The sequence below is a fragment of the Tachyglossus aculeatus genome, chromosome 21 (genome assembly GCF_015852505.1).
Source record: "Tachyglossus aculeatus isolate mTacAcu1 chromosome 21, mTacAcu1.pri, whole genome shotgun sequence".
Classification (NCBI taxonomy): Eukaryota; Metazoa; Chordata; class Mammalia; order Monotremata; family Tachyglossidae; genus Tachyglossus; species Tachyglossus aculeatus.
The window spans coordinates 22,782,736-22,837,117 of NC_052086.1; the positions used below are offsets into that span (position 1 = coordinate 22,782,736).

The window sequence follows — 54,382 nt, forward strand, 5'->3', positions numbered from 1 at the left end:
CCTCCTTCCTCTTCCCCTCATCCCCCTCTCCACCCCCTGTCTTGCTTCCTTCCCTTCCCCACAGAGCACCTGTATATATGTATATATGTTTGTACACATTTATTACTCTGTTTATTTTACTTGTACATATCTATTCTATTTATTTTATTTTGTTAATATGTTTGGTTTTGTTCTCTGTCTCCCCCTTCTAGACTGTGAGCCCACTGTTGGGTAGGGACCGTCTCTATATGTTGCCAACTTGTACTTCCCAAGCACTTAGTACAGTGCTCTGCGCACAGTAAGTGATCAATAAATACGATTGATTGATTGATTGATTACTCTATTTATTTATTTATTTTACTTGTACATATCTATTCTATTTATTTTGTTAATATGCTTGGTTTTGTTCTCTGTCTCCCCCTTCTAGACTGTGAGCCCACTGTTGGGTAGGGACTGTCTCTATATGTTGCCAACTTGTACTTCCCAAGCGCTGAGTCCAGTGCTCTGCGCACAGTAAGCGCTCAATAAACGCGATTGAATGAATGAATGAATGAATGAAAGTCACTTCACTTCTTTGTGCCTCAGTTCCCTCATCTGTAAAATGGGGATTAAGACAGTGAGCCCCACGTGGGACAATCTGATCACCTTGTAACCTCCCCAGAGTTAGAACAGTGCTTTGCGCATAATAAGCGCTCTATTCATTCAATCATTCATTCATTCAATCACATTTATTGAGCACTTACTGCGTGCAGAGCACTGGACTAAGCGCTTGGGAAGTCCAAGTTGGCAACATATAGAGACAGTCCCTACCCAACAGTGGGCTCACAGTCTATTCATTCATTCATTCATTCAATCGTATTTCTTGAGCGCTTACTGTGTGCAGAGCACTGTACTAAGCGCTTGGGAACTACAAGTTTACTAAGCGCTTGGGAAGTCCAAGTTGGCAACATATAGAGACAGTCCCTACCCAACAGTGGGCTCACAGTCTATTCATTCATTCATTCATCCAGTCGTATTTATTGAGCGCTTACTGTGTGCAGAGCACTGTACTAGGTGCTTGGGAACTACAAGTTGACCAAGCGCTTGGGAAGTCCAAGTTGGCAACATATAGAGACAGTCCCTACCCAACAGTGGGCTCACAGTCTATTCATTCATTCATTCATTCAATCGTATTTCTTGAGCGCTTACTGTGTGCAGAGCACTGTACTAAGCACTTGGGAACTACAAGTTTACTAAGCGCTTGGGAAGTCCAAGTTGGCAACATATAGAGACAGTCCCTACCCAACAGTGGGCTCACAGTCTATTCATTCATTCATTCATCCAGTCGTATTTATTGAGCGCTTACTGTGTGCAGAGCACTGTACTAGGTGCTTGGGAACTACAAGTTGACTAAGTGCTTGGGAAGTCCAAGTTGGCAACATATAGAGACAGTCCCTACCCAACAGTGGGCTCACAGTCTATTCATTCATTCATTCATTCAATCGTATTTCTTGAGCGCTTACTGTGTGCAGAGCACTGTACTAAGCGCTTGGGAACTACAAGTTTACTAAGCGCTTGGGAAGTCCAAGTTGGCAACATATAGAGACAGTCCCTACCCAACAGTGGGCTCACAGTCTATTCATTCATTCATTCATCCAGTCGTATTTATTGAGCGCTTACTGTGTGCAGAGCACTGTACTAGGTGCTTGGGAACTACAAGTTGACTAAGCGCTTGGGAAGTCCAAGTTGGCAACATATAGAGACAGTCCCTACCCAACAGTGGGCTCACAGTCCATTCATTCATTCATTCAATCGTATTTCTTGAGCGCTTACTGTGTGCAGAGCACTGTACTAAGCGCTTGGGAACTACAAGTTGACTAAGCGCTTGGGAAGTCCAAGTTGGCAACAAATAGAGACAGTCCCTACCCAACAGTGGGCTCACAGTCTATTCATTCATTCATCCAATCGTATTTATTGAGCGCTTACTGTGTGCAGAGCACTGTACTAAGCGCTTGGGAACTACAAGTTGACTAAGTGCTTGGGAAGTCCAAGTTGGCAACATATAGAGACAGTCCCTACCCAACAGTGGGCTCACAGTCCATTCATTCATTCATTCAATCGTATTTCTTGAGCGCTTACTGTGTGCAGAGCACTGTACTAAGCGCTTGGGAACTACAAGTTGACTAAGCGCTTGGGAAGTCCAAGTTGGCAACAAATAGAGACAGTCCCTACCCAACAGTGGGCTCACAGTCTATTCATTCATTCATCCAATCGTATTTATTGAGCGCTTACTGTGTGCAGAGCACTGGACTAAGCGCTTGGGAAGTCCAAGTTGGCAACATATAGAGACAGTCCCTACCCAACAGTGGGCTCACAGTCTATTTATTCATTCATTCATTCAATCGTATTTCTTGAGCGCTTACTGTGTGCAGAGCACTGGACTAAGCGCTTGGGAACTACAAGTTGGCAACATATAGAGACGGTCCCTACCCAACAGTGGGCTCACGCTTTATAAATGCCATCATTATTATTATTGTTTTCCACATAGAGTGAGTGTCTGTTCGAGTTGGAGCGTCCTGAGGGGAGGCGGAGGCCTCAAGCTGGCTTCAAATAACAGTTGAGCGCGCCACACTCCCTCGGGACTTCTTTAGGCCTCGCTCCCTTCGGCGGAGGGATCCCACAGGGGGTAGCGCCGCGCGCGACTCTTTCTTGCGCCTCCTCCAGCGTCATGCGGCCCAGAAGCGGGTCCCGGCTGGGCCGTCGCGCTTCTTCCGCGGATCCATCCGCGGGCCGAGGTTGGCTGAGGCGGCGGCGGCCATTTTGTTCCTCTCGTGGCCTGAGAGAGGGAGCGGGAGGAGGAGGAGGAGGAAGGGGGCGGTGGGAACGATTGTTGTCGCCGTTTTCTCCGTTTTTGACTGGGGAGTGTGAATTAAACACGAGCCGGGGGCGGGGGGGGCGGGGGGCGGCGAGACGATGGCGGATATAGACAAGCTCAACATCGACAGCATCATCCAACGGCTGCTGGAAGGTGAGGCGGTTGGGGGGGGGGGGGGTTGTCGGTCGGCCGTTAGAGAGGGCCCGGTTTGACCCTGAGGGGATCTGCCCCCGAGACCTTGGAGGGCGTTTGGCGATTAATCAATCAATCAATCGATCGTATTTATCGAGCGCTTACTGTGTGCAGAGCCCTGGACTAAGCGCTTGGGAAGTCCAAGTTGGCAACATCTAAGAGCCGGTCCCAACCCAACAGTGGGCTCACGGTCTAGAAGGGGGAGACAGAGAATAAAACTAAACCTACTAACAAGATAAAATAAATAGAATAGATAGGTACAAGTGAGATAAATATGTACAAACATATATACAGGGGCTGTGGGGAAGGGAAGGAGGTAAGATGGGGGGATGGAGAGGGGGAGAGGAAGGAAGGGGCTCACAGTCTAGAAGGGGGAGACAGAGAACAAAACTAAACATACTAACGAAATAAAATAAATAGAATAGATAGGTACGAGTAAGGTGAATATGTACAAACATATACAGGTGCTGTGGGGAAGGGAAAGAGGTAAGATGGGGGGATGGAGGGGGGAGAGGAAGGAAGGGGCTCACAGTCTAGAAGGGGGAGACAGGGAACAAAACTTAACATACTAACAAAATAAAATAAATAGTATAGGTACAAGTAGGATAAATATGTACAAACATATATACAGGTGCTGTGGGGAAGGGAAGGAGGTAAGAAGGGATGGAGGGGGGAGAGGAAGGAAGGGGCTCACAGTCTAGAAGGGGGAGACGGAACAAAACTAAACATACTAACAAAATAAAATAAATAGAATAGATAGGTACGAGTAAGATAAATATGTACAAACATATATACAGGTGCTGTGGGGAAGGGAAGGAGGTAAGATGGGGGGATGGAGAGGGGGAGAGGAAGGAAGGGGCTCACAGTCTAGAAGGGGGAGACAGGGAACAAAACTAAACATACTAACAAAATAAAATAAATAGTATAGGTACAAGTAGGATAAATATGTACAAACATATATACAGGTGCTGTGGGGAAGGGAAGGAGGTAAGATGGGGGGATGGAGAGGGGGAGAGGAAGGAAGGGGCTCACAGTCTAGAAGGGGGAGACAGGGAACAAAACCAAACATACTAACAAAATAATTAGGAGTGAGCCGCCCCAGCCGGAGAAGGCCCTGGCGGGGGGGAAGTATCAATAAGTCAATCAATCGTATTGATTGAGCGCTTACCGTGTGCAGAGCACTGGACTAAGCGCTTGGGAAGTCCAAGTCGGCAACATCTAGAGACAGTCCCTACCCAACAGCGGGCTCACAGTCTGGAAGGGGGAGACAGAGAACAAAACCAAACATATTAACAAAATTAAATAGAATAGATATGTACAAGTAAAATAAGTAGTGTAATAAATATGTACAAACATATATACAGGTGCTGTGGGGAAGGAGGTAAGATGGGATGGAGGGGGGGCGAGGGGGAGAGGAAGGAAGGGGCTCATTCTGGGAAGGCTTCCTGGAGGAGGTGAGCTCTCAGTAGGGCCACATCAGTAGGGGAAGTATCAATCAATCGTATTTATTGAGCGCTTACTGTGTGCAGAGCACTGGACTAAGCGCTTGGGAAGTCCAAGTTGGCAACATCTAGAGACAGTCCCTACCCAACTGTGGGCTCACAGTCTAGAAGGGGGAGACAGAGAACAAAACCAAACATACTAACAAAATAAAATAAATAGAATAGGTATGTACAAGCAAGATAAATAGAGTAATAAATATGTACCAACATGTATACATATATACAGGTGCTGTGGGGAAGGGAAGGAGGTAAGATGGGGGGATGGAGAGGGGGGAGAGGAAGGAAGGGGCTCAGTCTGTGAGCCCAGCAGTGGGCTCACAGTCTAGAAGGGGGAGACAGAGAACAAAACCAAACATACTAACAGAATAATTAAGAGTGAGCCGCCCGAGCCGGAGAAGGCTCTGGGTGGGGGGGGGGGGTATCAATCAATCAATCGTATTTATTGAGCGCTTACTGTGTGCAGAGCACTGGACTAAGCGCTTGGGAAGTCCAAGTTGGCAACATATAGAGACGGTCCCAACAGTGGGCTCACAGTCTAGAAGGGGGAGACAGAGAACAAAACGAAACATATTAACAAAATAAAATAAATAGAATAAGTATGTACAAGTAAAATAAACAGAGTAATAAATATGTACAAACATATATACAGGTGCTGTGGGGAGCCCTGCGAGGTCCAGCTGGGGAAGGAGGGGGGGCATGGCCGTGTGGGAGGGCAGCTAGAGGGGGACATGGCGAGGGGCTGGGGTTACAGTCCTGGAGATGGCAGAGGATTTCTTGCCCTGCTCGATTGCAGAGGGGGAATGGAGTGGGCCCCCCATCGCCGCCTCGTCCCCTGCCCTCCTTCCTCTTGTGTTCCCCCTCATTCACTCATTCAGTCGTATTTATTGAGCGCGTACTGTGTGCAGAGCACTGTACTAAGCGCTTGGGAAGTACAAGGTGGCAACGTCTAGAGAGGGTTCCTACCCAACAGCGGGCTCACAGTCTAGAAGGGGGAGACAGGCAACAAAACATATTAACAAAATGAAATAAATAGAATAAATATGTACAAATAGAGTAATAAATACGTACAAACACACACACACACACACACACACACACACACAAAAAAAAAAAATATCTCCCTCCCCATCCATCTCGCCCGGCCCCTCCTCGTTCATCGCCATCCCCTCAGATCACATCAGCGTTTAGAACAACGCTTTGCACAGAGTAAGCACTTAGCAAACGCCATCATCATCATCGTCACCCCGAGTCTTTAGGCTTTCCCGGCGTGGCCGAACCCCGACGACCGGTTTTCGTTCTCCCCGCTGCGGGCTTCTCGCCTTGATTTTTGTGTATTGATTGAGCGCTTACTGTGTGCCGAGCAATCAGTCGTATTTATTGAGCGCTTACTGTGTGCAGAGCACTGTACTAAGAGCTTGGAAAGTACAATTGGGCAGCGGATAGAGGCGGTCCCTGCCCAACAACGGGCCCTTGGCTGGACGTCGGGTGCCGTTGGGGGCTCAGTCGGATCATAGGCATGGTCTCGCTTCGTAACCTCTCCAAAGCTGTTGAATGATGTGCATTTTCATCGTATTTTTTTTTTTGTTTTTTAATGGTTTTTATTAAGCGCCTACTTTGTGTCGGGCACCGTATAAAGCGCTGGGGAAGACACAGGCTAATTAGGTTGAACACAGCCCCTGTCCCGCATGGATCTCAGTCTTAATTCCCATTTTACAGATGAGGTAACTTAGGCCCAGAGGAGGGAAACGACTTGCCCAAGGTCACCCAACAGACAAGTTGGCGGAGTAGGGACTAGAACCCAGGCTCGGGCTCTTTTCATTAGGCTTTTGTCTGGGCAGAGTCCAGCCGGCTTGAGGCCTTGTTGCCTCCACGTTGGGATGCTATTACCAAAGTTAATCGCTCAAGAAGAAGGGGATACTAAAAGTTAACTTTCTGTAGGACTACCTTTTGAGTCATGTATTATTTGAAGAAGGTCATTGGAAGATGAGCCCCAGTCAAATTTGTTTGCCTGGTAGAATGGCCCAGAGAGGATGCGTGGTGATCGATTTATGTATCAGGAAAGGAATCGTCAAAATCGTGGAAAAGCTAAAAGACTTAAAACGAGGGAATTTTTGAGGTTCCTGGTGGAAGTTTAGACCGAGACATTTATTGCTCTAAAGAACAGAGCCGGCATGATCCATCAAGGCAGAGATCTCATCCGTATTATATTTATTATATATTATAAAATATATTATATGTATTTATACGTATTATATTAGTTAAATGTACTTTAACCCTAAATAATGTAGGTTTTTATTGAGGTAATCTGAAACTGCCTCTTTTGCTATGAGGGACCTGGAGGAGAGGAAGAGTTTGAACAATGGGATGGCTAATGGCATTAGAATTTGCAAATCTGTTGGCAAGTGGTTGAAATTAGAACTTTCCTTGTCTACCACTTGTTTTCCTTTCACCAGCATAGTTTAAAATGTTTCCAGTATGTTTGTGTGTGAAATGCCACTACTGGAGTTGACGCCATTATTCAGTACGTTACAAAATATGGTATGGTTTTTTTTTCCATTTTTATGAAGGCATTATACAATTTTGTGTGCTATCACAACTACCTGTTCCCTTGGGTAGAAACTTTAGCCCAAATTGTTCTGTGAGTAACCATTGTACTCCTATTGAGCAGGTTTTAAAAAGCAGAAATGATTTACACTGAGGAAGTGTTGTTTTAAAGATTTGAGCTTTGCAGTCACCAAATTAAGACACAATAGTGACTCGATGTAAAAATAACCTGAGTTAAATACAGAACACGGATATTGTTTAGATTGAATAAATTGGGCAAATTAAATTGACTCTCCTCACACTGGTACCTCTTTCATATGGTGTGCTTTGTTGATGTAAATATTTTTGCCAAAATACCATTCTGTACTTCAACAGAAAACCATCATTTTAGATTCCTCAATTGACAAATATAGAAATCTCTAGCCTTTGTGTTTTTAACTAAATATTCAATGAAACCATACTATTCCAGTGTTTCTGTAAGGTAATGGCAATGAACCACCACATAATGCAGGTTTAAATACCTATAATGCCCACTAAATTCACAAGGAAACATGTTGTTCAAGAAATACGGCAGCATTGAAGACTGAAGTTCAGCACCTGCTTTTCTACCTCCTCAAAATTGTCTCTCTTAAAGTTGCATTTAGACTTATGTACCAAAATAAATGTTTAAGAAAATAAGGGAGAGAATGGAAGTATTTTCAGGCCTTTCTAAAATTTCAGTATCATGAAGAGAATCCTAACTAATGAAAAAATTGCCACTTCCCCATTAGTGTAAGCGTGATGTATTTAGTGCTTATTCAAAAATCTTAAAATCAATATTTTGTATTTAATCTTAAGTTTTTACAGAACTTACCAGCTTTCCCTCTTAAATGCAAGAGGGCATTTTTCATTCCACATTTTTTGGAAAATTCTAATAGATAAAATTATTCCCCTAATGTTCAACCTTTGTAACACTAATAAATATGTACTTATTAAAGGAAATTTTAGTACTCCACATATGGGAACTAAGGGAAGACTAGGAAACTTTCACTAAAAGCAAGCCAGAGGTATCTAAAAGAACCACTTGATGGGGTTTTAGAAATAGTATACTTCATATTGTGAGCCATCGCCTGGAAACACTTAGCAGGTGTTATCTGATATGGCTATTATAATGTTCTTTTAGAAAACAACTGATATAGTATTTTCTCTGGCTTGTAAATGGAAGACATAATCAAGGTACTAAGTTCTATCTGCCACTGTAGTAGGTGTTGCTAGAGTTACAGGATAATCAGATCTGACTGTCTCTGTACCATACGGGGCTCACAATCTAACTGGGAGGGAAAATAGATATTTTATCCCCATTTTCCAGAAGAGGAAACTGAAGCATTGGGAAGTTGTGACTTTCCCAAAACAGGCAAGTGGTGGAGCTGGGACTAGAATCCTGGTCTCCTGACCCTAACTTTTGTGTTCTTTCCAGTAGACCATGCTTCCTCCTCAGTGAGCTAACCAAGGTCACACAGGAAACTTAGGCTAGAGCTGGGAGTAGAATCCCCTGGCTTGTAAAGCCTTGGGCAAGGTATCTAGGCCTTATAAATGTTTTTCTACCTTTTACTATTTCACCTGTCTTTTGAAATATATGAAGTTCTTATAAACTATTACAAAAAGGTGTGTGACATTTTTTTCATTCTAGTGAGACGGACACATTTCAAGGATAGAAACCTCATGTTTCTAGCTCTTTTGTAGACTCAACACTATTTTGGGCTCCCAGTGATTCACACATGATATTGAGGTACTCTATATATATTCATTCATTCATTCAATCGTATTTATTGAGTGCTTACTGTGTGCAGAGCACTGTACTAAGTGCTTGGGAAGTACAAGTTGGCAGCATATAGAGACGGTCCCTACCCAACAGCGGGCTCATAGTCTGGAAGGGGGAGACAGACAGCAACACAAAACATATTAATAAAATAAATAGAATAAATATGTACAAATAAAATAGAGTAATAATAATAACAATAATGATGGCATTTATTAAGCTCTTACTATGTGTAAAGCACTGTAAGTGCTGGGGAGGTTACAAGGTGATCAGGTTGTCCCACTTGGGGCTCACAGTCTTAATCCCCATTTTACAGATGAGGTAACTGAGGCCCAGAGAAGTTAAGAAGCAGCATGGCTTAGTGGAAAGAGCACAGGCTTGGGAGTTAGAGCTCGTGAGTTCTAATCCCAGCTCTGCCACTTGTCAGCTGTGTGACTTTGGGCAAGTCACTTAACTTCTCTGTGCCTCAGTTACCTCCTCTGTAAAGTGGGGATTAAGACTGCGAGCCCCACATGGGACAACCTGATAACCTGTATATATGTATACCCCTTCTAGACTGTGAGCCCACTGTTGGGTAGGGACCGTCTCTATATGTTGCCAACTTGTACTTCCCAAGCGCTTAGTACAGTGCTTTGCACACAGTAAACACTCAATAAATACAATTGATTGATTAAGTGACTTCCCCAAAGTCACACAGCTGACAATTGGCGGAGCTGGGATTTGAACCCATGACCTCTGACTCCAAAGCCACTGAAGCTCTTTCCACTGAGCCACGCTGCTTCCCTGTAATAAATAATATGTACAAACATATATACATATATACAGGTGCTGTGGGGAGGGGAAGGAGGTAAGGCGGGGGGGAGGGGGAAAGGAAGGAGGGGGCTCAGTCTGGGAAGGCCTCGTGGAGGAGGTGAGCTCTCAGTAGGGCTTTGAAGGGAGGAAGAGAGCCAGCTTGGCGGATGGGCAGAGGGAGGGCATTCCAGGCCGGGGGATGATGTGGGCCGGGGGTCGACGGCGGGACAGGCGAGAACGAGGCCCGGTGAGGAGATTAGCAGCAGAGGAGCGGAGGGTGCGGGCTGGGCTGGAGGAGAGAAGGGAGGTGAGGTAGGAGGGGGCGAGGGGATGGACAGCCTTGAATTTTTGCCTGATGCGTAGGTTGATTGGTAGCCACTGGAGATTTTTGAGGAGGGGAGTAACGCCCAGAGCGTTTCTGCACAAAGATGATCCGGGCAGCGGCGTGAAGTATGGATTGAAGTGGGGAGAGACAGGAGGATGGGAGATCAGAGAGGAGGCTGATACAGTAATCCAGTCGGGATAGGATGAGAGATTGAATGAGCAGGGTAGCGGTTTGGATGGAGAAGAAAGGGTGGATCTTGGCGATGTTGCGGAGGTGAGACCGGCAGGTTTTGGTGACGGATTGGATGTGAGGGGTGAACGAGAGAGCAGAGTCGAGGGTGACACCAAGGTTACGGGCTTGTAAGACGGGAAGGATGGTAGTGCCGTCAACAGAGATGGGAAAGTCAGGGAGAGGGCAGGGTTTGGGAGGGAAGATAAGGAGTTCAGTCTTGGACGTGTTGAGTTTTAGGTGGTGGGCAGACATCTAGTGGAGATGTCCTGAAGGCAGGAGGAGATGCGAGCCTGGAGGGAGGGATAGAGAGCAGGGGCAGAGATGTAGATTTGGGTGTCATCAGCGTAGAGGTGATAGTTGAAGCTGTGGGAGTGAATGAGTTCACCAAGGGAGTGAGTTTAGATAGTGTATGTGTGTGTGTGTGTGTGTGTGTGTGTTTAGAGTACCTCAAACCAAAGACTACGTGGGAAAAAAAATTATTAAAATACCCCTAGTAATAAGCAGGAGATAGGTTTAAGATCATTCTTCCTAATGAGGCATTACGATAGATATCACAGCATTACAGGTAATATAATTTTAACAAGTAAGCAAGCATCAATTTCTGAAGCTATTAAGATAAAAATACAGCACTGTTGTGATATAAGGCTATTAGTAATACAGTTTTATTAATCCCCTCCCAAAATAACTTAATACTTCATGTAACTGACATCCTCTTTCTACCCTTATGAAGGCTAGAAAAGCCCTGGGTGAGTCTTTCAAACCCCCAGCAGGTTTTCATTTCTTCCTGTCTGCAGCATCTCCAGCTAGTTCTGCGCATTGCATATCTGCAACAGAAGCCAATAGTGAAACATATTAGGGTCGTTCGTTCATTTGGGGAAATGTAATGTACAAAAGAAGCTTGAACAGAACTCCCCTAAAATATTGAGAAATGGAGGTCGCACAGGAAATGCATTCTGCTGAGTTTATGTACACCGTCAACAATAAATGTCTGAAGGAGTGTTTACGTATTGTGAAACCATAAGCATATTTCTATGCCATGTTCTCACAAAGAAGGTATATTCAGCCTGACTAGGTAAGACTTGCTTGTTTTGCATTAGGAAAATCATAATCATTATGATGCTGTTGTCTGGGAATGTAATCAAAACGTAAGAGATTTAACATTTAAATTGGGCTCTTCCAGTCCTAGTCTGAGCTATTTGTAGTTGGGAATAGTTAAAAATGGTTTCAAGTCAAGGAAAGAGGAAATGTTAGATTTTAAGAGCCCATACTGAAGATATCCCCACCAATTATCAATTTTGCAGATTTTTCTTACAGATGAATTTATTTCCTGAATGGGTTTACATAGCAGTAATTGTTGAGTTGTTGGGGTAAGCGTGTCATCTGTCTGTGGGTGGGGAAAATTGTGAGCATTTCCATACTGAAAACTTGAAAGCTAGAAAGGAAGTCTGTTGTAATTACATTTGTATTTTTCAAGGGATTTGTGATTCATGCTTAAGGCATGCAGTGCTTGTGTTTTTGCAAAAGCTTGTGGCCAAGATGATTTTGTTGGGGAGGGTACAGTGTATAAAAAACGTGTTTTGTGGTAGTGTCATTCTAGCCTCTGGTGGCACTGCGTAACTGAGGTATAGTGAAAGTATGCTCCCCACTAGAGTATACAAACCCATCTCAATAATACTTATATTATTTAAGTGCTTACTATGTGTCAAGCATTATACTGAGCCCTGGGGTAGATACAAGATAATCAGGTTGGAGACCTTACCTGTCCCCATCCCATGGGGCTTACAGTCTAGGAGAGAGTAGGATTTAATCCCCATTTGACAGATGAGGAAACTGAAAAGGAGAGACATGAAGTGACTAGCCCAGGGTCACACAACAGACAAGAGGTGGAGCTGGGGTTAGAACCCAGGCCCTCCAACTCCCAGGCCTCTGCTCTTTCCACTAGACAGTGCTGCCTAGTGAAAAGAGCATGGGGAGCTAGCCTGAGGTCATTAGAAAATGGCCTCTTCTATCCCGCTGCCTCTGTCTACCCCCTCAGAATCCCCAAACCCCACAGGAGCGGAGACCTCTGGCAAGAAAGCTGTTAGGAGGCTAGGGGAGTAATAATACAAGTTTTGTTTTTTGCCAAGCACTTAACTATGTGCCCAGCACTGAAGTAAATTTAAAAAAAAAACCAAACTGGACAGAGTCCCTGGCCCATATGGGGCTCACAGTCCAAATAGCAGGGGGAGATGGGGAAAACAGGTATTTATCCCCATTGTACAGATGAGGAAACTGAGACACAGAAGTTTAGGTCAAACGGCAGGCAGGTTGTGGACTCAGGATTAGATCCCAGTCTTCTGAATCCCAAGCCCATGCCCTTTGCACTAGGCTCTGCTGCTTCCCCAGTGATGGTGATTATTGAGTTTTTTCCCCTCCTTCCTAACCATCATCTTTCTTCAGAATCCTTGTCCTTCTACGAAGCAGGTGCTTCCTTTATCATTGAGCAAGCTGCCAAGACTACAAAAGAGGGGAGCTGCTCAAGGGAGTTCCAGAGAGAACAGCACTCCTGAGGAGTGCTGAGGAATGCCAGGGCCGAGAGCATTAGTGGTTAGCAAAAAGTGAGCTGAAAAGAGGAAAAGGACAGGAAGCAAAATAGGCAGTGGTTACATTACAAAGAGGAAGAACCAAAGATAACACAAATGAACAAAGTATTTTAGAAATGGAAAGAGGATAACGATCAAGAATATAGGTACAGAGTAGCAGTAGTAATAGCATTTACTAAGTGCTTACTGTGGGCAGAGCAGTTCTGGCTCTCAAGGGGTTCACAATCTAAGAGTTAAAAGAGTAAAAGAGAACTGGCTTCAGACTTACAAGGAACAATGAAACGGTAAAATACTTAAGCAACAGACAAGACAGGGACAAATACAGTGAAAAAATTCAGTAGGGTGCTGTGGCTACAGGAGCAGAACTTCACGCTCAGAATCCACACCAGAAGCCACAGCAAGTGCTACTGCAAGCACAGGTCTTTACAAGGTTTTGCAGCAGACTCATACTGTTGTGCTTCGCTCTTTCCCAGTAGGATGGTAGAAGGTTGGATGGGATGCAAGCTTCTCAGTGGAATGGGTTAGAGCTATTGTGGATTCCCAGGGATGCAGCATGGCTTTCCATTGTTGGTGGGGGGGACACTGAGCACACTCAGCTACAGTTTAAAGTCCCTGCTGCCAGGCGCAAATAGAGCTCATTGAGCCCTGAGTAGGACAGAAAGGTTGGAAAGTTCAGGATCATATTTTAAATATCTGAAAACACAATAGTGAAATGAAGCAATTGGTGTCTGTTTGAAGTATAGCTTACATTTTGTGATACTCTGAAAATAGAAGGACTTTGATCACAGCCTTTTCCCAAAATTTACATAATTAGATATTTTTGTTCACTAGGTTTTAGTGAATCTTCCAACAGATTACAATGAAGTTTTGACTGGACAGCCAACTTCCTGAATAATTTTATAAACCTACCTTGTGGACAGTCATCATGTAGACCGTGATACTAGATTGAAGATGTTTTAAGTTGCCATCAGGATAATTTTTAAAAAATAATAGTGGTATTTATTAAATGCTTACTATATACTGAGCACTGCGTGAACTCTGGGAAGATATAAGGTAATCAATTCAGACCTAGTCTCTGTCCCACATGAGCTCTCAATCTAAATTGCAATCTCCACCTCCAAATCATGAGTAAAGATAATTATGGCGTATATTCAGCACTATGCTAAGCACTGGGGTAAATGCAAGGCTATCAGGTTGTACACTATTCCAGTTTTATGCAGGACTCACCATCTTTTTTGTTCTAGTCTTCCAAGCCCTTAGTACACTGTCAGCACAAATAAGCACTGAATATATACCACTGACTGATCCCAAATGTGTGTGTAGCTGTCTGTGTTGGAAGACACTACTGGTGTCAGGTGAGAAAAATGAGACCCAGAAAGGTTGTGACGTGCCCAAATAGTGGCAAAGTTGGGACTAAAACTAAATCTTCTGATGCCTAGTCCTGTGCTCTTTCCATTAAGCCACTGCCATCCATCATGAAGCCATGAATGAGTTACCTGAATAATCCTGTACCCTGTTTAGTGTTCTTAATTGGTTCCATGAAAATAACATTAACCAAAAAAGTATAGAATGAAATATAGTTTCCAGTAGGAAATGTAAAGTGCATGATCGAAGCAGTCTAAAAATATTTTGCAACGAAAATACAATAAATATAGTTAAATGATTAAAAACAATATGTGTGTACCAACAATAAGAGAGCTTTGTATTGCTTAGGCTTACAACGCAATTGGTTCCTGAAACTGTTCTATCAATGTAAGTCAGAACTAATTGTCCTATGGGAATGTTTTAAATGGAATTCGTTACTGAACCTAACTCTAGCTAACACAATTCCCCACAATTCTGTACTCAATTATAGGTGAGTGTAGAGTTACATGAATATATTTTATATTATAAACAGCAATCATCTTAAACCAAAAGAAAGTTAAAAATGCAGTTCTGCACCCTTTTTTTCCTTCTTTTATGCAAAAATGGCTTCTGGGTGGATCTGAATGAGATTTGCAGGGATTTTTTTAGGTGATTTGGAGGAACATTTGTAGGGCTTTTGGAGAGTTATTACAGGAGTCTTCGCTGTGTTTGGGAGCTTTCGCCACTGCCACCAGCTCCCCTGCATGACTTTAGCAAGTCTGAGGGATTGGGGCATGGAGTGAGTGCTAAGGGAAGGAAAAAAAAACCTTGGAAGAGAGAGGGGCTGGGGTTTTCAGCAAGTTTACAAGCTTGGTGTTGTGGAGTTGGACCCAAAGTAAAGAATTAAAGGGGCTGAGGTGCTGGACTCAATCGAAAATCAAGGATTTCTGTTAGATTTTTTTTGTTACGAATATAGTAGTTAATTTCCAAAGTATTGCCTTTCACATTCTATTCAGCAAGAGGGCATTGAGTGTTGAGCTGGAGGTGTCATAAGCTATATTAAATAGATCTTCCACTGTCTATGCAAAACTGAAATGGGTTATAATCACCATTCAGATTAGCCAAGTTCTTTCAAAGGGAGAGGACCAGAGGTGTTTAAACTATGGGAAACTTTGCAACATTAAGCCACAATTTAGGATTGCTGTACTAAATTCCTGAAGCCCTTGCTCCCATTAATGTGAATGAGTTTTGAGTAGAAGGTCTGTTTCTGGGACGGAGGCAAAACTGGTGTAGACCCATGAATTATCCCTCCAGGTGCAGAAGAGTAGTCACTGGATCAGAGGTAAAACAAGAGAGAAAATAACCTTCTTCCTGCTGATGCTGGCTTCCCAGGTGAATGCCTCTGAGAGACTACAGGGCTGTTTGTTTCTTGCTGTATTTCTGCAAAAACATGAATTTTTGGCAGCCCGCATGGGAACAGCAACAGCAGTTTCTCTTCTCCATTGCTCCATATCTTGCTAGCTTCCCTCAAATTCTTGCCCTCTCCCCAGAGCTGCTGCTATTGCAGTGGTAATGGTGGTCATAGCCCCTACTGCATTTTCAACCTGTGGTTGACAGTTTTTGCTTTACTTTGTGCCTTTGCTTCAAGCAGTACTTTGGTCGCAGCTCTATCTCTGGATCATTTCAACTGCCAGTCGTTGAATTATGTAAGTAGGCAGCCTCATCTGCCAAATAGAGGCCTCATCCAGACTCTAGGAGCTATACATGCATTCCTTTATATTAATGTCTGTCTCCCCCTCTAGACTGTATGTTGGTTGTGGGCACGGAACGTGGTTGCCAACTCTGTTGTACTCTCCTAAGTGCTTAGTACAGTACTCTGCACATATTAAGCACTCAATAAATACCATTGATTCATTCATTCATTCATTCAATCATATTTATTGAGCGCTTACTGTGTGCAGAGCACTGTACTAAGCAATTGGGAAGTACAAGTTGGCAACATATAGAGACGGTCCCTACCCAACAGTGGGTTCACAGTCTAGATGATGATGAGCTCCCGCTTCACTCTCTTCTAATGTTGGAGGTGGATCTTAAGCCCCGTTACTTGTCTTCCATCCTAGTTTTCTCTCAATTCTGCCACCTCAGACTTTGTCTACAAGAGATGAGGCAGGGTCCAGGAGTAGCACAATGAAGCTATTTGACTTCACTTCCTTGCCCTCTACATTAAGAATGGAGCCATGACCAGTATTCCGATTGCGGCTCTTTCCATTCCCTATCCTAAAGCTGGGAGTGGGTTCTCCAGTTCCCCACCAAGCATCAATCACTTTCTGGATATGTCCCACAAGCTCTGTGGGTATCTTTGTCTACTTTTCTGGCCCGATGTATGTGGCTGTGTGTGCTACTCCAAATGCTTCAAGTCATCTTCCTGAAGTTTCTCTAGCCCACAGTTAGGGAATGGAGCCAGGGAACAAAATTGAAAACTTCTTGTGGGCAGGAAATATCACTGTTTATTGTTGTACTGTAGTTTCCCAAGTGGTTTAGTACAGTGCTGTGCACACAAGACTCAGTAAATATGATTGAATGAAAAAAAGCTGTTTAAAGTTGAAAGATCAGGCTTTGCTTTATCCTTTGGCATAACTATTTATACTTATACTGTCTTTTTTAGTTAGACCTGCAAAAATTTTGTATTAGGTTTTGTATTATTTGGAGTAATTATCTTGGACTCCACTCTTTCCCTTTTTATTAAGACTTGAAAATAGGAGGAAACATCCACTAGTCTCCTTCTTCACTCCTATCCCTAAAGCTGGGGCACTTTTTGATAAGTGAGTGGAAGAAGGTGTTAACTACAGCCACATTTTTTTTTCCACTCTTCCCCCTCCTTAAAAACGAATTAGCAACACTGGCTTAAACAGCAGAGAAGACTGTGTAGCGCTGGCCTGCCTTTACAGCTAAAAATCTTGCTGTAGGTAGTCTTGGCACCCAGACCCTGTCCTGGAAGGAGGTTCTGAGTTTACCTCCCAGAGACACTACCACAAATATGGAGAGTAAAGCCAAATGTGGTTGTCCTGGGTCTTATAATTCAGCATCCCATTAACACTTACTCCTGGAACAGGAGGAACGACAGGTGGGGAAAAGTCTGGAGCCATTCAAACCCAGAGCTCCCTTGCCACCAAGATTCAGGGGGCCTCCTGCTATCCAAGTCAGCCGCACCTTTCCTCCAAGAACCTCAGGAACCAGGCCTACCTTTCCAACTTTCCAAATGTTGGGAAGGTTGCAGTGGTTTGTAACCAAGGACTGTTTGCCTAAAACTCGAAGACTGCACTACCAATAGCTTTCTTGCAGTATGTCGTTTTCTAAGTGTTGGCCTCCCCTGCTTAATCTGAAAACCCTTTGTAGGTCTGGGACGATTTTCTTAATACAGTTGGGCAAAACTAGTATTTTTCCCAACACCACCCCTAACTGGAGTAAGAAAGCTGCCAGTCCAAAGTGCTGTCCAAATCTGGACTGATCTGATATGGTTAGTTTGAGTAAGATTAGTTTGCTATGGCATAAAACTAATGTGGGATTCTACTGCAGCTCACATCTAAGCCATTCTTTCCCAATGCCCCCTATGGAAGTGCAGGCGTTTTAACATGGTGTGTTGGGCCTCCATTTCCCCAATTAGGGCTGTAAATAATGAATGGCCAATATTCATTGGCAGGATGAATTAGATTCAGGATGGATCTGGACTAGTCGGGATTCCAACAGTGTTCCAAGACTGTGAGCTTAAGTACTGGGCAGTGGTTCCTCGCTGTGGCTCTGCAGGTAGAGTTGGAGGAAGGAGGAGATTGGCATGGGCTGAACAAGACCCCTGACCTGTACCCATATCATCATGATCCAGAATTCTATGGGAGGCCTAAACCAATTGCCCCTCTCCCCCAATATTTTGTTTGTATGCCCACTTGTGAACATTCTGGAGTCTCAGGTGCAGTAAGGACCCTTTGACCAGTGGCCATTCCCAACATTTAAATTTGGGTAGGTTGTCACAGCTGGGGTTCAATAAGATTGGTTTCTTAGTGAATCTCCTGGTTAAGAAAATAGAGACCGGAGGGTCATCCTGAACAGGTTTCCCCAACTGCCACTCTCTACTGCATCAGGACTCTGTCCCCAGTTGACCTTATGTCAGGTATCCCAAGCAGGAGCTCTTTTATCCAGTATTAGTCTTTGAGCTCCACACCAGCACCCTTCTTTAAATTGCTGTTGTCTTCAGCTGGGCAGACACCCTGGTCCTGATGGACAGTTCTCTCCACCTTCTGGCAGTATCTCCAGGAAATAGCTACCCGGTGACCCACCCACCCACTGGATCTGGCTTCTCGTGCCTCCAAGCCCTATTTACCTAGATAACTTTTTATGGCATTTGTTAAGCACTTACAATGTGCCAGGCGTGGTACTAAAAGCTGAGGTAGACAAAAGCTAATCAGTTTGGACACAGTCCATGTTTCATGTCGGGCTCACAGTCTTAATCCCTGTTTTACGGATGAGGTAATTGAGCCTCGGAGAAGTTGAGTGACTTGCCCAAGACGGTACAGCAGACAGGATTAGGTACTGGTAATGACAGATTGTTGCAATGCTGTGATGAAACTTATTGACATTTATGTCCTCTTAGACAAAAATAGTCTTTCCCTACAAACTCACACACTCCCCCAGTCCAGGCAGTATAAACGCATACCCCCCAGCAAAGCCCAGGCTTGTACTGACCATCCAGTTGTGGAGGAAGTCATTCCATTTTAGAATCACAGGAGGTAGTTGGTGTATTTATGGGAAAAGTGGTGTTAGCGCTGCAGTAGTTTACCCGCAAAATTTTTGGTCTTTTGATGAGGGCAGAAGTCACTGATTTACCATTGTAATGATTTTACCAATACATGGGGTGAAAACTAGACCCTTTTTAAAATGGTATTTAAGCATTTACTATGTGTGAAATGCTGAGATAGATACAAGATACATGGGGCTCACAGTCTTAATTCCAATTTTACAGATGTGGCACAGAGAAGTTATCTTGCCCAAGGTCACACAGCAGATAAATGGCAGAGATGGGATTAGAACTCAGGTTCTTCTGACACCCAGACCTGTGCTGTAACCACCAGGCCTTGCAGCTTCTCTCTTGAATAATAATTATGGTATTTCATTCATTCATTGAATCGTATTTATTGAGCGCTTACTGTGTGCAGAGCACTACTAAGCGCTTGGGAAGTACAAGTCAGCAACATGTAGAGAAGGTCCCTGCCCAACAACGGGCTCACAGTCTAGAAGGGGGAGACAGACAACAAAACAAAACATGTAGACAGGTGTCAAAATCGTCAGAGTAAAAGAATTATAGCTATGTGCAGATCATTAACAAAATAAATAGAATAGTAAATATGTACCAGTATATACAAGTGCTGTGGGGAGAGGAAGGAGGTAGGGCAGGGGTGGGGGCGGGGGGAGGAGAGGGAAAAGGGGGCTCAGTCTGGGAAGGCCTCCTGGAGGAGGTGAGCTCTCAGTAGGGTTTTGAAGGGAGGAAGAGGGCTAGTTTGGCAGATGTGTGGAGGAAGGGCATTCCAGGTCAGGGGAAGGACGTGGGCCCGGGGTCGACAGCGGGACAGGCGAGAACGAGGCCCAGTGAGGAGGTTAGCAGCAGAGGGTGCAGCCTGGGCTGTAGAAGGAGAGAAGGGAGGTGAGGTAGGAGGGGGTGAGGAGATGGAGAATTTATTAAGCACTTACGGTGTGTCACTGCTATGGGTCACACTACATGTGAGGGTGCTCTGTGCAGTAGAGAGATAGTACTCTCACAATTTATCTATTTTGATGGTATTGACACTTATCTACTTGTTTTGTTGTCTGTCTCCCCCTTCTAATAATAATAATAATAATGATGATGGCATTTATTAAGCGCTTACTATGTGCAAAGCACTGTTCTAAGCGCTGGGGAGGTTACAAGGTGATCAGGTTGTCCCACGTGGGGCTCACAGTTTCAATCCCCATTTTACAGATGAGGTAACTGAGGCCCAGAGAAGTGAAGTGACTTGCCCAAAGTCACACAGCCGATGACCTCTGACTCCAAAGCCCGTGCTCTTCTCCACTGAGCCACGCTGCTTCTAGACTGTGAACCCGTTGTTGGGTAGGGACTGTCTCTATCTGTTGCCCAATTGTACTTTCCAAGTGCTTAGTACAGTGCTTTGCACACAGTAAGCGCTCAATAAATACGAATGAATGAACAATAGAGATAGCACTCACATGTAGTTCTGTGGGGATGGGGTGAGTACCAAGTAGCATAGTGTAGTGGATGGAGCACGGGTCTTGAAGTCAGAAGGTCATGGTCTCTAATCCCGGTTCTGCTACTTGCCTGCTGAGGGACCATGGGCAAGTCACTTTACTTCTCTGTGCCCCAGTTATCTCATCTATAAAATAGGGATTGAGACTGTCAGCCCCACGTGGGACAGGGACTGTGTCCAACCTGATTTGCTTGTGTTCACACCAGTGCTTAGTACAGTGCTTAGCCCATAGTAAGTGCTTAACAAATACCACTGTTATTATTACCAAGCTACTTAGAAGGTATGGAGTTAAAGCATATAGGGGATGAGCAGATCATCACTTGTAGCCATTCCAGAATGTTCCTGGACTTTATCCTTGAAAAACTTGAGTGGCTACTTGCCTAGGTAGCAAGCCATCCAACTGAAAAGACGTCAGAGCCTCAGGCAAGCAAATGGCCTACCTTACAGTTGGTTCTAGAGAAGCAGTGTGGGTCAGTGGAAAGAGCATAGGCTTGGGAGTCAGAGGTCATGGGTTCTAATCCTGGCTCCGCCACTTGTCAGCTGTGTGACTTTGAGTAAGTCACTTCACTTCTTTGGGCCTCAGTTACCTCATCTGTAAAATGGGATTAAGACTGTGAGCCCCATGTGGGACAACCTGATCACCTTATATCCCCCCAGCGCTTAGAACAGTGCTTTGTACATAGTAAGCGCTTAACAAATATCATCATCATTCTGATCACCTGCACAGGGGCTTTGTTCAACCTGCAGGTCCTTGGATGCTGTTGTTAGATCCTTGACTTCTAAATAAGTAGAGATGGGTAAATTAGTTGTGTTAAACCTAAGCTTAGGTCCAAACTGATTAGCTTGTGTCTACTTCAGCATTTAGTACAGTGCCTGGCACATTTTAAGTGCTTAACAAATACCATAAAAAGTGATCTAGCTTAGCACAGGTGTGTTAAGCCAGGAAGTCTATCACTAGGCTTGCTTAATCATGTCTTAAGACCATTGGTCTGTTCTGGTGTCTTGTCTGTCCTGAATTGTCTCTCTTGGACTTGGCAGATTTCAAGGACACCATTCAGGGCATACTTGATCCTCATCTTGGCCTTTCTTATTCTTTTTAGGAGTAGGCTCAGGGAGTGGCACCTCCACCCTGAGTCTCTAATCAAGAAGAGAGTGACTTTTAAATATAACCTGCGAGTCATAAGTCCCCCTACACTCTGTTCCCCTCTGTCCCCAACCTAAGAACATTAACACTATTGTTACTCCGCAAACCAAACGTCTGTTTGAACGTCTTTATAACCAGACCAGATTCCTCACTGAAAACTTATATTCTGAGTGATTTTACTATCTAAGTTTGATAGGTGGCTCGTAACCTGTCCCATGAAATCAGAATCCCAGAAGACAATCTACTGAAGAAATGGGGTTCAGCCTCCCGGCGTTGGGGTCCCGGCTGTCCACTCCATTGGGGTCAGAAAGCCACTGTAGTAGCCCTGAGAGCAGTATCTCTGTAAAAAAAAAAAACTTCACTTTCAGTCATCTACTTGAAAATACCCTGAGTGGGCTGGGGTGGGGAATCCCAGGACTATTCTGGTCCGTCAATTAAGTGCCTCCTGTTTCAGTAGCCTCTGTCCTAACACCTACCTAGGTAGGACCAGCTCTGGATTTTGATGTTTCTGTAACCATCTTTGGAGAAGCAAGAGGTTTTTTTTTTGTTTTTTGGGTTTTTTTTTTTATGGCATTTGTTAAGCGCTTACTATGTGCAAAGCACTGTTCTAAGCACCGGGGGGGATACAAGGTGATCAGGTTGTCCCGCGTGGGGCTCACAGTCATCACCCCCATTTTACAGATGAGGTAACTGAGGCTCCGAGAAGTTAAGTGACTTGCCCAAGGTCACACAGCAGACATGTGGTGGAGCTAGATTCGAACCCATGACCTCTGACTCCAAAGCCCGTGCTCTTTCCATTGAGCCACGCTGCTTCTCAACCTTTGACCCCCAAAGGTGAATAGAGATACCAGAGGATCATGCCTGTCCTCTCCCCTTTTTTGGGGGGTGGGCCCTTTCTGAGGGAAGAAGGGCTCTTCCCCACCCTCCTCGTGGGAATGTGAGCAGGGTGGAGCTCAACCTCTTTTAGCTCAGAATGCCTTCTATTTAAGTAGGCAACCCTTCAAGTTTTACAAGGATGAATTCACAGAGGTACCCAAAAGCTACTAGAATACTACACATTCACTGTGAAGTCGTTACAGTAAATATCCCTTGCTTCATGCAGGCAATTATTTGTTTTCTATTTATAATGGACAGGCATGTAATACTCTTTTGCTAATTAGTTTATATCATTATAAAAGCCATCTGGGACTGAGTATCTTCAACTTTGCTTCAAAGACGATAACCCAAGAGTTTGAGCAGCTTTCCTTGAGAAAGTTTATCCAGGTTTCTGAACACATACCACAAGTTACGGGATATTAGTAAGCGTAACAGTGTGTCAACCCTTCTGCAAAATGCTGGGTAAAATACAAGATAAATTAGAGACAGTCCCTATTCCACCTGGGGTTTACAATCTTAAGAGAATTTCCTTAGGTCTTTTAGGCGGTAAGGACAGGACATCCTGCACTATCCTGGGTTCCCAATACCCCATTTTTATGTTTTTCCTGGGGTCAGTAGAATGTTTGGATGTCTGATAGGATTGGAGGAGTGTCCCAATCCCTTCAGTGTTCCAGAGCTACAGACAAGATAGCTCTCTATAGATAACACTTTCCCCCTGGCCACCGCACTCCAAGCTTCCCTGAACCATAGTAGGAGTAACTATAGGGGATTTGGCCTCTCTTTTCACAGTTGCCTTAAGGGAAAAGGAGGGAATTACTCCTACTAGAGATCTGCACAACTACACATTTCGCACACATACTTAACCCACACACTATTCATCCCACCCTGTCCTGTGTTTTTAAATTGTTTGATTCTCCTGAAAAATATACAGATATTTGTTTTATCATATTTTCTTGTTTTGGCTTCAGAATTTAAAAATAAAGGAATTTCCCTAATAGAATTCAGCAGTATTAAACGACAGAAGGAAGCTTTAAGATCTAGACTGGTTCCATCGACTCACAGAAACAGTCCCTGAGACCATGCCACTGCTACTGGGAAAGGTGGGGACGGGGGACTATGAAAACTGTAAAAGGCATATATGAAATGCTTTTTTGCCTATGTTGGTGCAGCTGCTTGCAGCAAGATCAGAACTGGGCCAGAACTGATTTTTGTTGCCACATAGAAACACACTAATTAGTCCACTTGCCATTTTGCTGCAGATTAGGGTCAGGAAGGGTAAATTACTGGTTGGCAGGGCTCTCCACCCTCCTCAGTATCTAACATTGTCTTGAAAATCACCTCCTGAACTTTACCAGCTTCACTCTAGGGAGGAACCCATTCCATGGCACCAAGTGGTGTCACATGAAAAGCTGAATGGGTGGAGAGGAGCAAGGCTATTACCTGTTTGAAGAGCTGGGGCAACCCTTGGAGTGCATACAACCACAACCTTTCTTCCACTTCATAGGGCAGAAGGAATTGGGGTCATCCTTATTTGTTAACAATGTGAACCCATCACTTACGTTAGCAAGTAAAAATTATGCTGTTATCCAGTGCTTTCCTGTGCTTGCTTATAACCACATAGCAGCGGGAAGGAATATGATTCATTCAGTCATTTATTGAGCGCTGTGTGCAGATCACTGTACTAAGCACTTGGAAAAGTATAATACAGCAATAAAGAGAGACAGTCCCTGCCGACAACGAGCTCATAGTCTAAATAGCAGCCTGTCCTTAGGTTTCCCCTGTTCCTGCAGCATGTTTTCATAGTAGTTAGACTCTACACTGAATTCCAGCTACTCAAGTAGTTTTGGACTTTGCAAAGTCTATTCTTTGAATAGGCCTGTACATTCCATTTTCAGGCTCCGAACTGGGCTGCTGGTGTCACTGATCCGGAGCTGATGCTAGGGACTGGGGAGCTTGGGAAGGCTACAGTAACTTCCAGAGAGGGGCCGCACACCACGCTTGGGAGAGAGTTTGGGTGGGGATCAGTCCGTCAATCAGTAAGTTGTGTATTAGAACATATAATCAGATACTTTGGATTTTTGTAAACAGTTGTGGGGTCTTAAGTTAGTAGTTTTAAGTTAATAAAGCTACTAGATAGGTTGTCAATTGCCTGGTTGAAATAGACCCGGAGAAATAAGAAAGCAGGTGGACTTGATTGGGCATATTGAGGGAGAAAATTAAGGGAGTCTGAGCAGTAGATTGGGGATAAATTGAGGAAGGTGGGAAGGGGTGATGGAGCAAAGCAGAGGATTTGTGAGTCTGTGCCCTTGCATTCGGATAACTAGCTTTGAAATGGATGTGAATATACATGGGGTAGAACAAACCATTTTCATTCCCTGCCTCTTAGGAGGTATTCTGAGCTCTTAAAATATTTCCCACCTGCTTTGAGAGGTGATCCATGTTTATGGTGTATTGGCTAATTATAGGATGTGTTTTTGACTGCCTTTTTCAGTGGGCATTTTTTAAATTGGCCTTTGTTAAGCACTTACTATGTGTCAGGCACTATGATAAGCATCGAGGGAAATACAAGTTAATCAGATTGGACACGGTCCATGTCCCACATGGGGCTTACAGCAGTTATTCAGCATTCACTATGTTCAGAGCAATATAACAGTTTGAGAAAATGAAATTGTAGAAGACACTGTCCTTAAGGCACTGACAACCTTGGTAGAAGGCAGAGCAAGACTCAGCTCATGAACAACATGAAAATAGAGAAGAAAAAGAAATATGCAAATAACAGAAAAATGGCCCCTGACCAAGCTGATGGACATTCCCATAGAGAATGGTGGATGAACAAGAGGCCTTCCTCAATTAAGCCCTCCTTTCCCCCAGCTCGCTCTCCCTTCTGTGTCATCTGTGCACCTCAATCTGTGACCTTCGGACACTTGACATTTTCCCACCCCCAACCCCACGGCACTTATGTACGTGTTTTTAAATTATATATGGTACATTACTTATTCATATTAATATCTGCCTCCCCCTCTAGGCTGTAAGCTTCTTATGGGCAGGGAACCTGTCTGCTAATTCTGTTGTAGTCTCCCAAGAGCTTAGTGCACTGCCCTGCACATAGTAAGCACGCAGTAGCACAATTGATTGATCAATCGATTGAGCCTTTGCCTCGAGACTGCAGGGATAAGGACCTGCTTGAAGGAATGGATGATAGTGCTAGTATGTTCCGGCAGCACTAGTTGCACTCTGATCACTGCCAGTCACGGTCCCACTTGGGCACAGAGTACAACCAATGAGCGGGTGGGCAAGGGGGCAAGTACACGTGAAGTGTTCACAGGTTTACTTAATGTGTAAGACCCATTCGTGGCTGCAGTAACCAAAGCATTGTGCTGATGCTTTGCAGTAGTGCCATGACCCATCTGACGATTGTCAAGCTAGCCACTATGGGCTTTGCTGCTTACTGTACGTAACTATAGCACCCCTCCCATTGGTCCTTGATTTGAAGTTTTCTAAATTTTATGAAATGTTCTATACTAACTTGGAGAATTCAGCCTATGCTCAACTACTGCAGGGTAGACCTAGGAAACAAGAAGGTGGCTCAGAAGTGAGGGGACTCCAGGCCACATTTAACATATCTATCTGTATTGTGTCTGTTATCCATTTATAGTGTGTCCCTCATCCCTAGACTTTGAGCTTCGTGTGGGATAGGAACTGTTTTTTTTTGCGGGGTTGGGGGGAGTTAAAGGTATTTGTTAAGCGCCCTCTGTCAAACACTGTTATGAGATCTGGGGTAAATACAAGTTAATCAAGCCAGATACAGTCCCTTTCCCATCTGGGGCTTACAATCAATTAAGAAGGAGAACAGGTATTGAATACCCATTTTGCTGTTGAGGAAACTGAGACACAGAGAACTGAAGTGACTTGCCAAAGGTCACACAACAGGCAAGTGGCGGAATTGGGATTAGAATCCAGGTCCTCTGGCTCCCAGGCCTGTGCTTTATCCCTTAGACCATGCTGCTTCTGTCTACATATATTTATGTCTACTCCAGCACATATAGTAGGCGCTTAACAAGTTCCATTTTAAAAATGGTAGGAAGGCTGGACTGATACTATGTGAGTGTTTTTTTGTCTAACACTTTGAAAAATCTCTGTTTAGAATAATTCTCAAAGCAAATTTGAAGAATGCAACATAATTACAGTCTCAGTCCTGTGGCTTTTTAGTAGGAGGTAAAATTACAGATAGATCATGAAATCACATTGTCTGGGACACAAGGACAGTGCAAGTCAGCATACTTTCTGAACTGTGTGGTTTTTGTCTTTAATCTTTATCCAGACCATGAAAATTATATGACTAGCCTGTTAGTATTTAGTAATCATTTCAGTTTGTAAAGCAACTTTTATGTCTCTCTTCCACAGTAAGGGGGTCAAAGCCTGGTAAAAATGTCCAGTTGCAAGAGAATGAGATACGAGGATTGTGCTTGAAGTCTCGAGAAATTTTTCTCAGCCAGCCTATCCTATTAGAACTTGAAGCACCTCTTAAAATATGTGGTAAGTTTTGTCATACTGTGCTTTCAGTTGCTAAACTGATTATTTAATTTGAATGAATGACTTGGATATGTTAATGAGAGCTTGTTTATGAACAGTTGGAAAACAAACTACTTTTATATTAATGCTACAGTCCGGTTATGCTAAAAATAAAGAACTTAGTTTGCAGGCAGATGGAATGCGAACATTAAACATCAATTCTTCAAGCCAACTAAGGATTACTTCTAATTGAAATGAAGTTGACACTTTTATCACCAGCTAGCACACTGGTTATAGAATCTATATTTAATTTTTAAATTTTAAATTAAGATTACCGTTGACATTATCTAGAAAAAGAATCAAAACTAGAATAAACTGTAGGGCATAGTATTCCTTTGTGCCAATCTAGATTTTAAGCCTAAGAAGACACTATCAGCATTATTTTGAAGACTTTAAATCATTTGGAAACCTGCTTATGCACATCAAATGTGGAGTGATGCCATTTTATTAACTGGGAAACGTGTGGTATTGCTCTTCTCTTCCTTCCCTCCCCAGCCCCCTGCAAAAAAAAAAAATTCTAGTCCATTTAGGGTTGATTTCTTTCGGTGTTAGACTGTTTGATTCATGAAAGATTAAATTAATCTTTAAACCCAGTTGATTCCTCTTTACCAATGGATTATACAGATTTTTATAATCATCAGTAAACATTTGAGTATCTATCATGTACAGTATTATATTAGTTGCTAATAGGTTTTCAATTATTTCAGGCAGTGAATACAGTTTGAGCTATAGCATGTGAAATAAGCAACAAATGATTTTTTTTGTTTTTTCTGTAATAGTGTCTTCCAAATTAAACCATTTTGATTAAAAAAAACTGAGCAGAGAGGCTGTGAATATGACCATATTTTACGAGAGCTCTTACCTTTTAGGTGATATCCACGGACAGTACTATGATTTGCTTCGACTCTTTGAATATGGTGGTTTCCCACCCGAAAGCAACTACCTGTTCCTTGGAGATTATGTTGACCGGGGGAAACAGTCCTTGGAAACCATCTGTCTTCTTCTGGCCTACAAAATCAAATACCCAGAGAATTTTTTCCTTCTCAGAGGAAACCATGAATGTGCCAGCATTAATAGAATTTATGGATTTTATGATGAATGTAAGTAACTGAAGTGGTGTTAATTGTGGGGAAAAAAGATAATCCCCATTATAGTGACTGTCAGTTGCTAGCATTGTTACAATCTATTTTTAAAGGTTCAGGAACTAGTTTTGGACGATTGCTGTGGATTATCTCAGTCTTTGAGTCTGTTGTGGTCTGATCAAAATACAGAGTAGTCCTTGAATGTCGATCAAAAAGGGTTGTTAACACAAAGATTTACAGAAAAATTTTTAAATTTCAATGGTGTGAATGAGCAAGAACTCTCTGGAAATCCAGGTAAGATTCTGGTGTTTAGATTCCAGTGGCGGGAGATTCCCTGCGGGCAGGAATTACATCTACCAACTCTATTATATTGTTCTCTCCCAAGTGCTTAGTATAGTGCTCTGCTCACTGTAAGTGCTCAATAAATACTATTGATTGATCACTGTATTATTCGTTTATTTGAAGGCGTGACAAGGAATTAGTCCAGTGAATGTTAAAACACTCTAAAAACTTACTAAGCAAATGTTACTCTTCACCCCTCCCCTTCTCCCTATTATTAGAAGCAGCGTGGCTCAGTGGAAAGAGCTCGGGCTTTGGAGTCAGAGGTCATGGGTTCAAATGCCGACTCTGCCAATTGTCAGCTGTGTGACTTTGGGCAAGTCACTTCTCTGGGCCTCAGTTGCCTCATCTGTCAAATGGGGATTAAGTTTGTGAGTCCCCCGTGGGACAACCTGATCACCTTGTAACCTCCCCAGTGCTTAGAACAGTGCTTTGCACATAGTAAGCACTTAGTAAATGCCATCATTATTATTATTATTGTATCTTTTTTTTCTTTCACCCTTCACTAGGTAATCAGATACTTTTCTGCACAGTTCAAAATTTCATTAATAAATAAGTCGTACTTAATCTGGTGAAAGAATATTTGTTTTGGTGTACACTGGTGTTTGAAAAGTGTCAGATTCTAGCTCTTTGTACAGTGAAAAGGAAAGGTAAATGGATGTATGCCAGTTAAGTGAGTTTCACACACATTTATATACACTATATATGCTAGTTAAAACCTGATGGAACAGTCGTTTGATTTTGGGTCCTTGGTCTCCTGATTCCTCCAAAGCCCCGTGTATTTTCTCCCCCCTCATAGTAAAAGGAAATGTGATATTTGTTAAGCAGTAGGGTAGGTACAGTGCAATCAGATCAGATACAGTTCCTGACCCATACTAGGGTTACATTCTAAAGGAATGAAGAACACATACTCAATCCCCACTTTATAAATGAGGAAACTGAGGCACAGAAGTCAAGTGACTTGCCCAAGGTCGGCCAGATAATCGTATTTATTGAGCACTTAGTGCGTACAGAGCACTATGTTAAGCATCTGGGAGAGTACAATACATCAGAGTTGGTAAACATGTTCATTGTCCACAGGAAGCTTACAACTGGAGGGGGGGGATGATGGAGGCGAGAAATGCTTAGTACAGTGAGCGCTTAGTACAGTGCTGTGCACGCAGGCACTCAATAAATACAATTGAATGAAAAGGAGGTGGGATTTAGACCCCAGGTCTCTTGATTCCCAGTCCTGTGTTCCTTCAATTAGGCCACACTAGACTGTCTAGTCCCTCTCTCTCCTTTCCCCCACTTTCCCATGTCACTCATCTCCTCCAGGATTCGCTTCCAACTCCTATGTCTTCCCTCCACTGCTTCCTTCATGTTTTCTTACTTTCTGCTGCCTTTTGTAATAGATGCTTCTTGTTACCCCACTGCTGCTTCCCTTCTCTCCCTCCCAACACTCTATCTCCCCGAGAATCCTTTAATACCAGATATCTTGTTGGCACTTCTTTAAGCACCTGGGGCCAGGGGTAGGATCAGATGTACTCTTCATAATTCCATTGGATCACCTTGGACCAGTGATTATCAGAGTGACAGGAAATTTTACTTGCTTCTACCTCTCTGAAATACCCTGTGAATCAATACTGATATTACTATTTGGGTCAGAGTTCTGGTTCTTTTCAAATGATCATTTTTAGCCCCTGAAGCTGGCTGTGGAATATGGATGTGGAATTTTCCATTCTTAGTTTAAATTCACACTGGTAAAGTCTAATATAGTCCAAGGGTGAAGCATCTGTTTTGAGCAGTGGAATGAAAGTTGGGATTTCTTACCAAGATTTGCTGTGTTTAGATTGTTCATGGGTGGTGCAATATTGGGCTATTACAGCTGCTGTTGCTTGCTTTTTTGGAGGATGGGAAAATACTTTTCAAAGGTAAGTCACATCACTGTGTTCTGTGCTTGCCAGTTCCATCACTGACACTTTTAAGTGCATTTTAGTTAAAGGATAAACTTGCAGTTTGGTTTGAGGTAGGAAAGCAGCATGACTTAATAAATAAAACACATGTCAGGAAGCCAGAGGATCTGGGTTCTAATGCCGGCTCTGCCATGTGCATACTGTGTGACTTTGGGCAAGTCACTTAATTTCTCTTTGTTTCTTCATCTGCAAAATGGGGATTCAGTACCTGTTCCCCCACCTAAACTGTGAGCCCCATGTAAGACAGGGACTCTGGCACCCTGGTCTGTTTAACTTATATCTACCCCAGCTCATAAAACAGTGCTTGACACATAATAAGTGCTTAACAAATACCATAGAAAAAAGTATCCAGACCGCTATAGACATCTTGGAAATAAAATGATTTAATTATCTATCCAAGTCACAAAATGCCTGGTTCTGGAAATGGTTGCAATTTTGATCCAGATTGGCTTTAATTGGAAGAATATGTTCAAAATCTGTTCCAAATTCTGTTCATGTGAGGATGACTTTTCTCTCTCATGGGCAGAAATTTTGATGTTAAATCTTTCCCTTGTGTGTAGAAAGTTTGACCATCAAATTTTTGTCTTTTTAAGTGGAAGTTGTTTTAATCATCCTAAATTCTTCTTTCTAGGTAAAAGAAGATATAACATTAAACTATGGAAAACCTTTACCGACTGCTTTAACTGTTTGCCCATTGCAGCTATTGTGGATGAGAAAATATTCTGCTGTCACGGAGGTAAGTGTTGATACTGACGTTTGTGTGAGTGGCACTCGGATAAATTTACATTTGTGCTAAAGAGTTTTATAATGTTATAAGACTGACATTCCATCAAGTTAATTTTCATTGTTCAAAACCTGCATTATTCTTATTTCTTGCCCCACCTATGTTCTTCATGCTGGAGCAATTCAATAAGTAGTAACAGTATTTGAGGGTCCACTGAGAGTGGTGCACTATATTAAGCACATGAGAAGTACAAAAGGGAGAAGTTATCATACCCTGACCTCTGTGGGCAGGGAAACAGACATAAAATTGGAGGGGAGGGGAAGTAATTGAATGACATACAAAAGTGCTCAAGATGATCTTAAATTAATTTCTAAGTGCTGGAGATTGCGGGGGTTCAATTTGGAACGCGGAACTAACTGGGGAAAGATTGTTGGAGGAGGTAGGATTATAGGAGGGCATTGAATTTGGGCAAAAGGAATTCCCAGCCAAAAGCAGGAGAGATAAGTATGATAGTTAAGATAGCTAAGGAGGAGAAAATAGAGTAAGTTGTAGAGTAAAAAGTGAAGAGCAGGAGTGTAAGACGGGGAGAGTTTATTTTGGGTAAAGTGATCATGTTTAAAGAGCCCCTTCGTTTAATTTGTAGCTTAGTGAATTTTTTAAACGAAACGTTAGAGAAGCTGTGTGGCCTGGTGAAAAGAGCATGGGCTTGGGAGTTAGAGGACCCTTCTTGACAGGTCTTTCAGAAAAATTAATCCTTGGTTCTAAAATTGGGAAGAATCAGACATAGTATCTTCTTTCAAAGGTTTGTTCATGGGTCTGTATTTGAAGCATGTGTAAGTTTACTGTGCTAATAGCATAAAAATGAAATAATGTACAATTTTCAGCTCCAAGCAGAACTGAATTCATGAATGCAGGAGTGAGGGAGGAGCCTGGCTAATCTAAATGGGCTGTGTACACGGAACAAGATTGAGCTGGATAGGTGGAAGGAGCAGGAAGCAGCAGACAGAAGCCAGAAGTCAGGCTGCAGCTGGAACCAGAACCCAGGCCTGGGGTTTTAATTGATAATTTTGTAACGTCACTCAGCATGTGGGTTTTTATTACTGTATCTGTTTCCAACCAGCATGACTTACCATTGACTAAACAGGTTTCCCGGGCTCGCTGAGAGGCTGAAAAAGATCTGATCTTCTAGGTCATGACCTATTTATTGGGCTGCCCAGTTTGGGAAAGCCTGTTTCCCATTTACTTTGGATGTCATATACTGACCTTAAGCGGTGATATGCTTATCGGAGTCATGGTATGTTACATATGAGAAGAATGACTATTTTAATCATTACTCAGGTCGAATTTTAAACCTGGGTGGCTTTCATCTAACGTTTTATTTCTAAATGAGAGAATTTCTCACTGGGAACTCAGTGTGATGAAGAAAAATGTTGTTATTGTTAAGTTCCTCAGGTATTTATTTTTTTTACAGGTTTGTCACCAGATCTTCAGTCAATGGAGCAAATTCGGCGAATTATGCGCCCTACTGATGTACCGGATCAAGGTCTTCTTTGTGATCTCTTGTGGTCCGACCCAGACAAAGATGTTTTGGGCTGGGGTGAAAATGACAGAGGAGTGTCTTTTACATTTGGTGCAGAGGTTGTAGCGAAGTTCCTTCATAAGCATGATTTGGATCTTATATGTAGAGCCCATCAGGTAACTCACCTTTGCATTTTTCATGTACTCTTAAGAGCAAGTATGAGTTTGATTATGGGCAGGGAACATGTTTGCTTATTCGTTTGTACTCTACCAAGTGCTTAGCTTAGTTCTCTGTGCCTACTAAGTGCTCAGTAAATACCATTGATTAGAACCATTTGAATAGCAATTGAGAAATTGTTTTTGCTGTTTTAATACTAGTTCATATTCACAGTAAAGCCTTCTTTTGCTTTCTCCCTCCAGGTGGTTGAAGATGGATATGAGTTTTTTGCAAAGAGACAGTTAGTAACTCTGTTTTCTGCTCCAAATTATTGTGGAGAGTTTGACAATGCAGGTGCCATGATGAGCGTGGATGAAACTTTAATGTGCTCTTTTCAGGTATAAATTTGTGATTTTCAGGTGTAACATAAACTATAGAAATTCACTGGTATATACATTGTCCCCTAAGTATTGACACTTTTTTGACTTTTATTATCCGTGTGTATTGATGTTACTTGTCTGAAAGCAATTAATCTGGATTCAGAATCTATTGGTACTTGCAAAACTGAAGGTGAGGGGATAATTACACTCCAGTTGTAACCTGGGAACTTGCAGAATCTTGGCCCCTGAGTCTAAATGTGTCCCTAGAGTTACGGAGTGTTTTTCAAACTGGGGGTTTATGTGTACATTCTAAGAGGTTCTACCTGAATTATCTTTTCAGATTTTGAAACCTGCGGAGAAAAAGAAGCCAAATGCCAGCAGACCTGTAACACCACCAAGGGGTATGATCACAAAACAAGCAAAGAAATAGAGGTCAATTTGACATTGCCTAGATGGGACTTGTATAATAGTATATAACCTTCATTTTTAAAATTGTAATGTGTACTGGTCAGCTTGCTCAAAGTAGATTTGTGTTTGTGGTTTGTTTTTGTTTTTTGATTTTTGATTTAGTGGAGTCCGTTTGCTGATTATAACAGCAACTGAGACTTCCTGCTCCCTAAAAGTGTTTTTTTGTTTTGTTTTGTTTTTTAATTCTGTATTCCATTAAAAACAACTTACTTTTTGTCCAGGTTTCAGCAATACACTCCACAACAGTCTATCCTGACATCAGGGATGACTGTATAACTGTTCTTTTGATTCTGTACAATCCATGCATAGTGTAAATGCTGCTTTTTTCCCCTTTAGGTTCTAAAGACAGCACTAGTGTACTAGGAGACTAGAAGAGTGTTACTGTCATGCAATGCATACTGTTTTTACAAACCACTGTGAACTTCTTTTTTTACTTTAAAGACTTGTTTTAAAGGGATTGCTTTTTTTTCCCCTCAATGTCTTGTCATGTACAAACTAGTTTTATTGCTATCAACATTAGGAATAACCTTCAAACTTGCCAGCATCACTGGTATGGTGTAATATTTAATTAAAGCACACTTCCCCTACCATCTACTTTAGATTGACAAAGCCATTATTTTAAATGTTTGTGACTTTCCTAAAGCCAAAGTTTCTGTTGACATCTGAATTGACACAACCAGTGAATACAACTTGGGGTGGTTGTGTATGTATTCCTTCCTCTTGGGGATTTAAAAACAAGTTTTGACTTTGACTAAGAAATAATACTGTACTGTTGTGCTGTTAATAACTATAAGGTCAATGATGTTTTATACTGTTTCCTTATGGCCTATTCATTGAGTAATATTTTTGCAGAGTTAGGCCTAGACCTGTCCATTCAGCTATAAATTATAGAAACACAAGTGTTCTGAACAAGTGATGAGTTGTGCTTTCTTTGGCCTACAGGCTTTATTCTGCAATGAAATCAAGAACATGGCTTGTAAAACCAACCAAATAAAGGAATTAACTTATTTTACTCTTCCACCAATTTATACAAAGCTCAAACAGTATCTGTGACTTTTTTAAAAATGAAACTAAGATCTGTTAAAGAAATCTGTTTGAACAGATGACAGTGTACAGTACCATGTGGTGAAACCTAATTCAGACTTATTAAATGAAGAACTTGTTAACTCTTCTCAGTGTCAATTTTATCAGCACAATACACACAGGAAAACTGTTGATAGCATATTGAATAGATATTAAATAATAAATTGTTCTGGAAACCATGTGGTGTCATTTTGGATTTGTCTCTGACCTTCAGATAAGTCTCTGTTACCTAAGGAAGCGTACAAATGCAGAAACTTACTCCTTGGGAACAGTAACCTAATTCATACTTTAGTTAAAATGTATCCTATTTTATTCTTCATTCAGGGAGATCACGTGAGTTTCTTTGAAATTGGAATGAGAAAGGCAGTTCTGGCCTAGTTTCAAAAACTTAAACGAGCCCAGAATTTTCCTGAGTATGCTTCCTCCAACGTGCCCCTCGGCTAATTTGATATTTAATATATTGGCCCAGTTAAATATCAGCAAGCATTGGAAAATAAAGGTTCCCAAAGAAAAGATCATTAGAGCCGAGGGAAGGGAGAAGAGTATTCAAAACTCCATGAACCGACCGATGGTCATCCATGCTGGCTAAAAGCATGCCTTGGGGCTGATACTTACAGTCTGGATTCAACCAACCTTACAAGTACTCCTGGGGAAAATATCAGAAGGGATCTGTGGCCATTCTGGAAACAGTAGCTGCCCCTCCACTGTTGAGCTATTTCTTGCTATGCTCCTTGAGGCAAAAAAACTGTGGAGCCAGTAGTGATATAACAGCAGCCAAAGTAGGTAAGACGAGAAACTGCCGCCCTTGCCTTCCCAGAATTTGTGGTTCGTGGGTTGAGAGACCATTTCATACAGTGCTCCCAGAAAAAGTAGGAACTCTAGATCAGCAGCAGTGACAAATGTAGCTTTAATAATTGTGGAGTTTAAGCACTTGCTATTTGCTCAATGCTGGGGTGGATACAGTCTCTGTCCCACATGTGGCTCCTGGCCTAAGCAGGGGAAGAAGATGACCAAGTATATCATCCCTATTATACAGATGAGGAAATGGAATCACAGAGAGGTGGTGACATGCAGCCAAATGGCAGAGGTGAGTTTAGAACCCAAGTCCCCTGACTCCCAGTCCCAGGATCTTTCCATTAGGCCACGATTGATTGCTTCTGTTCCCCCACCTGTTTTGTCAGCTGTTTTCGTTGTGGCTGTACCTCTCCCCCTACTCTAGGGAATGTTCCTGTGCTGGTCCGATTTAGAAGATTACTTAAAGTGAAACCTTGAGGTCACAGTGGTGCAACGTCTCAAAAGGTTGACAATTCTTTATGGAATTGGAGTCTCCTGTAACAACCTAGAGCGGGCAATTTAATCCAAATTTGTAGGTCTAGAAAAAGAATTCCTCCATGAGTTCTTGGTCCTCAAGTCTTAAGGGTTAAACCTCATCTATTATTTGTCAACGGGAGACTACCATTAGTTTGGTGTCTAAAGGTCACACTGCTCCCTATCCCCACAAGAAGCAAGAGCAGTATAGTTGCACTTATCCTCCAAGATGTGACAGTGCAGCCAGTTTTGGTCTGATCATGTATCATAATACCGTACTTACATAATTGCCCCTACTGCATATTATCCCCACCCCATTTTTAAGGAGGAAATAAAAAAAGATTTTCTTTGTACCACATGATTTTAAACAGGCATACCAGGAGAGTATAATTGAATAAGATCCAGTCAAGTGCCTTCCTATCATCTCTTCCATCTCCCCTCCTTTATTTTCTTCTTTTCCTCCTGCTCCTCTTATTTCAAGATTGAATTTTTATTTGACCTTTGTAATAGTCCCGCTCCTGCTGTGTGCAAAAATTATGCCAAAAGTGGGAGTTTATGCAGGCAAATATGGTAGTTATTTTTAAAATGTTTATGTAATGAATAAAGCATAAGGATCACATTCTACAGTGCTTGGCACATAGTAAGCGCTTAAAAATGCCATAATAATAATTATTATTATTATTTGAGGTGACAGTCCCTAAAAAGTAATGAATTTGTTAAATGGCATGTATTGTTGATGCATTGTTAAGAATACTGTGACTACTCTGTATCATGTCAAGGACAATGACAATAATTAGAGGTTTGGAAAGCAGTGTCTTTTAGAAAAAGCTAATTTGGGGATACATAGCTTTAAAATCAAATTACTTTTCATGTGAATAAAAAGGATACTGATCATCTGTTTACTATTACCGTTGGGAAGAGCACAAAAGAAAATGACCTAAAATCAAATAAAGAGGAGAGAAAATTTTATTGACTGCCACAGTAGAAGGTACAGTGCCCCCAGCCGGTGGGCAAAAGAATAGCACCCCAAGACAAAATAATAATAATAATAGTATTTAAGCGCTTACTATGTGCAAAGCACTGTTCTAAGCGCTAACTGTAACTTAAGTAATGAACAAAATGCCAGTGGCTACAAGTAAATTAGTTGCAAAATCCTTTTGTAGTATGTAGTGTGTGGGCGCTCACCTCCTCCAGGAGGCCTTCCCAGACTGAGCCCCCTTTCTCCTCTCCTCCCCATCCCCCTCACCCTACCTCCTTCCCCTCCCCACAGCACCTGTATATGTTTGTACAGATTTATTACTCTATTTTACTTGTACATATTTACTATTCTATTTTGTTCATGATGTGCATCTAGAGAAGCAACCTGGCTCAGTGGCAAGAGCCCGGGCTTGGGAGTCAGAAGTTGTGGGTTCTAATTCCGACTCCACCACTTGTCAGCTGTGTGACTTTGGGCAGGTCACTTAGCTTCTCTGTGCCTCAGTTACCTCACCTGGAAAATGAGGATTAAGATTGTGAGCCCCACGAGGGACAACCTGATTACCTTGTATCCCCCCAGCGCATAGGACAGTGCTTTACACATAGTAAGCACTTAACAAATACCATATTATTATCTAGCTTTATCTCTATTCTGATGACATCACCTGTCCATATGTTTTGTTTTGTTGCGTCTCCCCCCTTCTAGACTGTGAGCGTGTTGTTGGGTAGGGACTGTCTCTATATGTTGCCGACTTGTACTTACCAAGTGCTTAGTCCAGTGCTCTGCACACAGTAAGCGCTCAATAAATACGATTGAATGAATGAGTGAGAAACGAATGAGATTCTTTCCTAGACTGAGTTAGAGTGCAGTTCTGTCAGGAAGGTGGATGAAGTTGCTTTTGGTCTTAAGTGTTAATTTTTACCATCTTGGTAGGTGTTTCTGCTGCCTGAAAGCGGCAACCTCAACGTTCAGCGGCAGACTCTCCGGATGAAGCCGATGTGATTATTTTCAAAAAGCAGCATGGCCTAGTCGCAAGAACACGAGTTTGGGAGTCAGAGGATGTGGGCTCTAATCCTGGCTCTGCTGCTTCTTTCCTGTGTGACCTTGGGCAAGTCACTTAACTTCTCTGTGTCTGTTACCTCATTGGGATTAAGACTGTGAGTCCCACATGGGATAACCTGATCACCTTGTATCTACCCCAGTGCTTAGAACAGTGCTTGGCATGTAGTAAGCACTTAACAAATGCCATACTTATTATTATTGTTATTAATAATCCATGAAAATGTCTTTGGGAGCAGCCTGGACAATGTTGAAACTTTGGTTCAAAATCATTGATCAGATCTCATCCTCTTCAGTGGGTATATAAAGCATCCAAAATGTTTGGTTTTTGTAAATCTCTACTTTCCATAAATGTGTAGGTGTGCATGGTGGCCTTCATACGTAAGTTCATCCATGTGTGCATGCGTGACTGAAACAGAGTAATGTGGGGCCCACAGTTGTTCCTGCAAACGCAAAGGCTGACCTTTGCAGTGGTGTCACATTTGTCACCTGCAGCTCTTGATACTGTTCTCGCCTTTGCCACAGTACAGAACTTGCGCGCCATACAGCAGAATCATGCCTTCCTTCCTTGCATCATCCTCATCATCAATCGTATTTATTGAGTGCTTACTGTGTGCAGAGCACTGTACTAAGCGCTTGGGAAGTACAAATTGGCAACATATAGAGACAGTCCCTACCCAACAGTGGGTTCACAGTCTAAAAGGACCATGCTGGTCCATCCTTAGCACCTGACTCCCAGCTTTGAGCTTTTGATTCATTCCCCAATAGCCGTCCCCTGTACAGCAGCTGCTTGGATAGCCTGCTCTTCTGCAATCCCCTCACATGTCCCATCCAGCACTGCTGTGTTATGATGAGCACAATTTTAATTCAAGGAGACTAACTTGGTTCCAGGGCTATTTGATCAATCTATCCCTGGCATTTATTGAACACTTACTATGTGCAGAACACTGTTCTGAGCACTCAGGAGAGTATACTACAACAGAGCTGGCGGGAGTGAACCGTGCCCACAACAAGGTTACAATAGAGGGGGAGACACATTAATATAAATAATTTATAATATGTAATTTAAAGATAGGCAATTTCTATCTTTGAGGGGGGTGGCAAATAGCAGATGCAATTGTATTTGAATGTAGACATGTTCCCTGCCCACAAGGAACTTACAGTTTATAGGGGGAGACAGACATTAAAATAATAGATATGTACATAAGTTCTGTGCGGTTGAGGGTGGGGTGAATAAAGGGTACAAATGAGTAGAGTCCATAAGTGAGGCTTATGGAACTTGTCAGGGAATTATTTTCCTTTAATAAAACTTGACAACACTCTAGGATCTACACAGCAGCATTCATCGACCTTCTGTTCACTTTTTGGAATTAGAGTACAAGTAAAACCTTGATTTATAAGGAAAACTTGTCAAATCCAGAGATAACCTCATGATAACAAACGACAACAATGCTTCTGTTTCCTTTTACTCTAGCTGTAATTCTATTGCTGGAAGGGTTGTTTGAGAGACCATCCATCCAGCTCTTTATCTCCAAGCCTGACTACACCACTTGTGATGAAGGTGATTATGATTGTGTGTTATAACAAGATTTCACTTCTGATGCTTGAAAATGGTTTCTTAGACGGATGGGCATTCAGCTCTGTGGATTGCAGTTTTAGTTATTTCTTCCCAGCAGCTGGCACGGGGACACCCACCTTCGGATTTCTTTCCTGTCTCTTCCAGTCAGAAACGTCAGGCCAGGCCCAGGACTGGAACGTAGCTAGACTGGCCATGAAAGACGGCAGAGTGATAATCAGCTACATCCTACAGCAGTACTACTGATTGGAACCATCACAGGTTTTAGTGCATTATTCGGTAAGTTAAAGGCCAACTGGTGGAAAATTTTGAGCTCCTGAACTAAAAAAAAAAAGTACAAGATCATTGTTTCTGAATATTATTTACTATTGGCATTTCACTGGTAATTTTCTCAGTGTGGTTTAGTGGAAAGAGCCCGGGCTTTGGAGTCAGAGGTCATTCGTTCTAATCCTGGCTCTGCCACTTATCAGCTGTGTGACTTTGGGTCTCTGGGCCTCAGTTACCTCATCTGTAAAATGGGGATTAAAACTGTGAGCCCCACGGGGGGACAACCTGATTACCCTGTACCTACCCCAGCGCATAGAACAGTGCTTGGTACATAGTAAGCGCTTAACAAATACCATTGTTTAGTATTATTATTTCTCCTCCGACTTTTCAGTATTGCCTTCTCATATGCTACCAGTACTTGTCAGGAAGTTTCAGTTATCCCGGCCGTACTTGTATTATTAATGCTATTAATTGAGAAGCAGCATGGCCTAGTGGAAAGAGTCTGGGCTGGGGAGTCAGAGGACATGAGTTCTAATCCTGCCTTTGCCGCATGCCTGCTTGGTGACCTTGGGCAAGTCACTTAACTTCACTTTGCCTCAGTTACCTCACCTGTAAAATGGTGATCAAGACTATGAGCCCCAAGTGAGACAGGGACTATGTGCAACCTGATTACCTTGTATCTACCCCAGTGTTTAGAACATTGCTTGGCATAAAATGAGCATTTAACAAATACCACAGTTATTATTAATAATAATGTATGTTGTGACACATAGGAAGCAAGTATTAATAATAATACCTGTGATATATATTGTGGCACTAGCACTTATATATCACAAGTATTGTTAATTATTAATAATTATGGTATTTGTTAAAGTGCTTACTATGTGCCAAGCACTGTTTTAACTGCTAGGGTAAATATAGTACAATCAGATCACTCACAGTCCTTGTTCCACATGGAACTCATAACCTGAGGAGGGAGAGCAGGTATTTAATCTCCATTTTACAGATAAGAAAACTTGAGGCATACAGGAATTAAGCAGCTTGCCCATGGTCGCAAAGCAGGTAAGCGGGATTGCTGGGATTTGACTCCTGACTCAAGCTCTTTTCACTAGGCCACTCTGCCACAGTTTATGGGGGCTTTGCCTGGAAAAATCACATGACTGGTGAAAGTCAATGGAGAATGGGATGTTAATTAGCAGTATTTATTGACTGCTAGCTGTATCGGGGCTCACAGTTTCAATCCTAACTGAGGCACAGAGAAGTGAACCTGACTGCTTCATTGCCATCTATAAAATGGGGCTCAATATCGGTTCTTCCTCCTATTTAGACTTTGAGCCCAAGGGGCAGAGACAGTGTCTAACCTGATTATCTTGTATTTATCCTAGTGCTTAGTACAGTGGTTGACACATAAGTGCTTAACAAATACCATCATTATTGTTACTATTATTATTAATGAAAAGACATGATATTATTTAGGAAGAAAAACAGCCAAATTTAAAATTGCGTATGCCTTTAATTCTACTCCATACAAGAGCAGCCCAATAAAAATTCTTGTGTAGTGGATCTGGCCCACACGCCAGTTGTTTGGAATACAGTCTTTCAAGTGAACAGTAAACTGATCATTATGTTCTTGGACAAATGCTGCTTGACCTTTCCAGAAAGCAAAAAGCATGTAGGCTTGTGTGCCGCTGGAGGTTGAGGGATAAATACCGTCTTTATCTCACACACAGCCTCTAGGAAATGTATTCTTTAGATGGTTGAAACAATGTGGAAAGTTAATGTGCCATCTGCTGGGGCTCTCCCTAATACAGTTGTGATCATGCTGAATCTTCTCGTACAACACCAAGCGTCTAAAACACTTCTAAACCACAGAAGACTTAGGTGCACTTTGGGCAGGGAAAGTGTCTACCAACTCTATTGTACAGTCCCAAGCGTGTAGTACAGTGCTCTGCACACAGTAAGCGCTCAATAGATACCATTGATGATGATGAATATTGGAGGCCTGGTCCTATATGAGAGTTGCATTCTAACAAAACCTCTAGTTGGTGTAGTGTTCTCCCAATCAATGAGATTTATTGAGGGCTACCAGGTGCTAAGCACTGTACAAAATGCTTGACAAAGTACAATGCCTCATGCATGCTCACAAGAGTTTATAGCACCACACCCTGAGGCCAACAGGGCTAATGTTGCTGGAGGAACATTTCCCGATTCCCAAATCACATTCCAACCAAAGGCATATTGAAAACACATCAATAAATAATAATTACGGTATTTTATTAAGTGCTTACTATATGCCAGGAAACACTGGGTTGGATACAAGCAAATTGGGTTGGAGACAGTCCCTGTCCCACATGGGGCTCATAGTCCCATTCCCCATTTTACGGATGAGGTAACTGAGACTCAGAGAAGTTAAGTGACTCGCCCAAGGTCACACAGCGGACAAGGAGGGGAGCCACCATGTCCTCATGCCTGTGCTCTATACACTACGGCATTCTGCTTCTCTTAGCATTGAGTGTATCCCAGTATGTCTCCCCTAGTTAAAATGCAATTTTCCTTGGTTTCTACTTTGGTTGAGAACTCTGGGAAGGTCTGTTACAAAGTACATCCAGCTACAACAGAGTCAATCAATCGTATTGAGCGCTTACTGTGTGCAGAGCACTGTACTAAGCGCTTGGGAAGTACAAGTTGGCAACATATAGAGACAGTCATCATCATCAATCGTATTTATTGAGCGCTTACTATGTGCAGAGCACTGTACTAAGCGCTTGGGAAGTACAAGTTGGCAACTTATAGAGATAGTCCCTACCCAACAGTGGGCTCACAATCTAAAGGGAGGAGACAGAGAACAAAACCAAACATACTAACAAAATAAAATAGAATAGTTGTCGTGAGTTGTCATTCCCCACTTGCTTGTCCTCAAAGGTGACAAACGAAACAAACTCAATGTTACCCAGCAGAAGGCTTTATGGTGTGGTTTGATTATGAAATTGTGCTGTGATCTAATAAGAATAAACAAGAAGCACCAGATCCATTATGTACTTTTAACTTCAAATTTGGGGTTGATTAATAGTGTTCATTTAGGGTGTTTAGTAGCAAAATGTTCTGGAAGTTAGAAAATGTATCTTGCAGTTTTAAGCCCCTTCAACTCTGATTCTCCTAGAACAGATGTAATCACCTTTGTTTTCCTACATTTTTAAGCAATTTATTTGAATCTCACTGATTCATTTTAATACTTTAATAATATTCCACTACAGATGGGTCTGCAGCTTTTTTCCCCGCCTAAAATAGCCAGAATTATTTAACCACCAGAAAAGAGGGGAATTCTAATGTGAAACTTGATTTTCTGGTCAGGGATCCCAGTTCTTTCTCTAATCTAGGCTTCCCCTTCCCCCTCATCCTCAAATAAGAATTCTATTGAAAACTTGCATTTAACTTGACAACACTGTTTTAGCTACCACCCACTAGTTCAGTGATAGATGCTGCAAACAGCTTATTATCGGGTGTGTTCCTTTTTATTAAAAAGTACCTCATCACAATAGGCTCTGCAAACCTTCCTTGAATAGCATAAATTATGAGGAATTATTACATTTAATCTTTGAGTTACAAGAACGCACTGGATGCTTCACAGAGCGTAGTTAGACCTGATCTTACCTTTGGGTTTCACCTTCTAAATCCTAGAAAAACTGGCCTTTGTGATGCTGTTTTGTATGACACTTTAAGTGTGCCCTAATTTAGGGTGGACTCAAACTTTACTGGTTCTTCTGGCCTGTCCAGGTGTATGAGCCATTGAATGACTCCTGAAGTAAGCCTGAATTTCATACCTGATCTTAGCTTTTTCCATTCTTTTGGGTATGGACCAAAAAGGGTTTCTTTAGCTTCTGGCGGACCCAAGAATAATGTTTTGCCCGTGGTAAGCGCTCACTAAACACCACTGATTGATTGATGAAAGGGGCCACAACTCTTTCAAACCTTCCAAAGCAGGAACAGCCTGGAATTAGAAGCAGTAATCGTGTTTTTTAAGCACTTACTGTGTGCAGCGCACTGTGCTAAAATATAAACAAAAATCAGGAGGTAGCTGTGGTTCATTCTTATCTCAGGTAGGATGAGCATGACTCCTTGAAGGAAACCAGGGAGAATTAGCCAGAAGCCTTTAATTCAGTGGCAGGTGCTGTGATACACTCAGGTATATTCTGTCATACATTTACCTAGTGAAGGGTGCTGAATGCATTTCGTGGTGGCATGGATGGGAGCGAGTGTGTGTTCAGAGCTCGGCCTAAGCCTGACCTGCTGTGTTTTTTGACCTAGCTCGTGGACCCAGTTGGGTTCAATACCTGTGGGCTCACTCCATTTAATTAATTAATTCATTCAATCATTTATTGAGTGCTTACTATGTTCAGAGAACTGTACTAAGTGCTCGGAAAGTACAATTTGGCAACAGAGGCAGTCCCTACCCAATAATGGGCTCACAGTCTAGAAGGGGGAGACAGACAAAAAAGTAAGTAGATGGGTGTCAATACCATCATAAATAGAATTATAGCTATATACGTATCATTTATAAAATAAAGTAATATGTACAAATATACACAAGTGCTGTGGAGAGGGGAAGGAGGTAAAGCAGGGGGAGGGAGGGGGCGATGAGGGGAGGAGGAGGAGAGGAAAAAAGGGGCTCAGTCTGGGAAGGCCTCCTGGAGGAGGTGGGCTCTCAGTAGAGTTTTGAAGGGAGGAAGAGAGCTAGTTTGGTGGATGCGAGGAGGGAGGGCATTCCAGGCCAGGGGTCGACAGCAGGACAGGAGAGAACGAGGCCCAGGGAGGAGTTTAAAGTCTGAGCAGCTATGACTTAGCCACTGAAATTTGGGCAGTGGGTCAGATAAACAGGGCTACTGACAGACCTCCCCACTGCCGCTGCTGCCTAGGCTCTGCTGACAGGGCACGTCCTACTTATTTTACTTGCCTCCACTCTTTGTTAGCTCCATAAATCTGGTCGCCTTACTCCCAAGCCAATCAGGAGGCACCTGGAAGGATGCTAGACCCCAAAACAGTTGCCCCTTTCAACAAAAGGCAAGCCTCCCATTGCAGCTAAAAATACAAATCAATCACCTTTTTGTTGGATTGAAAACAAAGATAGTAATGGTCTTACCTGAAGAGCAGGCTATTTCCATTCATTTAGTTTTTTCCCCAATGGTCTTGTGATTCCCCAGTTGTGGGCCCAATGTCAGTGTACTTTCTCTTCTTTGTTAGCCTCTAAGCAATACAAGGTGGCTAAACTACAAAAATAAATTTCTCATGCCTAGAATTTTGTTCACTTTTGCTCTTACATTACTGAATGGTGTTTCAATATAAATCAATTTCCTCATTCTGTGGGGCTATGAACTATTGACAGGCCCTCTGGCATTCTACTGCTAAAGATCAATCCCCCTCGTCCCCCTCTCCATCCCCCCCGTCTTACCGCCTTCCCTTCCCCACAGCACCTGTATATATGTATATATGTTTGTACATATTTATTACTCTATTTATTTATTTTGCTTGTACATATCTATTCTATTTATTTTGTTAATATGGTTGGTTTTGTTCTCTGTCTCCCCCTTCTAGACTGTGAGCCCACTGCTGGGTAGGGACTGTCTCTATATGTTCCCAACTTGTACTTCCCAAGCGCTTAGTACAGTGCTCTGCACACAGTAAGCGCTCAATAAATACGATTGATTGATTGATCAATTATTTCATATATAAGAATATGATATACAGGTGAGCCTTCATGAGGTGTAGTGAACTAATTTTTTTTTTGAGACAGTTGACACCGACAGGCGTGATCTTCCTAAAATCTCCCCTGCCCCTCCCCAGTCCCTCTCTGTTCCAGTCCCTTCTTCAATGCTCCCATCTTTCCCAGCAGGAACTCCAGATGAGATCTCCTGTCTCCTCTCAAAATCCATCCGCTCCACCTGTGCATCCAACCCCATTCCTTCTCACCTTGTCAGAATGTTTGCCCCTTCCCCTTCTTCCCAACCCAACTGTAATCAACTGTTCACTCTCCAGGGGCTTCTTTCTTGCTGCTTTCAAACATGTCTGTGTCTCTCCAAACCTAAAAAAACCCTCTCTTGACCCCACGACTCCCTCCAGCTATCGTCCCATCTACCTCCCAGTTCCTCTCCAAACTACTTGAATGGTCTACAACCACTGTCTCAAGTTCCTCTCTCCAATTCCCTCCTTGACTCCCTCCAAGCTGGCTTCCATCTTCTTCACTCCACAGAAACCGCCCCCCTCAAAGGTCACCCATGACTTCATTCTTGCCAGATCGAATGGCCTCTACTTCACTCTAATCCTGCCTTCGACCACCCCCTCTTCCTGGAGACATTATTCAACCTTGGCTTCATTGACACTGTCCTCTCCTGGCTCTCCTCCTATCTCTCCAGGGGTTCATTCTCCATCAATTTTGCAGGCTCCTCCTCTGCCTCCCCACCCCGTTTAGATGCTGCTGTTCCTCAAGGTTTCATTCTGGGTCCCCTACTATTCTCCATCTACACCCACTCCTTTGGAGAACTCACTCATTCTCATGGCTTCAAATACCACCTCCATGGTGATGATACTCCAATCTGCATTACCAGCCCTTATCTCTCTCCCTTTCTGGAGTCTCTCATTTCCTCCTACCTTCAAGACATCTCCACTGTCACCTCAAATAATATATCTAAAAGCAGATATATCTGAGAGGCAGCGTGGCTCAGTGGAAGGAGCACGGGCTTTCGAGTCAGAGGTCATGGGTTCAAATCCCAGCTCTGCCAATTGTCAGCTGTGTGACTTTGGGCAAGTCACGTAACTTCTATGTGCCTCAGTTACCTCATCTGTAAAATGGGGATTAAGACTGTGAGCCCCCTGTGAGACAACCTGATCACCTTGTAACCTCCCCAGCACTTAGAACAGTGCTTTGCACATAGTAAGCGCTTAATATATGCTATTATTATTATTAATGATGCAACAGGTTTGTCATTAGCCATCCACAAAGCTCAAAGAAACTGGGTGGTGCTGTTTCCCTAATTTCAAATCCTTTAGAAGCAATTGAGGGTGCATTAAGAGGTTCTTAATCAAGAACATTAACCTGAAATTACTAGTTTATCCAAGGATTGTGTGTGAGCCACTCCTTACATAAACATCTGTGTACTTGTTTCTGTAATTATCCATATATTCCTGGATAATTATCCTTGATAGCTCAACTCTGCTGTAAAAAAAAATCAAAACATGTTATTGCCAAATTTAGGGAAATTATCAGTTAGGCAGGTGAAAGTTGGTTGTATTCACTTATCACCCTAAAATATTATGTTCAGCAGCAACAGCATCAGATGGTATTTATGAAATACCGACATGCCTGTAGCTCTAAGCTAAACTAGGTCCTGGGCAGAGTAAATGGTAGTCCTCACAAAGTTTACCAAGTGAAACAAAAAGAGATTTGGGCTGTTAAAAGCATTGCTAAGAAAATTCCATAGACTTTGAGTCCCATGTGGGACAGTGCTTGGCACATAGTGAGCAATTAACAAATACCATTATTATTGTTATTGGTAGTGGTAAGAAGAAGAAGAAACCATTCCCAGAGCAAGCAGGAATTTAAGAAATTCCAACTCCACTTAAAGTAGGACTGGAGGAGAAACAATGTCCCACCATCTCACAAGAGAACCAGAAATCTAGAAAAGAAATGCACAATTTTCAAATTGCTTGAAAACAGCTCCCCATCAAATAAGAAAACGTTTTTTAGAAAGAAAAAATAAAAGGAAAGAGAATAGTTAAGTCCTTGCTGGGTAACAGGGTATCAATTTCCTGGAGTGACTTGGACAGCACAGGGGCATCGGTTCACGTCAATGAATTTTTCAGAAACGGTAGTTCTTGGGAATTGATCCAAGGTTCCCCACATGGGCTAGGTGGGGAGGAGTCACTTTTGGATTAGTGCCAAAAGTCTAATTCACCATCCTGGCCCTTTCTCTCCATTCGGCTACCAGGTGTCAATGGTATTTATTAGTTATTATTAATATTAATAATAATAATGGTATTTGTTAAGCATTTACTATATGCCATGCATTGTTCTAAGCACTGGGGTGGATACCTGATAATAAGGTTGTCTAAAGTGGGACTCACAGTCTTAATCCCCATTTTACAGATGAGGTAACTGAGGCACAGAGAAGTTAAATGACTTGCCCAAAGTCACACAGCTGATGTGGCAGAGCCAGGATTTGAACCTATGTCCTCTGACTCCCAAGGCCGTGCTCTTGCCACTAGGGCATTTATTGAGTGCTTACTGTATGCAGAGCACTGTACTAATGTGTTTGGAAGAGTTCAAGTAACATCCCGGCTCCGCCACTTGTCAGCTGTGTGACTTTGGGCAAGTCGCTTAACTTCTCTGTGCCTCAGTTACCTCATCTCTAAAATGGGGAAGAAGACTGTGTGCCCCACGTGGGGCGACCTCATTACCTTGTATCTACCCAGCGCTTAGAACAGTGCTTGGCACATAGTAAGCGCTTAACAAATAGCATCATTATTATTATTATTATTATTACCTGATCCAGAGTAAGAAACAAATGATGCCAGGAAGATAATAAAAGACAACTGTTTCATTTATTTCATGTCTCACAGCTCATGGAGAAAGGCAGACTAGTTGAAGAGGTCATGCATGTAGTGGAAATAGCACAGAGTGGGAATCAAGAGTCCTGAGTTCTAGCCCTGGTGCTGCCAATTGCCAGTTCTGTGACCATGAGAAAGTCACTTCCCTCCTATATTCCTCAGTTTCCTCATCTGTGAAATAGGAATTCAATATCTTTTTGTCCTCCTTAGACTCTGAGCCCCATGTGGGACAGGGACTGTGTCCAACATTATTACCTTGTGTCTACCCCTAATGCTTAGCTCAGAGTTTGGCACATTAGCAAATGCTTAATAAAAACCATTATTCTATAAACACTGTATTCTGCAATTGAGTTTCTGTATCTCCCAGCCTTGAGTCAAACCCAGAATCAGTGCTTTGGGCAAGTGGCCTTGGGCAAGTCACTTAACTTCTCTGAGCCTCAGTTATCTCATCTGTAAAATGGGGATTGAGACTGTGAGTCCCATGTGGGACAGGGACTGTGTCAAGCCCGATTTTCTGTATCCATCCCAGCAAAATTCTTATTATTCAGTACAGCGCTCTGCACCTGGTAAGTGCTCAAGAAATGCCACTGATTGATTGATTGATAATGGGAAGAGCACTGAGCTGGAAGCCTGATCACCGGAGTTCAGTTTAACCCCTCTTCTGAGTAATAAATAGGGAGCATAATATAGGATATGTACTTGTTTATTTCCTGGAGGGATTGATTTTAAAGGCAAATGATGTGTTAGGGTTCTGGGCTCTTGCCTAGTAAATCCCAGGAATTGTGTCGACCCCCAGCCCACGTCATCCCCCTGGCCTGGAATGCTCTCCCTCCGCGCATCCGCCAAGCTAGCTCTCTTCCTCCCTTCAAGGCCCTACCGAGAGCTCACCTCCTCCAGGAGGCCTTCCCACACTCAGCCCCGTCCTTCCTCTCCCCCTCATCCCCTCCGTCTTACCTCCTTCCCTTCCCCACAGCACCTGTATATATGTATATGTTTGTATGTATTTATTACTCTATTTATTTTACTTGTACATATCTATTCTATTTATCTTATTTTGTTAATATGTTTGGTTTTGTTCTCTATCTCCCCCTTCTAGACTGTGAGCCCTCTGTTGGGTAGGGACTGTCTCTATATGTTGCCAACTTGTACTTCCCAAGCGCTTAGTACAGTGCTCTGCACACAGTAAGCGCTCAATAAATACAATTGATTGATTGATTACAGATCACAAGCCCTTTGCTCCTTATTTGACAATTAAAATTGTGGATAATGATGAAAAAGAGGGGAGGGTCCAAGAGGCTTATTCTTGTGAAAAGTGGAAAGGACCTGAAGAAGCATAGGCCTTCTCCCTTCAGGCAGTTGAATCCCTAAAATCAGTCAGTAGAGGAGCCTGTCTGTTGTTTTTTTTAAGATGTCAAGAGATGGAGCCTCCAGGACCTCTCTCACTACCCTGGTCCAACATTTAATTTCTCTGAAACAAAAGCCAATTCCAAAGCTCCGGTTTCAACAATTAACTATGTCTCTCATTTCCTTCTGTATTTCCCACCCATTTCCTTACATCCAGGCTTCTGACGAAATGAAGAAATAACCTGTGTTCGCTTAAAAACTCTTAGAGTCAGATATTTGAAGACAGTAATCCATCCCATGAACCTTCTTTTCTCCAAGGTAAACAGCCCAGAGTATACGTGATTTGTTTTTGAAGTGTCTTACTCTCCCACGGAAGAATTGGAGCTTGGTTTAAAGTGTTTAATGAGTTTGAATCCCCTGCTGTGGGGAAGCAGCATGGCCTAGTGGGGAGAGCACAGGCCTGGGAGACAGAGGGACCTGGGTTCTAATCCTGGCTCCACGACTTGTCTGTTGTGTGACCTTGGGCAAGTCACTAAACTTCTTTGTGTCTCAGCTACCAAATCTGTAAAATGGGGATTGATACTGTGAGCCCCATGTGGGACAGGGACTATGTCCAACTTGATTATCTTGGAGCTACCCCAGTGCTTAGTACAGTGCCTGGCACAGAGTAAGTGCTTAATAAATACTATTAAAAAAAAAGAATCACAGCTGCTACCAACTCCCTCAGTGGCCATTTCCATTAGTCAGGGAGCTACAGGGCAATATAAATAATGTAGTCAAGGTGTGCTGGTCTACATCCGCGATTCAGAAAAAGTATTTTCTGAGAGAAGAGCAATATTGTCTCTGAAAGAGCACTGTTATCTGCAAAAAGCCATCTGAAAAGCTCCAGTATGTTTATTGCATGGAACGGCAAGTTAGAATCTGGCTCTGTCCCTGACTTCACTACAGTATGGCTTTGAAACCCTCTTGTGCAGGAAGAATCAAGTCATATGTAGTTGGCTTGATTTTCCCCTAATTTGAAGGGTGGGGGGAGCTGGACCTTTAGGACTATGGGAATCAAAAGTGCCACAAAATAAATTATAGGGTGACTAGAATGTGTCTCATGCAGGCCAATGGACATGAACTTCACCCTTTAGGTGGAGTGGAGAAACAGCACATTATTGGTAAAGTGCTTTGGGATTCAGGACCAAAAGATGCATTATGGCTGTGAAAGATCACTGGGGCTTGTTCTCTGGCTGATTCCTCCTTCCTGGTGGTGCCATTCCTTCAGGTACCGCAGAATTGTTCTCTTCACTCTGCTACCCAGATAATTTATCTAAAAAAAGTTCAGTCCATGTGTCTGCATTCCTCAAAAACCTCCAATGGTTACTCATCCCTCTCCGCATCAAACTGCTTACCATCATCTTTAAAGCAGCAAAATTTTCCCCCTCCTACTATACCTCCTAGTTCTATTCTAACCCAGCCCACACACTTCACTACTCTAACACCAACCTACTCATTGTACTTGGATCTCACCTACCTCACCACTGACCCTTTGCCCACCCACTCCCTCTGACCTGGAACTCCCTCCTCCTTCATATCTGACAGACCACCAATTTCCCCAACTTCAAAGCCATCCTGAATTATCATCTTCTCCAAGAGGTCTTCCCTGCCTAACCCCTTATTTCCCCACCCTATTCTCCCTCCCCTCTGCATTTCCTGTGCAGTTGGGCCTGTTCCCCTTTAGCACCTTATACTCACCCCATTCCCAGCCCCACAGGACTTAATGTATATTTCAATCAATCAATAATATTTATTGAGCACTTGTGTGCAGAGTACTGTATTCATTCAGTGGATTTATTGAGCACTTACTGTGTGCACAGCACTGTACTAAGCACTTGGGAGAGTACAATACAAGAATAAACAGACACATTCCCTACCCACAATGAGCTGTACTAAGCGCTTGAGAAAGTACAACAGAGTTGGAAGACATGTTCCCTGCCCACAGTGAGCTTACATACCCTTATACATGGCCATTTCTCCTATCTCCAGTTCACTGGGATGTCTGCTTCCCCATCTAGATTGTAAACTCCTTATAGGCAAGGATCATCTCTACCAACTTTATTGTACTGTACTTTCCCAAGCACTTCGTACAGTACTCTGCATACAATAAGTGCTCAATGGATTGATTGATATCCCCAAGCACTAAATGCTGACCCTGTCAGCAGTCAATAAATTATGACGATGATAATGATGATGAGAAGAGAGGTAGAACAGGACTAGCTGTGGAACCCTTATGGGTTCAGGTATTCAGTTCTTTTAAGTCTGTCATTCATGATAATCTCTTGGTCCAATATGGGTTTATTCCCACAGTGGGGATTCATGAGGGAAGAAGTAGAGTTTACTTTTTATTCCAGTAAGAGAGCACCAGGGCTGGACAAGGAGGGAGGTAAAGGGGAAGGTTGAGAGGACAGGAAGGAGTAGACCGGCACTACGAACCTGAGCTTGACTCCAGAGACACACGACTGCCTCATCTCCTCACAAACCAATAACATGCCTCTTATTACTAGTTCAGTGAAATTTAGAGGTTCAAGAAAAGTTCCCCAGAAGGAGAAGAATTTGGGGAATTTTCCACACCTCCAGGAGGAAATGGGCAAAGTGTCTAGTCTTTTGGAGGATTGTGATCCCGAGGAAGAATCTTGGCTAGTTTTCTAACTTTTGCGTAGTGTGAAGTCTGTCTACTTAATCTGGAATGCTCTTCTCTTACTTAAGGCACTTGACCACTCTGGACTTCAGACCGGATTCCCTTGTCTCTAAAATGGGCATAACGGAAGATCACTTACTTAAAACAGACCACTCCACTTGGTCCCACCATTTAAGGCAATGTGGTTTGCTGTGAGGCTGATTTCCAAAAACCAATTCTGTTTTCTGGGCAGCGTTGAGAGGAGAAGAGGAACAGTGAGGAGTAGCCAATCAAGATGACTTTGGAACTTTGCAAACATCAAGTGGTTGATGATGCAAGTGTCTACAGCCTGGTGCTGTGCAGGAGGAGTTTCCTTCAAAACCCGCTGCACCTCCAACAAGCAGCCAACCTGGACAACAAGAAAGGAACTTTGTAGCCTTGTGCAAGACGTGGGTTTGAATGTATCTATTCCACCTGCATTTATCATTGAGCATTAGGTAAGCAGCCTCCCCTCAGGGGCAGAGGAATTAATTCTTGGAACGCTCCTTCATCTTGACAAGAAAGCATGATGGAATTCAAGGGCAAATAGATGGGAAGGGGTAGTCCTAAAGTCCTAATAGCTACTACACTCTTAGCTGGCCCGGGCCTTTGATAAGGAGATTAATAGAAGTAGTAATGGTATTTATTAAGTGCTTACTGTGTGGAAGAGCACTCTACTAAGTGCTGGGAAAGAGTACGTAGGTGGAAATTAGACCCAGACCCTGTCCCTTGAGGAACTCACAATCTGTGACTTAAAGAAAGATCAATGCTAACCCAAGAGGTAGGAAATCTGTCATTTTAATAGTGATGATAATGATAATTATAATGGTGCTTATTCAGTGCTTACTCTGCACCAAGCACTGTTCTAAGTGCTGTGGTAAACTCAAGATAATCAGGTCAGACAGTCTCTGACCACATGGAGCTCCCAGTTTAAGCGGGAGGAGGAAGTAGGATTTTATCCCCATTTTACAGATGAGGAAACTGAGGCACAGAGAAGTGAAGTGACTTGCTGAAGGTCACACAGCAGACAAGTGTGGGAGCGAGGATTAGAAGCCAGGTCCTCTGATTCCCAGACCAGTGCTCTTTCCATTAGGCCATACTGCTTCTCGTATCCTTTGTGATAATAAGAAGAAGAAGAAGAAAAAGAGGAAGAAAAGGAATAGTGGTATTTGTTAAGCATTTACTATGTGCCAGCCATTGTACTGAGAGCTGGGTTGGATACAAGCAAGTCAGGTTGGACACAGTCCCTGTCCCACGTAGCTCACAGTCTCAATCCCCATTTTATAGATGAGGTAACTGAGGCACAGAGAAGTGAAGTGACTCGCCTAAGGTCACACAGCAGACAAGTGGTGGAACTGGGATTAGAACCCATTAGGCCAGTGCTCTATTCACTACACCATGCTGCTTCTACAAATGGTGGTGGCACAGTCATAGCTAATACAAATGATAGTTTTTTGGGAGCACCACTCGAGAAAACCCTGGAAAGAAATATTTGTAAGCAGCTCTCTGGTGTGCCCCAGGGTTAGAATGCTGTGAGATGCAGCCCTGGAGTTGGAGGAAATCAATCAATCAATCAATCGTATTTATTGAGCGCTTACTGTGTGCAGAGCACTGTACTAAGTGCCTTGGGAAGTACAAAATGCTGGGATGTTATTCTCTAGACTGGAAACTCATTATGGGATGGGAACGTGACTGCTAATTCTGTTGTACTCTCCCAGCGCTTAGTACAGTGCTCTGCACATAGTAAGCACTCCATAAATACCATTGATTGCTCGACTGTTGACAGTCAAGCAAGAGGTCTATAGACTAATGGTACTTTTAA

At 42.8% G+C, this 54,382-nt stretch overlaps 1 protein-coding gene across 4 annotated transcripts; it reads left to right on the forward strand.

The window, feature by feature from the left end:
• The first annotated feature begins 2,808 nt into the window (after positions 1-2,808).
• PPP1CC (protein phosphatase 1 catalytic subunit gamma) lies at positions 2,809-34,910 on the forward strand. 4 transcript variants are annotated; one of them, XM_038762744.1, is made up of 8 exons: positions 2,809-2,986; positions 26,858-26,989; positions 27,895-28,125; positions 31,033-31,137; positions 32,597-32,820; positions 33,064-33,198; positions 33,521-33,612; positions 33,985-34,910. In XM_038762744.1, exons 1-7 carry the CDS (start codon positions 2,932-2,934, stop codon positions 33,608-33,610), a joined length of 972 nt encoding a protein of 323 aa, XP_038618672.1. In that variant the 5' UTR covers positions 2,809-2,931; the 3' UTR covers positions 33,611-33,612; positions 33,985-34,910. The 4 variants fall into 4 exon arrangements, with proteins under 4 accessions (XP_038618672.1, XP_038618673.1, XP_038618671.1 ...); XM_038762745.1 differs by having other exon boundaries at positions 34,591-34,910; XM_038762743.1 differs by having other exon boundaries at positions 33,521-33,581.
• The last annotated feature ends 19,472 nt before the right edge of the window (positions 34,911-54,382 follow it).

Excerpts from the sequence above, each read along its gene's own strand:
- PPP1CC (XM_038762743.1), top strand. The coding sequence starts at position 2,932 with ATGGCGGATATAGACAAGCTCAACATCGACAGCATCATCCAACGGCTG. Across the intron at positions 32,821-33,063 it reads TTATATGTAGAGCCCATCAG|GTGGTTGAAGATGGATATGA; the intron begins GTAACTCACCTT and ends TTCTCCCTCCAG. Across the intron at positions 33,582-33,984 it reads ACCTGTAACACCACCAAGGG|GTTCTAAAGACAGCACTAGT; the intron begins GTATGATCACAA and ends TTTCCCCTTTAG.